Source organism: Vipera berus (assembly GCF_964194415.1).
Source record: "Vipera berus genome assembly, chromosome: 3".
In the NCBI taxonomy this organism is placed as follows: Eukaryota; Metazoa; Chordata; class Lepidosauria; order Squamata; family Viperidae; genus Vipera; species Vipera berus.
In genome coordinates, this window is record NC_138204.1 from 199,235,178 (window position 1) to 199,307,266 (window position 72,089).

Genomic DNA, 72,089 nt, shown 5'->3' on the forward strand with positions numbered 1-72,089 from the left:
TGAATTTGAAATGGGAATCATCCTTTTACAGTCCTATCAGGATCTGGTGTCATTGAATGGAGACTTTTATATAATAATAACAATTTGGGGTTTTCATGAGCTGTAAGCCATAATCATCACAATTATGACAAATCATGGCTTGAACTATCTTGCTTTGCATGTAATGAGTCTATCTCATATATTAGTTTCCCCTTTTAAGTTGCATTACTGAAATAAATGAATTTTTGCACGATATTCTAATTTTTCGAGTTTCACCTGTAGGTTGTGGTCTACTTTATTAAATGCCTTACTGAAGTCCAAGTAATCCTCTATCTACTCAAACAATTATTATTTTTCTTTTTATAAACCCATAATTCTTTTTTTCAGGTTGGAGCCAGGATGATTGAATGGAGCTGAGGGTTTCCTGGCTGGATGCCCTTCCTCATGCCTTTGTAGAGTTCACAGCAGGTATTTTCAATTTGTGACCTGATAGAGAAACATCTGCCTAGGATTGAACTCTCAACCTTCTGAGTGGGAGGCCAGAATATTCCTCTCTAGGCCATCATGTTGCTTATCTACTCAAACAATATAGGTAATCTGAATGGTGAAGGGAAGAGTAATTCGACATATGTTGAATATGTTAGAATGTCACACAGAAGAGGAAGAAACACTTTATTGGGGTTTGAGTTCTGACAGTCTGTCTCAGGTAGCTGTAATCTATAGCCAAAGTCTTGCTGCTGAATCAGCAAAATAAATACACCATGCTCTCCTATGTTTATCTTGTCACAGCAAATTGAGTATGTCTACAAATATGTTTGCAAAGTAATGGAATAATATTCTTCTCTCTCTCTCTCTCTCTCTCTCTCTCTCTCTCTCTCTCTCTCTCTCTCTCTCTCTCTCTCTCTCTCTCTCTCTCTCTCTCTCTCTCTCTCTCTCTCTCTCTCTCAAACAACATTTCCATATTACTGCATAATCCCTGCTTCTATATGTTTTAAACAGATTGCAACATCTGCTACTTTTATTTTTAAACTTCAGATAAGTGTAGATTTTTGATGGATGGGTTTCATCTCTTTGTTCATTGTCAAATGATGCTTAGATGACACAAAAGTTATATGAAAGGCAGAGCTGTAACTTACAGATGGATCAATGCCCTGTAGACCATAAGATTAAATACAAAAATGAGTGACAAATAAGTTACTGAACTCAAGGAAATGTAACAATATCAGGCATTCTGGACAAAATATATAAACCAGGAGTGATTTCACACTAAAATAAATCACAAAGAAGCAAGAATAAAGCATTTCTGATGTTTTTGTTACATTTGTTACATTTAAGGTACTGTATCACTTTTCAAATAATTTTCAAATAATATTTTTTATTGAAGTAGGGTAATTTTACTATTATTGCTTCCATTAATTAGGAATGTAAACAGCTCTGTGGAGTGCTTCATTTTAATGGAGGTTGATAATCTATTGGCCTCTCTTAAGTGCTTGGCCAAAGAAACATCACCCACCCTCCATTCTTACTTTTGAGCAGTAAATTGTTGTTTTTTTAAAATGCATGGAGAGAAAAAAATATTTCTAGAAGTAATGTGGTTAGCCAAGGCAGTTTTATTTAAGATATGCTCATTGCCTATATAGGAAAAAAAATGTATAATATCCTTCTGAGTCTGATATCCAGTTTTGTGTCTCCTTACAATGCTTGCAGTAAACTTACAGTCCCATGTAGCACTTCTTTGATCAAATCAATCATTATTAAACAAATATATGATTTGGAAAAACACAGCTTCTTAGGGATATCAGGATTTGATAGAAATACAGTGTAACAGACAATTATATATATATATATATATATATATATATATATATATATATATATATATATATATATATATATATATATATATATATATATATATATATATCATTCAGTTACCCACTTAGTGATCAGAGCAGCTGCTTGAAATTCTATACTGAAGAGTGAGCGAGCTTTTTTCTGTATGTGGATATGTTCTAGTTCTAGATTGTAGAAATCTAGAGTTAAGGAAAGGCTTACAAATGCTGAAGCCCATTTTCTTCTGTGAACCAGCCTTGTGAAACCTTTGATCTTCCATCAGCTTTGACTCTTATCAAGTCACCTGTATTAGATAGACAGGTCCTGTAGCATTTCTTTTTGCTTTTTTGACATATTTCTAGGTTGTGTCTTGTCTCTTGGCCTTAGGGCTTATCTCCATCAAGACAAAAAAATCAGCAGAGTAAAGACTAACCAGTCCAACTCAAAGTTGCCAACCCCAAGTATTATTTATTAAAACCATAGATTTATAATATATTTTGTGGTTTTAATAAACAAAATAATAGAATTGACTAGTCCATTTTAGCTTTACTTCCTAATGTTCCTCTGGCACTTTAATACTTTATCACTGCTATCAATTTAATAATCTTTCCTTTTCTTATGCAAATATTTAGATTTAGATTTTATTAGATTTATATACCGCCCTTTTCCTGTAGGACTCAGGGCGGTTTACAAGGTGTTTAAAACATCAATACAAAAATTAAAAAAACAATTAAAAATGATTAAATTCAGTCCCTGAAGTAGAAATATAAAATCCCCAATTAAAACTCTCAGCATGGGCTGGAAAGCTTAAAGAGCCAGGTCTTCAGGTCCCAGCGAAATGAGCAAAGGTGAGGGGCAGTCCTAAGCTCCACGGGCAGCTGGTTCCAAAGGGCAGGTGCACCCACAGAGAAGGCCCTCCCCCTGGGTGTTATCCGCCGGCAGTCTTTTACCGGCGGCACCCTGAGAAGGCCCTCCCTGTGGGAGCGCACAGGATGAAGGGAACTTGATGCCGGCAGCAGGTGTTCCCTCAAATATCCCGGACCCAAGCCATTTAGGGCTTTATAGGTCATCACCAGCACCTTGAATTTCACCCAGAGTGCAACCGGAAGCCAATGCAGCTCGCGGAGTATGATAAACTAAACAACACAACACTGCACCATCCTGCACTACATTACACATCTTATGCCAGCAACCTTGCACAGAATGTTAAATGTAATCAACTTGCATTCAGTCACATCTCATCCTAGACAATAATATTCTACTGTAAATTACACAGTAGTTTAGAATATTTTTTAAAAAAATATTACGATAGCGCTATCATAAAATGCATATAGTTTTTGTTTGTTATTAAAATTTCTACAGTTAGAGACTTCATTTTATGATTTTAAAGACAAAATAAGAAACAATCATACTTTATTTGGTTGATGGGGAAAAATATTCATAGCTCAGTAGTATCTTTATTAGGATTAACCCTAGTGGCATCACAAGATCTTGGGAGGTGGAAGAGGCTGTAGAACTGAAACTGTCTGAATATTAAGCAAATGTTTCAGCTATGAGGCTTGCACCTCAAAGCCATTAAACATTAATAATAATGATAATAATAATAATAATAATAATAATAATAATAATAATAATAATAATAATAATGATGATAATAATGATAATAATAGTTGTTGTTGTTGTTGTTGTTATTATTATTATTATTATTATTATTATTATTATTATTATTATTATTATTATTATTATTATTATTATTATTATTTGGAAGGGACCTTGGAGGTCATCTAGTCCAACCCCCTGCTAAGGCAGGAAACCCTATACCATTTCAGGCAAATGGCTGTCCAGTCTCTTCTTAAAAACTTCCAGTGTTGGAGCATTCACCACTTCTGGAGGCAGGTTGTTCCACTGGTTAATTGTTCTAACTGTCAGGAAGTTTCTCCTTAGTTCTAGGTTGCTTCTCTCCTTGACTACTTTCCATCCATTGCTTCTTGTCCTGCTTTCAGGTGCTTTAGAGAATAGCTTGACTCCCTCTTCTTTGTGGCAGCCCCTGAGATATTGGGACACTGCTATCATGTCACCCCTCACCCTTCTCTTCGTTAAACTACACATACCCAATTCCAGCAACCGTTCCCTGTATGTTTTAGCCTCCAGTCCCCCAATCATCTTTGTTGCTCTTCTCTGTACCCTTTCTAGAGTCTCAACATCTTTTTTACATCGTGGTGACCAAAACTGGATGCAGTATCCCAGGTGTGGCCTTACCAAAGCATTGTAAAGTGGTATTCAGTATATTATCTCCAGGTCTGCTGAAAACTACAATTCTTAAGGTTAATTTTTATGGTTTTATCTAACTGTAGGCAATTTGCACAAGCAATAACAATATAATATACACTGCTGCCACAGAATAATAAAAGGAAGAAACCAATTGAAAGCCAAATCTGAAGCAAAGGAAAAAGTTGGTACATCAACATTTTGTTCCTTACAGATTTTAGATGTCAGACGTTAAGTAGTCCTGGATAATTTTTATGAGTTTTTTTTAAAAAAAATCTCTTGATGAACACACAAATCTTTTCTGATCACCATTCCATCAGTATCTGTCCTTGCTTTCTCCTTTAACTCTGATCATTCCTTATGTTCCTCACAGCATTTGAGTTTTATATTAATCATGAAACTATGCATTCTGTTGTATATCATATTCCTTTAAATGGTGCTGATTGTCTTTGATTTGTTAATATTCTTAACATTGGTTTTTATGAATGGGGGGTTAAGCTGCAAAGTAATTTTGTTGAATAGGATTTTATAGCTATTGATTTTTTTAGATAATCAATGAAGGAGGGGGAGGGAGTTATTAATATGCATTAGAAATATTTTCATACATCCAATTTCTTTGCTCTACTATTGATCAACTGTCATTTAACTTATGCAGGTATAACAGTTCTATTTGGATAAACATCACTCAACCTAGGAAGCACATATTTTGTATGAAAGGCCATGCTTCTGCATTTGTGTCAGGTGAAGGCTTGCATTTTCAAAATTGCATAAAATGAAGAAATAGGTGAGTCTAGAACAAAAGTGGAATTTATGTAGTGGCTTAGATGCTGGACTTGTTGTCTGGAAAGCCAGCAGCTTAGGTTCAAGAGCATGTGACAGGGTGAATTCCCGTCCTTGCCCCAGCTACTGCCAACCTAGCAGTTCAAAAGCATGCAAATGCAAGTAGATAAATAGGTACCATTTTGGTGGGAAGGTATCAGCATTCTGTGATGTCATGCTGGCCACATGACTGAAGATAGAAATGTCTTCAAACAGTGATGGTTCAATGGCCCTTGAAACAAAGATGAGCACTGCACCCTATAGTGGGCAATGACTAGCAGAGTAAAATCTGCAGGGATACCTTAATTTATACTGACCCTTGTGTTTATGTGTGTGCTTTTCAATTACTCTTGACTACTGATGACTGCTGGGACAAGTCCCTGCAGTTTTATTGGTAAGGTTTTTCAGAAGTACTTTGTCTTCTTCCTAGGGCTGAGAGAGTGATTGGTTAAAGACACCTAATTGGTGTTATTCCTAAGACAGAACTAAAACACACAGGCTTCTGGTTTCTAGTGTCTCTTGAGTTTACCTTCAGTGTTGTCTTTCACATTCCCATTGAGTTCTTGAAGGAAGTTCTTAGTGTTCTGGGATTTTTGTATAATGCCAGGCATTGACATATCCATGTGTGTGGCATTACATAAGCTTTCCTGTAATCAAGCCAGACTACGCTTAGATTCATCTGTCTAGATTCTAGCTTTATCAGCCTTTGTTGTTGTTCCCAATGCCTTTTTGAGCTGTATTCATGTACATGTCCAGATGGTCTTATAACTTGGCAACTATAATACCTGAAGGACTTTGATACCTGATAAGAAAGAGCAACAAAGATGATTAGGGGACTGGAGGATAAAACATATGAAGAATGGTTGCAGGAATTAGGTAAGTCTTGTTTAATGAAAAGAAGGACTAGGGCAGGGGTCAGCAACCTGAAACAGTGAAAGAGCCACTCGGAACCGGTTCCCTCTCAAAAGGAAAAGCTGGGAGCCACAAAAAATGTGTGCACATGCGCATATATGCGCACATGTGCAGAACAGGGTTTGACTGAAGAGTGGAGCCAAGGCGAGATATGCACCTACCCTGCATATTTAAATTGATTGGTTGAACTTTTTTAGCCCCACTTTTTTTTTTGGACTGCACATGGCAGAGGACTGGGAGCCGCAGGAGACGGCTGAAAGAGCCGCATGCGGCTCCGGAGCCGCGGGTTGCAGACCTGTGGACTAGGGGATGACATGATAGCAGTGTTCCAATATCTAAGGGGCTACACAAAGAAGAGGTACCTGAAGCACCTGAAGGTAGGGCAAGAAACAATTGATGGAAACTAATCAAAGAGAGAAGCAACCTACAACTAAGGAGAAATTTCCTGACAATTAGAACAATTAATCAGTGGAACATCTTGCCTCCAGAAGTTGGGGCTGCTCCAACACTGAAGGTTTTTAAGAAGAAATTAGACAAATATTTGTTTGAAATAGTATGGGGTTTCCTGCCTGAGCAGGGGGTTGGATTAGAAGATTTCCAAGGTCCTTTCCAACTCTGTTATTCTGATTTAGTTTCCATGTTGTGGGAAGACAGGTTATTGGCTAGTAGTTGGACAGTGTTGTTCTCTTGTGGGGAACTTGCATAAGCAGCACAGTCTTTCCTTTTATTAGCCAATCTGGGTGAGAGCTACTAGCAGTTGGTTCATCTGTGGTGCTGGAGTGTTCATGTATAGCATCTGTGTGCACATATTCATATACACACTTACTCATGGAGAGAGAGGGGTGGGGGAGAAGGACCCATTTCTATATTTCTACATACAGGTATACCCATTCTTTCTTTTCTTTTTTTCTCTTTAGATTAAAATCTACTGGATGACTACTTTTGGAGACACTGCTAATCACCAATTTAAAGTGTTTGTAGGGTTGTTTGATTCCATGGGAATTCAGATTGTGGATCTGTGACTTAGCCTATAAAATTGTCTTGCATTCAGTGAAACAATATGAAGGTGAACTGTGGAAATATTTGTAAGATGGATAATGCACCAGTTTTCTACAAGAATGATAGTATTTGGTCATATATTACAATGAATCCTGGATTTCTTTCATGGGCTTTCTATTAGCAGGTAGGAAGTATTGGATACTTTCTCATCCTTTATAACAAGAGATACTTGACATCTTCAAAATTCCCTCTTAGCTTAAGCAAAATGACAAAGCTTTCCTTTTAATTCCACATCACCATTTATTGTTAGTGTTTATTCATTTCAGTCCAATATTCCTATGTCCTGTAAACATTAGCTGACTTTGGAGAAGCTTATTTCTGATGAAAGAGAAAATTCAAAAACTCGTTTAGTCCACTTTGCTGACAATCACACAGAAGAAAGGACAAGATCAAGAAGGATTCAAGGCGATGTGACCTATCCTGAGAAGATAACAGAAGCAGATGTGTGTACAATTTAAGTAAAAAAAAATCAATAACCCACATTTTTCTCCTTAAAGTTCCATTTCCAGCTAAAGTTTTACTTGTACAAGATGAGAAGGAAAGGTACAGATGTTATCACTGAACAGACAACTATCCAAAACACAGCAAAAATTAACTGTTCTGAAAAGAATTATCCATTTTACTTAACTGTCGAGACCAATCGAACAGGCATCTCACCTAAGCAGTGAAGGATAAATAGTAAACTGATATTGTGTCAAAAGAATAATTCTTCTTTTGCCTTGAATTAGTGCAGCATGTGACAAAACTAAATGAAAAACCAAAGGATTTTCTTTTCTGTCTCTTTTCTTCCATTCAACTGAAACATGATAGTTATGCTACAGTCTCATTTACTGTGCAAATTTTCACACACACTTAGCACAAGGAACCATTTTCTTTCTGTTTATTATCCCTAGGTTCAAAATAGTGGCATGCATTTTAAACCAATGTTTAAAAAGGAGTATTTACTGGGTTCTGAAATTGCTATTAGGCCTCCTAGACATAAGCTAGAGCACACAACACAACTGCACAAGACTTATTGCCATCTGTGCAGAACATTTGAGCATCAGTAACCTCTAAAATGAAGATTTGGCAAATGCTCATGATTTCATGGCACCAATCAGTTGAAAAGACATATGGCTAGTAATGAGGAATAGAGGTTAGAAAATTAAACAACTGTGTAGAATTGGCATAAAAAGCAACATTGCTCCGATCCCTCTGGATTCTGAAGGTCATATTCATGATGTGCACATTTTTGCCAGGTCTGTCACCTTTCTCCTTAACAGTTTGTTTATGTATTCATTTATTTAATTAATTTACATAGCTGCCAGTTTCACAAGCAAGTGACTCTGGGGGGGGGCAAACAACAAAACTAAAACAATAACTATCTAAAATCATTATTGTTAAAGGTAAAGGTAAAGGTTCCCCCACACATGCGTGCTAGTCATTTCCAACTCTAGGGGCCGGTGCTCATCTCCATTTCAAAGCCGAAGAGCCAGCGCTTGTCCGAGGACATCTCCGTGGTCATGTGGCCGGCATGACTAGACGCTAAAGGCGCACAGAACACTGTTACCTTCCCACCGTAGTGGTCCCTATTTTTCTACTTGCATTTTTACGTGCTTTTGAACTGCTAGGTTGGCAGAAGCTGGGACGAGTAACAGGTGCTCACTCTGCTATGTGGCACTTGGGATTTGACCCGCCAAACTGCCGATCTTCTGATCGACAAGCTCAGCATCCTAACCCACTTAGCCACCGCATCCCTTTATTGTTAACAAGTGTTAAAAACATTTTAAAAAATTACAAAAACAGTTTTGAACTGTGAAGACAGTTTCCCGATTTTCCATGGTATCTGTTGTATTTGTCTCTTCTTGTCCACTTAAAATGGTCCCGTTTCCATAACTTCTTTGAGCAACAATGGTCACAGATACTTCATTCAAATGAAGAAGAAAAAATACTGAAATGCTCTTGAGCTCTGGAGAAACAGTTACTTTAGAACAATTGATGAAATGAATAAAAAGCTTCACCAACCGATGTTCCCTCCCTAATTTATTTATTTATTTATAATGAGACTTGTATGCCGCCCTATCTCCCGAAGGACTCAGGGCAGCTAACAACAATAAAATGCAAATAAATACAAATATTAAAAAAGAATTAAATTGTGTCCAAGTCCCACTAAAACCAATAAAAACATTTAAAATCATAATTAAAAAACCCATTATCATCAGTTCAGGTCAGCCTGTTGGAAAAGATATGTCTTAAGGTCAGGGCGAAAGGACCGAAGGTCTGGGGCCATCCAGAGCTCCCAGGGGAGTTGATTCCACCAAGCAGGTGCCTCAACAGAGAAGGCCCTCCCCCTGGGGGTCGCCAGCCAACATTGTCTGGCCGACGGCACCCTGAGGAGGCCCTCTCTGTGTGAGTGCACAGGGCGATGGGAAAACGTTCCTGGCACCAGATGGTCCTGCAAATATCCCGGGCCTAAGCCATGTAGGGCTTTATAGGTAAGAACCAGCACCTTGAATCTCACCCGGAGGGCAACCGGTAGCCAAGGCAGTTCACGCAGGAGGGGTGTAATATGGGAGTATCGGGATGCTCCCACCACAACCCGCGCGGCCACATTCTGCACCAGCTGAAGCCTCCGGGTGGTCTTCAAGGGCAGCCCCATGTAGAGAGCATTGCAGTAATCTACCCGGGAAGTGACGAGTGCATGAGTGACCGTACGTAAAGCATCTCGGTCCAGATAGGGTCGCAACGGGCGCACAAGGTGAACCTGTGCAAATGCCCCCCTGGCCACGACTCCAACATGATCTTCTAAACTGAGTTGTGCATCCAGGAGGATGCCTAAGTCACGCACCCTATCAACGGGAGGCAATACCTCTCCCCCCATAACCAAAGATGGAAGATCTTGGACTACACGAGATGCCGATACGTAAAGTCACTCGGTCTTGGCCGGGTTGAGCTGGAGCCTGTTCTTCCCCATCCAGATTCATACCACTTCCAGGCACTGGGACATCACGTCGAGGGCATCACTGGGTTGGTTCGAGGTGGAGATGAAAAACTGGGTATCATCCGCATATTGATGATACCTCATCCCGAAACCACAGATGATCTCGCCCAGTGGCTTCATATAGATGTTGAACAGGAGGGGAGAGGACCAAGCCCTGAGGCACCCCACAATCAAGGGGCCTCAGGATTGACCTCTGTCCTCCTGCCAAAACCATCTGCGAACGGCCCGAGAGGTAGGAGGAGAACCACCGTAAAATGGTGCCTCCCACTCCCAACCCCCAGAGACGTCGCAGCAGGATACCATGGTTGATGGTATCAAAAGCCGCTGAGAGATCTAATAGGACTAGGACAGAGGAATAACCCCTATCCCGAGCCTGCCAGAGATCACCCACCAGCGGGACCAATGCCGTCTCTGTGCTGTACCTGGGCCTGAAACCCGATTGGTATGGGTCCAGATACTCAGTTTCCTCCAGGACCAATGGGAGTTGCCATGCCATCACACTCTCAACAACCTTCACAAGAAAGCGAAGGTTGGAGACAGGACGAAAGTTATTCAAAATGGCTGGGTCTAGGGCAGGTTTCTTGAGGAGGGGCCTCACCACCGCCTCCTTCAAGGCGGCAGGGAAGCACCCCTCACTCAGAGAAGCATTAATCACTGCCTGGAGCCAGCCTCGTGTGACCTCCCGAGCTGCATAAACCAGCCAGGAGGGACACGGGTCCAACAAACACGTGGTGGCACTCAATCTACCCATGATCCTGTCCACTTCATCCAGAGTCACAGGGTCAAACTCCTCCCAAATAATATCGGCCAGACCCATTGTTATGAAGACGAAGGAATTATTTATCAGTTTACTACTGCTCTTTTTCAATTTTCTCTACTTTTCTGAACTGTGCACTAGATAAGATTATGTATTATATAATTTCCACAACAAAATCTGCAGATAGCTTTTCCTTGTACAGATGAAAGTAATTCATTTTGGAGAACCTGATAGTTAGAGGTGTGTATGGACATGTGGCATTTGTCTTGTCAGACTTCTGAGGCTTCTCTTTACAGTGGTGCTGATAAATTCATCAGACTCAACTCTGTACTATAGAATATTTGATTTGTTCAGAAAGTTTCCAGTTATGTTTTCTACAAACAGGAAGATTAATTGACCTAGGAGAAAGGCAAGTAAAGTTTTAGCCCTTGAGATTAAAATTAGAAGGTTAAAAAAAACCAAGAATCCTGAATCCCAATTGAACTGGTGAGATTATTGCTTTTTGATATTTGTATATTATAGTTTCTTTCTCTCCTTGTCTAGGGTGGCCAGCTTGCACTTCTTGTTTTATGCATTTTTTTAAATACAAAGAACCATGGCTTTACTTCATTGTCCAATTTTATGCACACCATAATCTGTGTGACATGACCAAAGTCTAAATTAACTTAAGGGACTAACCTTTGTTTAATCTCCATGGACTTGGACACATCTGTTACAATAATTCAGAAATCTCTCATACAGTACACTGAATTAAAATGCTGCACAAATACAGGGTTAAGCCAAGTCTATCTCTATAACAGAATAACAGAATTGGAAGGGACCTTGGAGATCTTCTAGTCCAACCCCCATGGGTCCTTTTGTTTCTTTTTGGGCTGGGTGATAGTCTCTTTTGCAGAGTCTACAGATGCTGTTAATGTCTATGTGTTTATCAATGATTGATTTGTCAGAATGCCAGGCTTCTAGAAATTCTTTGGCATTTTTGGACTTGGATTTGGAATTACTACTGTTGAGCCAGATGTTACCTATTCCTGTGCATATGGTTTTTCTTGCCTAAATGTGAAACCTATAATGTTAAATACATTGTATTCCCACCTTCCCTGTAGGTGGCCGTATTCATATAACGAAAACAAGTAAAGTTTAGTTTGATAATTGTTAAAATGCGAGCACAACCCACAATGTAAAGTAATAAAATTTGGGGAGCGTAGGGGGAGAGATATTTAAAATTTCATAAGCACTCCTAGAAAATACTGACCAAACTTTAAAGCACTATAATTGAGAAGCCCTTTTCTGGGTTAATATGCATTTCAGCTCAAATGATTTGCGTATCTGTAGTTCAGCCAAAGGGCAGGAACCCAGGGGAACAAATTCAGATCCATGACAACTCATCTGGATCACTTATTCAACAGAAGCTGATTTTCAAACTTTTCCCCCAATTACATTTAAATTTAGAATTTAGGAGGATATTTCATATGTAAAACCCATAGCAATTTGTATTCATTACGTTCCTATTCTGAGAGCCGGTGAATCAGCTTATCTTTTTAAAAAAAGGAAAGGAAAAGCAAATGAGTTATAAACAACTTTCAGTGCTATTACTTTCATGCTTCAAACGAATGATTTAAAAAATTTGGTGACAAGAATTTGGAGTCTGACATTCCATTTTATTTTGAAGAAACATCTAGCTCACTCATTGGTGCCTTGTGTCCCAAATAAGCTTGTTTCTGATAACTTGGACCATGGGCTACATCTCTTCTCAGCTGTATATTCAGCACATCTGAGAAAACAGGTTGGAGAATATTATTTTTATTTTATTTAATTATTTTATCTTAATTTTGTTTAGCATATTTATATTGCTTCCCATCTCACAAACACATGACTCTGGATGGTATACAACAACAGTTAAAAAAACTCAAGATCAATTTTAAAATAAACATAAAAATTAAAATAAACCGATAAAATAAAAGCCAAGAATAAGTCCTGTCTCCCTGCAGCACAGAGAAGCATCAGAGAATCTCATGGTAACCAGGGTGTGATCTGACCATAACAGGGAAGACACCAATAACTTTCAAAGCTCAAGATTAAGTTGCCACTCCTCCAACAAGAAAAGCCGGTGTGGATATGACCATTGTCCCATGTAAGGTCCTAGATGACTTGGGATGGGCCCATGACTTTCATGGTGGTCATGAACTTCTGAGCCACTTCAGATTTCTCCCCCAGGGAAAGCAGATTAAAGTCATCCAGAACCATAAGTCTGGGGAACTCCACTGCCAACCCCAGTACTAAGTCAAGGAGTCCAGGCAAGGAGGCTGTTACAAAGCAAGGAGCCAGTATTGAAGCAACAACCTACTTTGCCAATCGTCAACCATCCATCCATCAGGTAGTATCTGTGTAGTAGATTTAATGCCTCCCAAATGGTTGCCACACTGTCCTTTCCAGACTCTTACCATGGGGAAGGTGGGAAGGTGGCTTCCAAAAGAAGAGAATCCACCTGCAATCTGCAGGAATTACTAAAGTTTTTAGTGCTGATGTAACCTTTACAAGTGTTACTGACCTACATTGCTGAACCATTAATGCTGGATAGTTTTTGAATTTTCCTCCTTCTTAAGGAACTTTATGAACAAGGTGAGAGATTACAACTCCAGAGGGCTACCAAGTAGGTTATCTGGGCCACCCTTAAGATTTAGATCTGGATATACTGTAGCAATGAAACAGTATTGATCATGCTTGTGGATGATCTCTAATAGCATCGGGGTAAGGGTAACTCATGAACCTGTTGATTTCTTAGCAGTATTGAATACCTTTGATCATGATATGCTTCTGAACTATCTCTGACAGCCAGGAGTCAGAGACACTGCATTGCAGTGATTCTACTCCTTCCTCCAGGAATGGAGAAAAAAGAATATGTAAGAGTGGGAATGAGAGAAAAATATATATTTAAGAGCATATATCTCAAGAGTATGAATTTTTTTTAAAAAAAAACTTTCTTAAACTTTTTCAGTGTTATTATTTAAATTTTAGTTTAGTTAGTTTAGTTTATTAGACTTATATACCGCCCTTCTCCCGTAGGACTCAGGGCGGTTCACAAGGTTTTTTAAAAGAAACAATACCACAATTACAAAATTTAAAACAATTAAAATGATTATATTAAACCTTGAATATAAAAATCTTAGTTAAAAACCAATTAAAACCCCAATTAATACCCTCAGTCCAGGCCAGAAAGCTCAAAGAGCCATCATTAAAGATGGAATAGGCTGGTTAGCCCGAGATGCCGGTATGCACTCAGTCTTGGCAGGATTGAGACGAAGCCTGTTTCTTCCCATCCAGACCCGGACTGCCTCCAGGCAACGGGACATCACGGCGAGGGCATCACTGGGTTGGTTCGGGGTGGAGAGAAAAAGTTGGGTATCATCAGCGTACTGATGATACCCCATCCCGAAACCACGAATGGTCTCGCCATGTTGAAAAGGAGGGGAGAGAGAACTGACCCCTGAGGAACTCCCGACCTCCGTTCATTCCACCGGGGCCTGAAGACCTGGCTCTTCGAGCTCTCTGGCCCAGGCTGAGGATTAATTTATTTTAATTGGGGTTTTATTTGTACAGGGATAAATTTAATCTTTTTTAAACTGGTTTTTAACTTTTGTATTTTTGGTTTTTAATTCCCTGTAAACCGCCCTGAGTCCTCCAGGAAAGGGCGGTATATAAATGTAATAAAATAAATAAATAAATAAATAAACTCCACAAATGAGAGGCCTTGGGGCGGATCTCTGCCCTCCCGTCAACACCGATTGAGAGAGGTCCAGGAGATAGGAGGAGAACCACTGCAAAACAGTGCCTCCCACTCCCAACCCCCTGAGACGCCGCAATAGGATACCATGATCGATGGTATCAAAAGCCGCTGAGAGATCTAATAGAACTAGGACAGAGTAGCAACCCCTGTCCCGGGCTCGCCAGAGATCATTCACCAGCACGACCAATGCCATCTCCGTGCTGTACCCGAGCCTGAAACCCGATTGGTATGGGTCCAGATAATCAGTTTCCTCCAGGAACAGAGGAAGCTGATGCGCCACCACACTCTCAATAACCTTCGACAAAAAGCGAAGGTTGGAGACAGGACAATAGTTATTTAAAATCGCTGGGTCCAGGACAGGCTTCTTGAGAAGGGGCCTCATCACCGCCTCCTTAAGAGCGGTGGGGAAGACACCCTCACTCAAAGAGGCAGATATTACTGCCTGGAACCAGCTTCGTGTCTCCTCCCGAGCTGCATAAATCAGCCAGGAGGGGCACGGGTCCAATAAACAGGTGGTGGAGCTCAGCCTCCCCATAATCCTGCCCACATCATCAGGGGAAACAGGATCGAACTCAGTCCAGATAACATGTTCAAGACCGTCCGATTCCTCCACGTCAGACTCTGCCCAGTCAGAGTCCAAACTGGCCTGGATCTGAGCGATTTTGTCTGTCAGATGATGGCTAAACTCCTCAGCCCATCCCTGTAAGGGATCCTCCCTCACCCCCTGATTAAGAAGGGAGCGAGTCACCCTAAACAGGGCGGCCGGGCAATTATCTGCGGATGCGATGAGGGCAGCGAAGTAGTTAGCCCTCGCTGTCCTCATCGCTACAAGATAAGACCTTACAAAGGTTCTTAACTGCAATCGGTCAGATTCGGAATGGCTGGACCTCCAACTGCTCTCTAGACCCGTCTCCGATGCTTCATCTCCCGGAGCTCTGCAGAAAACCATGGAGCCCAATGGGATCTGTGCCAGGTCAGGGGTTGCAAGGGTACAACACAGTCGAGTGCCTCGGTAGCCGCCCTTTCCCAGGCCTCCACCAAGGCATCGACTGGGCTGTGAGTGAGGGTGATGGGTATAGACCCAAGCGCCATCTGGAACCGCTCTGGGTCCATTAGGTGCCTGTGGTGGAACCACCTGGTCAGTTCCGCAACCCAGCGGCGGGGGGGTTGCACAACAGAAGACCAGCTGCAAGAGGTAATGATCGGACCATGACAGGGGAACAATAGTTGGTGAACCCCCTCCCAAATCATCCAACCATTGTCCTGACAGGAACACCAGGTCGAGAGTGTGACCCCCCACATGAGTCGGGCCCTGAATAACTTGGGTCAGGTCCATGGCCATCATGGAAGCCATGAACTCCCGAGCTAACTCAGCCTTCCCAGGGAAGGCAGGTTGAAGTCTCTCAAAACTATAAGCCTGGGGAACTCCACCGCCAATCCTGAGAGGGTGTTGAGCAGCTCAGGCAGGGCTGTTGCCACACAGCTGGGTGCCAGGTATGTGAGCAACAAGCCCATCTGAGCCTGGGGGCCACATCTCAGGAGGAGGGACTCACTCCTGGCCATCTGAACAATGGTGGTCTCCCACGGACATAAAGTCTCCCGGATAACCACCGCCACCCCTCCACCCCTACCCTGAGCCCATGGCTGGTGTAGCACACAGAAACCTGGGGGGCATAACTCGGTCAGAGGAACCCCTCCCTCCGAGCCCAACCAAGTTTCCATGATGCATGCCAGATCTGCACATTCCTCCTCGATCAAGTCCTGAATGAGGGGAGCCTTGTTAACGACGGATCTGATGTTAAAATAAACCAGCCTAAGCTCAGGGACGTGATCACCATCATCCCCGGGCAAAAGGGTGCTAACCGGAGGGTTGGAGCGCGCTACCGCTTGAAGACAGCGGGGGCGCGATCCCAGATGTTGATGTGGCCATCTGTGCAACCACCTGCTGTCATTCCCTATTGTCGTGGGGATTTGAAACCCCACCCCAGCATTCACAGAACCAGCAGCCTCCACCCCCAACCCCGTCCCGTCAGGACCCCTAACAGGCCCAGACTGAGTGCCGGTTAATAATTCCCTCCCCACCCTACTATTCCTCCCCCTCCCTAACCTTTTAAAATAACCGGCTAAAAAATGTATCAGGGGCCTCTTAACGCATCTCAACCCGAGGCCCCTATCTAAGCCCAGGGGATTGCCCTCTTTTGCTATAAAACTGATGAAAATGCTGAAAGTTTACAAATTACATTAAGTCAATATTTAGGGTTTAGCACATAACCTTTCTTCCATGAGCTTTGTAACCACCCAAACTAGATATATTCAAAATTATTCAGAGTTTGAAAAAGTCCAGATTGAGAGATATAACAAAATATTAGTAACTTTAATCCTTAATCACTTCCCTTACATGTAATATCAAATTTCATTTTATGCATACCTCCCTGCCATCTTTTTCTCTAATGGCTTAAAAAAAAATCAAGTAGAACATCTGTGGCTGATTTCAGACTGTGCAAAAAAATGGAGAAGAGGACTCTTAACTCTTTCATTGCCAATAACTTTTTCTGTTCATGTTTATACCACCCCACTCCAACTATTTTCTTCCTGCATGATCAAATTAAGTGAGCTTAGGTGCAGAATGACAGTAGGGATTTCAATACCATGCATGCTTACTCATATCAAGACTAGCATTAGGCCAAAATGAGATAACATTGAAGAGAATTGCAACAAGAGAAGGGTGGAATAGTTTTGCTTGTTGATCTTGTTTCTTTGTTGTTTATTTTTTATTTTAAATGTGTCTCCTTGGGATTTCCATTTCAAGAAGCAGCAGAAAAAAAATACCTCAATTTTGCAGAAATCTGGTCTTCCATTAGAACAGGTGTGTCAAACTGCCGGCCCACGGGCTGGTTGCATCATGTGGAGGCCACACCCACCCCAGCTCCAGCAATGCAAAAAAAGTTGTGATATGTCACAACACATGACGTGATGTGATGAATTTGACACCTGTGTATTAGAACATGGAGCTTTCAAAAAATAAATAAAGAGAGAAGTCACTTCTTTCTCACTTTTTTATCACTGCTGTACAGATACTCCTTATCTTACAACCATTTGTTTAGCAATCATCGAAGTTACAATGGTGCTGAAAACAGTGACCAATTCTCACACAAGAGCTGTGGTGGTGCAGTGATTAGTGTCATGGTTCCGACAGATGAAACTCTTCAAAGAACTTCGAGGCATTGTTTATCTTAAAGGATCTTTATCCGAGTAGCAAAATATCAGCACTTACATAATCGAAGCCAAAAACTGATTTTCCCTCCCCTGGGCACATAAGTATCAAAGCACAATTCCCTCCTCCAATTTACAGTCATAAATCACATTCCCCAGTTAGCTTGAAGCATGGTCTTTCTGTCCAGCTCTCCAGCCCGCCAATTCTTTATCAGCTCTGATTTCAACAACCTTGATTCTCACGCTAGGTTCAGTGTTGTTAGGTCTAGCTGGACTCTCATTCACATCCCCCCTCCCTGGCATCATCTAACTCTAAAAGTGAAAGGAATAAAATGGCTACATTTCCATCTGTTGTCAATGCAAAAACATCCGAAGTTAGCAGCATTGACAGTTAGAATGCAGTGATGCAGGCTATTTATGCTGCCTGCAGTTTGGCAGTTCAATTCTCACCGGTTCAAGGTTGAATCAGCCTTCTATCCTTCCAAGGTAGGAAAAATGCAGACCTAGATTGTTGGGGGCAATAGGTTGACTTTGTAAAATCACATAAGAGGGCTGTAGAGCATTGTGAAGAGGTATACACATCTAATTGCCGTTTCTATTGCTACAACCATCAGAGCATCCCTCGGTCATAAGATCAGACTTCAAGCACTTGGCAACTAGCATGTATTTATAGTGGTGCAGTATCCCGGGAACATGTGATTGCCATTTATGACCTTCACTTCTGTCTTTCAACAAGAAAAATCAGTGGGGGAAGCTATATTCCTTAATGACCATGTGACTCACTGTGGCTATTTCCTTAACAATTGCAGTAAAAAGGGTCATAAAATTGGGAAAAACTCACTTTCCTTGCTTAACAATGAAAATTTTGACCCCAATTGTCATAAATTGAGGACTACCTGTATTTGGCCCCTTCATGGATTACTGCCTTGTCGTGGCGAAGGGGCTTGCGTAATTCAATGAAGCTATGAGCTATGCCGTGCAGGGCCACCCAAGACGGACAGGTCATAGCAGAGAGTTCTGACAAAACGTGATCCACTGGAGAAGGAAATGGCAAACCACTCCAGTATCTTTGCCATGAAAACCCTATGGACAGTACCAAAAGGCAAAACGATATGACGCTGGAAGATGAGCCCCTCAGGTCGGAAGGTGTCCAATATGCTACTGGGGAAGAGCAGAGGGCTAGTACTAGTAGCGCCAGAAAGAATGAAGCGACTGGGCCAAAGCCGAAAGGACGCTCAGCTGTGGATATGTCTGGTGGTGAAAGGAAAGTCCGATGCTGTAAAGATTTTTTCTCCATAGGAACCTGGAATGTAAGATCCATGAATCAAGGAAAACTGGACGTGGTCAAACAAGAGATGACAAGACTGAACATTGACATCTTAGGTATCAGCGAACTAAAATGGACAGGAATGGGTGAATTTAATTCAGATGACCATCAGGTATACTACTGTGGGCAAGAATCCTTCAGAAGAAATGGAGTAGCCTTCATAGTCAATAAAAGAGTAGGAAAAGCAATACTGGGATACAATCCTCAAAATGACAGAATGATCTCAGTTCGAATCCAAGGCAAACCATTCAATATCACAGTAGTCCAGGTCTATGCCCCAACCACCAGTGCTGAAGAGGATGAAATTGACCAGTTCTATGAAGCACTACAGCACCTTATAGAACTAACACCAAAAAATGATGTTCTTATCATCATGGGGGATTGGAATGCTAAAGTAGGAAGCCAAAAGATAACTGGAATAACAGGCAAATTTGGCCTTGGAGTGCAAAATGAAGCAGGGCACAGGCTGATAGAATTCTGTCAAGAGAATACAATGGTCATAGCAAACACTCTTTTCCAACAACCCAAGAGACGGCTCTACACATGGACATCACCAGATGGTCAACACAGAAATCAGATTGACTATATGCTCTGCAGCCAAAGATGGAGAAGCTCTATACAGTCAGTAAAAACAAGACCAGGAGCTGACTGTGGCTCAGACCATGAGCTTCTCCTTGCAAAGTTTAGGCTTAAACTGAAGAAAGTTAGGGAAAAGCACTAGGCCACTCAGGTATGAATTAAATCATATCCCTGTTGAATATACAGTAGAGGTGACAAATAGATTTAAGGAATTAGATCTGATAGACAGAGTGCCTGAAGAACTATGGACAGAGGTTCGCAACATTGTACAACAGGTAGCAACCAAAACCATCCCAAAGAAAAAGAAATGCAAGAAAGCAAAATGGCTGTCTGAGGAAGCTTTGCAAATAGCTGAGGAAAGGAGGGAAGCGAAAGGCAAGGGAGAAAAAGAAAGATACACCCAATTGAATGCAGAATTCCAGAGAATAGCTAGAAGAGATAAGAATGCCTTCTTAAATGAACAGTGCAAAGAAATAGAAGAAAATAATAGAATAGGGAGGACCAGAGATCTTTTCAAGAAAATTGGAGAAATGAAGGGAACGTTTAATGCAAAAATGGGCATGATAAAGGACCAAAATGGCAGGGACCTAACAGAGGCAGAAGAGATTAAGAAGAGGTGGCAAAATTACACAGAAGAACTATACAAGAATGAGCTTAACGTCCCTGATAATCACAATGAGGTGGTCACTGACCTCGAGCCAGACATCCTAGAATGTGAAGTGAAGTGGGCCTTAGAAAAGCTGAGCAACAACAAAGCTAGTGGAAGTGACAGTATTCCAGCTGAGCTATTCAAAATCTTAAAAGACAATGCAGTAAAAGTGCTACACTCAATTTGCCAGCAAATTTGGAAAACTCAACAATGGCCACAGGATTGGAAAAGATCAGTTTACATTCCAATTCCAAAGAAAGGCAGTGCCAAAGAATGTTCAAACTATCGCACCATTGCATTCATTTCTCATGCTAGTAAAGTCATGCTTAAAATCCTACAAGCTAGACTTCAGCAGTATGTGGATCGAGAACTACCAGAAGTGCAGGCAGGATTTCGAAGAGGCAGAGGAACTAGAGATCAAATTGCCAACATACGCTGGATCATGGAGAAAGCTAGGGAGTTCCAGAAAAACATCTACTTCTGCTTCATTGACTATGCTAAAGCCTTTGATTGTGTGGATCATAACAAACTGTGGCAAGTTCTTAAAGAGATGGGAGTACCAGACCATCTTATTTGTCTCTTGTGAAACCTATATGCGGGTCAAGAAGCAACAGTGAGAACTGGACACGGAACCACTGATTGGTTCAAAATTGGGAAAGGAGTCCGGCAAGGCTGTATACTGTCGCCCTGCCTATTTAACTTATATGCAGAGCACATCATGAGAAAGGCAGGGCTAGATGAATCAAAAGTTGGAATTAAGATTGCCGGAAGAAATATCAACAACCTAAGATACGCAGATGATACCACTCTAATGGCAGAAAGTGAAGAAGAACTAAAGAGCCTCTTGTTGCAGGTGAAGAAGGAGAGTGCAAAACCTGGGTTGAAACTTAACATTAAGAAAACCAAGATCATGGCATCTGGCCCTCTCAATTCCTGGCAAATAGATGGGGAAGAAATGGAGGTAGTGACAGATTTTATTTTCCTGGGCTCCAAGATCACTGCAGATGGGGACTGTAGCCAAGAAATTAAAAGACGCTTGCTCCTGGGGAGGAAAGCCATGGCAAATCTAGACAGCACACTAAAAAGCAGAGGCATCACCCTGTCAACAAAAGTGCGTATAGTCAAGGCTATGGTCTTCCCAGTTGCAACGTATGGCAGTGAAAGTTGGACCATAAGAAAGGCTGAGCGCCAAAGAATTGAGGCCTTTGAACTGTGGTGCTGGAGAAGACTCCTGCGAGTCCCTTGGACCGCAAGGCGATCAAACCGGTCAGTCCTAGAGGAGATCAATCCTGACTGCTCTTTAGAAGGCCAGATCCTGAAGCTAAAACTCAAGTACTTTGGCCACCTAATGAGAAGGAAGGACTCACTGGAGAAGAGCCTAATGCTGGGAAAGATCGAGGGCAATAGAAGAAGGGGACGACAGAGAATGAGGTGGCTGGATGGAGTCACTGAAGCAGTAGGCGTGAGCTTAAATGGACTCCAGAAGATGGTAGAGGACAGGAAGGCCTGGAGGAATGTTGTCCATAGGGTCGCGATGGGTCGGACACGACTTCGCAGCTAACAACAACACCTGTATTTGGACTGTAAGAATCTGAATTCTACCACACAGCAGAAAAGAGTTATGGGTTTCTGCATCTCTTTTTATGGCTTTGAGTTAGCCATCTGGATTTTTGCAACTCAAATAAGATAGCCCTGCAATTTGTGCATATCCATCTGTCCTCACAACGGATTTGTGGTTTGTTTATATTTTGTTTTTGTTTTGCATGGTCTGTAGCTGAATTCTTTTTAATTCATAATTGCAAACTGAGTAGTATATATTGTATATTTAGGTAATATTTAAATATAGATTTCTATATTTTAATCATTTGGGGAAAAAGACTTGCTCAGGGCATTTTCATAAATATCTAATCCATAATAGCAGCCATATTTTGTTATAATTGGAGGTGCCTCCATGATATTTTTATTTGACCTGTGATAATTTAATAGCATTAACTCATGCCATAAGCCTTTCTCTTCTGTTGCTCCAACAAAATGCCACAAAACTGCCTGAAAGTTGTTGCTGTATATAATTTGAAATGTGATTAATTTTGTTCAACTAGTACAGCTTCTACGTTTTGGGATTCTTTGAAATATTATTTCACTAATGAAACAAATTTGGAAATATCAGCACTGTAATGATTTACAATTGCTAATTGTGTAAAAGAGCCATCTTTTCAGTCTTTGTGGTAATCAACAAGTAACTACCATGAAATTAGTCTTTGTTTGTCCATGTGTTTTTGTGTGTGTGTGTGTGTGTGTGTGTGTGTGTGTGTGTGTGAGAGAGAGAGAGAGAGAGAGAGATGTTATGAGTTTCCAAGGGGATCTATCTTAAATGACGTTTTTAAGCAAAGTTAAATATACGTCTGAATATAAATGAGGCTGGCAAGTCTATTTTTATACCTGATATTCATAGGAAGATAACTATTTAATACCTAATACCTAAATTCAAATGCACACAAACCCACATTATTTGTATTATTTTTTCTAGATATTTATTATTCAAATTTATATAGCTACCATTTCATACTTATAAACAACTACAGATATATTTATAAAAGAGCAACAAACAGTGCAACATTTTTTAAAAGGAAAACTATTTAAAAACTATTAAAAGTATCATAAAATATATAAAACTCACAGCTGAGGCAATCATATCCATGAAAGCACTCAGTACAGCCACTATATCAGTTCTACCAGATGCCCATTGACAAAACCTTGGTTTCAATGTCATGCAACAGGTCAGTCTGTTGGGGAATGTTATTCCATAAGGTGGGGTGCAGAAAAGGTTCTTTTCTTGAATCCTATCAGATCACTCTCTGGCTGATGGGATGTGCATTGTGCCCCTCTTGCTGAATCTGATGAGGTAAGGTAATGGTAAAGGTTCCCCCACACATGCATGCTAGTCGTTTCCCTCTAGGGGCCAGTGCTCATCTCCGTTTCAAAGCCGAAGAGCCAGCACTTGTCCAAGGACGTCTCCGTGGTCATGTGGATGGCATGACTAGACGCCAAAGGCACACGGAACGCTGTTACCTTCCCACCGGAGTGGTCCCTATTTTTCTACTTGCATTTTTACGTGCTTTCGAACTGCTAGGTTGGCAGAAGCTGGGACGAGTAACAGGCGCTCACTCTGTTATGCGGCACTCGGGATTCGAACCGCCAAACTGCCGACCTTCTGATCGACAAGCTCAGCGTCCTAACCCACTGAGCCACCGCGTCCCTCTTGATGAGGCAGGCAGATGTAATTGGGAAAGGTGATTCCTCTAATAATTCCCATAGGTGTTTCTCAAAAGGCAACTGGACTTTCTTGGACTTTTTTCCCCCTTGAAAATGTTTCACTTCTCATCCACTTCTTCAGTTCAGTGAAAAAAAACCCCAAGAAAATTCAGTTGCCTTTTAAAAAGCACCTTTGGGACAACTAAAGATGGATGATTGAGAATCTCCATAGACGTCAAGTCCAATGTCATATAGGTCTTTATAGATCAGTACCAGCACATTAAATTAAAGTTGGAAGCAAACTGGCTACCAGTTTTGGCTAGCATCTTCATTTTTCAGTGAGTATACCTCTTGAAGTCATGGTGTTGGACACACATAGACCTATATTGTGTAGGATCTTAGCATTTTCTAAGGTTTCAAAGGAAGAGTGACATAAAGAAAATTGATCACTATTTTAAAAAGGAAAGCAAAAGAGAAACAGAGACAGACAGGCTTGGGAAAGAGATATGAGGAGTCCTTAGTAGTCTCTGAGCTTGGATCTGAGATCCAAGAGATCTGAGAAACAGAAAAGGATGTGGAAAGGAGAGAAAAAGAGTATGTGCCATCTGTGATACTTTGGAGAGATGGCATATCCAGATAGCTGGATATATAAATTAAAGTGTGCTTGCATCCCTTCCCATGGGAAAACTGAAATCAGTAGCACTTACTTCTAGATTAATGTGTACAAGATTGTGTATGAAATTGCCCTTCAAAATTTCTTATACATATACACAGCTTCTGCTGTAGTAGCGTTCCATCAATTCCCCTTTCTCTTATCTTGTCCACGTATGGTTTGTTCTAGTATATCCACTCATCAACCAGTTACACTGATTCATCAACATCAGAGACAGACTTGTTAATCAGGGCATTGTCCATAAGAGAGTGACAATACTCTGATGTTTATGTTGTTAATGTATTATTCCTATAGTTCATCCTTCATTATGTTATATTTCTCCATGTTCATGCTTCTTAGTAAAATGCAGGAGTAGTTTACCATTGCTTTCTCCCACAAATTATGAATTGATGGCTTTGCCATTGTCACTAAATTGATCTTCTGCTTCCAGCATCTTCCTGTATCACAGTTGTCCAATATAGGTGACTCCTTATTTTAGCTAGGCAGTTGGGATGAAGACCATCACACTTTGGGTAACCCTGCTGGGAATATTTTCTCTTGAGGGGTCTTTGGTGCATTCTGAACTTGGTTGTTATCTTTCATTATCAATTGGGTATTGAAATGGCTGCAAGAACCAAGCTCAGAGAGCACCAAGGATATCTTGTTTTAACACTGAGGTACAAATATTCTCAAAGAGTATTGATATACAGTACATCTTTGACATACACTCATGACATTCTTCATTCATCCTGCCCCTCCCCACCAGCCACCAAGGCATTAGAGGACACATACTGTATATTATTCAAGGTGTATACTGTTTATTTGTTTATTATCAAAATGTCTGCATTTCATGTTGTCTCACTTCCTGCAAAGATAAGACCTTAAGGAATATTCATAACTTTACCCCAACTCACTTCCCCTTCTTTTTTGGGCAAAAAGAATTAAAATTCAATTCAACAGCTAGGAGCTGGACTTGCTAAGCACAACCAACAAACTCAGTCTTGATATGGCTTAAAATCTCAGTCTTAAAATCTTCGATTTTAAGAACTCAAGTTCTTGCCAACGACAAGGAAGGAATTCTATATGCATACACCTTGATTGTGGAATCCCCCATCTGGGACTTTCCAAATGCATTATCTGCCATATCAACCATATCAATACTGAGTTTGTTGGGCAATCTCAAGAAGTTGTAAAAATCAAAGCTGGCCAGGGTTGCATTGTTGCCTGAGAAAGAGTGTATTCTATCAAAGCCCGTTATGTCTTCACAAATCTTGTTTGGGGGGGGGGGAAATTCCATTTGAAGATGATTCACTCCATCAAAGCCAATCTACACTACAAATTAGTGAAGCACTTTTCCATATCAGACTGCATGGTTGCACTGATTTAGAGTAAATTAGCTGCTTTTCTGACTCTTCTGTGGTGTTCTTTGTAAGCACAGAGGACATGTGCAGAAACTACCGGTATTTCCCTCAAAGTGAAATGTTGAAGTGGACCAGTTCTATCTCAAGACTTGGCAAGATATCTGCTTACCAATAATTTTCAAAATGGTAACTGGTCTAGTAGTGGTGCAGTCCAACAGCATCTAGTTGAAAACAAGCTCTTTCCATCTGAGCAGAAATGAAACTGTCCAGAAAGAAAATAATCACTTGATCTGGCAATGTGTTTTCTGATTCTAACTTTGAATATAACCAAGTCTGATATCTTAAGTGGATCTACTTAAGTTATAAGACTGTTTTTCCTTTAATTTACACATGTCTACAGTGTGTTCTATGTAACCATCTGAATTATTTGATGGCTGGAATTTTTCCCTACATATCTTTTTTTTCTCAATAAATACTGTGCTTATTCCACCAGCTGCTTTAACATAAACGGGAAAGAATAAATTTCAAAGTGATTTTAAAGACTTTCAATTTTTTGTGTCATTACTTGCTCTGAGTGCATTTATATGCTTTTATCCATTTTTGTTTTATTCCCTTTCAAGGCTGCCAGTGAATGGTGCCTTTCAAAGTCTTGATGGCTTCCAAGAACACTTCAGCCTTGTTTTTCACAGCTTCCTTTTCATCCCTAAATTTTCTCTTCACTGAAAGAAAAATGAGAAGGTTGCATTACCACCAATACAGCATTATTGGCATTCCTACTTTGTGATAGAACAAGGAAGGAATGGAAGTCACAAGTGATAATATGGAGAACTTCATACATTCTCCTTGGATGCAATATGATTCTGTAAATGGCCAAAAAATAAACTATGAATTGATATAGCACTACTGGCTATAATACAATCATATTTTACCTATTTCTGGAAGGCCAACATGGTACATAGGAGTCACCTTGTTTTAGGCAAGCTATCGAGAGAGATTGCTACATAAAATATTTTCCATGTGGACTGTCCCACCATACTTTACTGCCTATATAGGTAATGAGCAATTTGAATTGCATTCATAAACCTTCTGGTAAACCAGTGCAGCCCTTTCAAAACAGATATAATGTGGTGGTTTCACTGGGCATGCATATCCCTATGCACCAGTTGAAGTTTCTGGGCAGAGTTCAAGAGCAGCCGTATGTAAAATGAGTTAGAAATAAGAAAGGCATGAATGACCATCTTCAGTGCATCATCTTCAAGGTAAGTCAGTAACTAGCATACCAGCTACAGCTGTTCAAAAGCCTACCTGGCCACAATCTCCATTTTGAACATCAGCCATGAATCTAGGATGACCCTCGGACTATGAGTCTGCTTTTGCTGGGGATCTCAACTCCAGAAAGTGTCAAGAATGGCACAGTGCTGGACAAGTAGAACTTCTGCAGGATTATTAGAGTACAAAGATAGGTGAAAAAAATCAGTAACCTAGATTGGATATCATCGTATTAAGAGAATAAAACAATGGACTTTGTTAAGTAGAATTTAAACAGAACATGACTTCCATAAAAACAATAAACAGATGCTGCAATGCCACTCCTTGTTTTCTTAAAGGCCTGGAAATGATTCTGTAGAAGCTGAGCAAATGTGCACCTAATCATAGTGTCCCAAATTTTATAAATCCATTGCTGCTTAGAAGGTCATTTGGAAGACTATTCGTTATGTACAACTTTCCTGCTGTACACAGCTGGTTAAGTTAGCCCTTTTTGCAGAAATTCAGGATCATTAAGTATAAAATGATGAAGCAGCATCACTTAGAAATTAGTTTTTTAATGGATACTTTCATTGAAAGTTTATATGTGATTAAATATCTGTTTCCCCAGTGGAGAAAAAAAATACTGAGAATCTTTAATCCAAAGATATAGCCATTGTAAATGGAATTAACATCTGTCAACTTTGTAATAACTTTTTCCCTTCTAACAGTGAAGCAAAATAACCTGATTCTATCGTCTCCTGTATATATTCATTAGGTTTTACTTCTTACATTTGTTTCTGCATAGGCAAAGACAATTTTCACAAAAGAAAACTGTTATCCAGCATGGGCTATGTTCCTTCTGGATATGGACATGTACAAAGTAAAAAAAAGGATAGCTCTGGATATTTGTGGATGTACAAGTGGTCATTGCTATCATCATGACATCATGCAAATGGCATGAGTAATTGCTCATGATAAGATAAGATAAGATAAGATAAGATAAGATAAGATAAGATAAGATAAGATAACAACATAACATAACAACATAACATAACATAACATAACATAACATAACATAACAAACATAACATAACATAACAGGATTATACAAGCCATCTACAATATATTATATTCTGCATGGTTTTTGACACTCTTCTGTTCCCTCACCCATGGAGGAAAGTTCCTTCCCGAATTTGAAATGAGGTTGCAGCTAGTACACTTGTGACCAAAGTTGCTAATTTGGTAAATTAGTTACTTTTCCATTTGTCATACTTTCATTCTAACAGTTCTGAATGCTAAATGACCATCTGATTAGCACCGGGGAAATCAGGAGATTCAGGAAGTCCAAATGAGTATAAAGATTTATTGCAAGCTTAAGCTCTCTATAAAAATCTGAGGTACTAATGGCCAAGGAAAATGAGTGGGGATAAAAAGGCATTCAAGGTGGGCTGGACTTAAATCTCTTGCGGGTGTGCAGGGACTCATGATTTATGATGCATTTGATTCCTCTCTCAGGTCATCCTGGTTATCTTCCACACAGATGTTTTGTGTGAACAGAATTGGAAGAAAAATTCTAGATTATCTAGATCTATGGGATATCAAAATATTTCTGGTTCCCTCTCTTTCATGGCATCTATAAGTATAAAACTGCAGATAATTTTCTTTTTTTTTTTTATTGAAAAGTTTTAAGGTACAATTTTCCTTTAACAATCCCCCCTTCCCCCTCCCTCCTCCCCCCCCTACCTCCCCCCCTCCCCCCCTCCCCCCCCCGACTTCCCAAAGCTAAATACAAGGTATATATATAAAAAGCAATCATAAACAATCATATACTAACAACTATAAACTCTAAAATCCAACACTCTCTAGCTTATATAGGATAAAACAAGCCTTAATAATATTGAATATATATAAAAAGAAACTAAAATAAGAAAAGAAAAAGAAAAAAACGAAAGAAGACTTATTCAAATGCTACATAAAATTTCTTAACCCTATACTTGTTCTGGATAAACTCAATCCATTTTCTCCATTCCATAATATAGCGTTCTTGCGAGTGATCTTTCAAATAGGCCGAAATCTTCGCCATCTCTGCCAGGTCGGAAACCTTTAAAGTCCACTCTTCTATAGTCGGCAGTTCCTCTTTCTTCCAATATTGGCCTATCAAAAGTCTTGCTGCCATAATTAAGTTCAACATCAACTTAATGTCCACAACTGTAGCGTCTGCAATTATTCCCAACAAAAAAAGTTGCGGACAAAACTTTATCCTCTGTTTAAAAATCTTCTGCATATTCCACCAGACTTTTATCCAAAAAGCCTTAACCTTTTTACAAGTCCACCATATGTGAAAATATGTTGCGTCTTCATCTCCGCACCTCCAACATTTAGGCTGATAATTCGGATACATACTTGCAAGCTTTTTAGGATCTAAATGCCATCTATAAAACATTTTGTAAAAGTTCTCCCTTAGATTTTGAGCTTGAGTAAATTTTACGTTCCTCACCCAAATCTTTTCCCAGGTGTCCATTGTGATAACTTCCTGGATGTTTTGGGCCCATTTTATCATACAATCCTTAACAAGCTCTGTTTCTGAGTCAATCTCTATCAATGCAAGATATATCCGTTTGATATGTGCTGGTCCCTGATTTTTAATTTGCTTTATCAAATTTTCATCAATCATTGTAAATCCATTTTTCTGGTCTTCTTTCCACCTGGCCCGTAACTGAGTATATTGAAACCAATTTTGAACCACCTTCTCTTCTCGCAAGAGGCTATATGATTTCAAACACCAAACATTCCTTTCCAAGCTAAGAATCTCCTTGTACGTGGTCACATCATGTTTGAAGCCAGCATGTATATTTTCTATTGCGTGTTTTGGAATTGCCCACAACGGTATCTTACAACTTAACTTATGTCTATACTTCTTCCAAACTCTCAGCAATGCCTGTCTTAAAATATGCACCCTAAACACGTTGTCTACCTTCTTATCATACAACAAATATGCATGCCAGCCAAACAACAAATCATGGCCCTCAAGATTTAATAACCTCCCTTGCGTCAAATTAATCCAATCACTTATTCCTGCTAATGCAGCAGCTTCATAATATAATTTAAAATTAGGCAATTTAAGGCCACCTCTCTCACGAATATCCTGCATAATCTTAAGTTTAACTCGTGGCTTTTTCCCTGCCCACACAAATTTATTGATACCTCGCTGCCATTCCTCCAAATTAGAATCTTTCTTAAGAATCGGTATCATTTGAAATAAAAATAAAAATTTAGGCAGGACATTCATTTTTACTGCTGCAATCCGTCCCAACAACGACAATTGCAATTTTTCCCAACTCTCCAATTCTTTTTGAATTTTCCCCCATAGTTTTTCATAATTATTCTTATATAGCTTTGTATTAGAGGGCGACAAAATCACCCCCAAATATTTAACCCTTTTAACAATCTCAAATCCAGTTAATCCTTCTAAGAGAGCCTTTTGCGAAACTGTCATATTTCTAACCAAAATTTTGGTTTTCTGTGTATTAACTTTAAATCCAGAAACCTTCCCATATTGTGTTATTATCTCCATCAGGTACACAACAGAGTTCTCTGGCTGGGTCACTGTAACAACCAGTGACTGCAGATAATTTTCAATGCCATTTCCCCACTCTAACATGGTGAATTCTGTATCTATCCATTTAATTCAAGATGGATGAAATATTTATGATCTTGTTAAAAGCAACTGATTTTTTCTTTGTAAGACTGTATGATTTTTATATAAAGGGCCAAGCTTCTGAATATTCTGAATTTAGTCTCATTAAGAATATTAAGGCTTGCAAGTGAGCAACCTATTGTGAAATGAATCCATACTCATTTGAACGTATCACCATTGTGAAATTTAAATTATATATATATATATATATATATATATATATATATATATATATATATATATATATATATATATATATATATATATATATATATATATATATATATATATATATATATATATATATATATATATATATATTTGACCATGTTTTGAATCTTTATACTGCAGTTATTCAATATTTAATTAAGGAAAGTCTAGATTGCTGCAAACAATATAAGCAGCAGAATCTCCTTTAAAAATGTCATCATGTCTTGTGCTAAGCATATTGTTCTACAAGCATACCCCACAGTTCTTGACCCATAACTACAGTCTCCACATCCTTTAGGCACTGGGAAATTAACAGTTCAATCATGAGTATGTGAAAAATCAATTATAAAACAATACAAAAAGAAATATGGTAACTATTTTCTGACAGCATCAGCTGACAATAACAAACACACTATTCAATTTGACAATCAGTCAACAGTGTTAAGTTAAAATCAACTGTATGATTAATGCTCAGATCCATTTTTCATACTCAGAACTTATTGTGCAGATGTTAGGAGTATCAGCTGAAAGTCTGTGTATTAATAAGCCAAGAAAGGATAAAGATCTTTGGTTAATGAGTAATTACTGTTAACTTTAACTGCAGTGATCATTTTTACTTTTGTCATATCTGTGCATTTTACAATTTGTGCCTGGAACCATAATCTTAGGAATGTGTGTAGCAAAACCACTTGAAGGGCATGCTACATTTCAGACCCTGCTGACTTGTGCTCTGCAGGAGTTGGTTTTAATGCAGAGTTAGAGGACTGACTGATGAGACTGCCCACAGAGTGGGACAGTGTGAACCTAAGATGCTATGGGCTAGCTAGGACCAGCAAGAGAAAGATAATACAGCAGGTGGATAAAAGGTTTTTGCTCTGCTAATGCTTTAGCATACTTAGTCAGAGTTGGAATAGATCCATTATAAACCAGTAGCCCAAGGATGCCCTAATAATAGGGGTTTCAGTGGGTGTAATCAGGCTTAAATTATTCTATTGTCTCCAAACTTTGGACACTGGGAACAAATCACATGAGCTGTAAAAGGACCCTAACATTTATTTATAATAGCAAAGTGATAGAGTTAGGTAAATATTCCTTTCATAAGACCTTGTGCTTTCCAGAGCACAGTTGCTTTGCAGTAATTAAAGCTCACAGAAATTCAGACACATGGATCTTACTAGGAAACAAGGAGATGGGTGGTGGGGGAGAGGCAAATGGCCTGTGTTGTGTAATGTCCACCACCGGTGCTGAAGAGGATGAAATTGACCGGTTCTATGAAGCCCTACAGCACCTTATAGAACTAACACCAAAAAATGATGTCCTTATCATCATGGGGGATTGGAATGCTACAGTAGGAAGCCAAAAGATAACCGGAATAACAGGCAAGTTTGGCCTTGGAGTACAAAATGAAGCAGGACACAGGCTGATACAATTTGGTCAAGAGAATACGATGGTCATAGCAAACACTCTTTTCCAACAACCCAAGAGATGGTTCTACACATGGACATCACCAGACGGTCAACACAGAAATCAGATTGACTATGTGCTCTCCAGCCAAAGATGGAGAAGCTCTATACAGTCAGTAAAAACAAGACCAGGAGCTGACTGTGGCAAAGACCATGAGCTTCTCATTGCAAAGTTTAGGCTTAAACTGAAGAAAGTAGGGAAAAGCACTAGGCCACTCAGGTATGAATTCAATCATATCCCCGTTGAATATACAGTAGCGGTGACAAATAGATTTAAGGAATTAGATCTGATAGACAGAGTGCCTGAAGAACTATGGACAGAGGTTCGCAACATTGTACAACAGGTAGCAACCAAAACCATCCCAAAGAAAAAGAAATGCAAGAAAGCAAAATGGTTGTCTGAGGAAATAGCTGAGGAAAGGAGGGAAGCAAGAGACAAGGGAGAAAAAGAAAGATACGCCCAATTGAATGCAGAAGTCCAGAGAATAGCTAGAAGAGATAAGAATGCCTTCTTAAATGAACAGTGCAAAGAAATAGAAGAAAACAATAGAATAGGGAGGACCAGAGATCTTTTCAAGAAAATTGGAGAGATGAAGGGAATGTTTAATGCAAAAATGGGCATGATGAAAGGACCAAAATGGCAGGGACCTAACAGAGGCAGAAGAGGTTAAGAAGAGGTGGAAAAATTACACAGAAGAACTATACAAGAATGAGCTTAACGTTTCTGATAATCACAATGAGGTGGTCACTGACCTTGAACCAGACATCCTAGAATGTGAAGTTGGCCTTAGAAAAGCTGAGCAACAACAAAGCTAGTGGAGGTGACAGTATTCCAGCTGAGCTATTCAAAATCTTAAAAGACGATGCAGTAAAAGTGCTACACTCAATTTGCCAGCAAATTTGGAAAACTCAACAGTGGCCACAGGACTGGTAAAGATCAGTTTACATTCCAATCCCAAAGAAAGGCAGTGCCAAAGAATGTTCAAACTATCACACCATTGCACTCATTTCTCATGCTAGTAAAGTTATTCTTAAAATCCTATAAGCTAGACTCCAGCAGTATGTGGATCAGGAACTACCAGACGTACAGGCAGGATTTCAAAGAGGCAGAGGAACTAGAGATCAAATTGCCAACATACGCTGGATCAGGGCTTTTTTTCTCATAGAACGCTCAGAACGGAGTTCCGGCACCTTTTTTGGATGGAACCTTGTAGGGTAGGCAAGGCGGGTTGTATGACATGTGTGAGTTCCGGCACCTTTTTCTTTTACAAAAAAAGCACTGCGCTGGATCATGGAGAAAGCTAGAGAGTTCCAGAAAAACATCTACTTCTGCTTCATTGACTATGCTAAAGCCTTTGATTGTGTGGATCATATCAAACTGTGGCAAGTTCTTTTTTTTCTTTTTTTTTATTGAAAAGTTTTACAATACATTTTTTTTAAAAGATAAACTCCCTCTCTCACCCTCCCCTCCCCCTTACCCTCCCTTACCCTCCTCCCCGACTTCCCAGAGCTTAATACAGGGTATAAACTTTACAAACTTAAACTAAAATATGCTAACAAGCTAAAAAAAACCCACATTAAATTCTATTGCACTTTAACTCCCCTTAAACATAACTAAATTACTAACAAATAAAGAATAACTAATAATGCATCATATAAAACTAATACTTATTCAAATGCTAAATGAAACTTCTTAGTCCCATATTTGTTCTGAATATATTCAATCCATCTTCTCCATTCCAGAATGTATCTCTGTTGCGATTGTTCTTTCAAATATGCTGAAATCTTTGCCATTTCCGCCAGGTTGGAAACTTTCAAAGTCCACTCTTCTATAGTAGGCAGTTCCTCCTTCTTCCAATATTGCGCTACTAAAAGTCTTGCTGCCGTTATTAAGTTCAACATCAATTTGGTTTCTATAAAAGTACAATCTGTAATAATACCCAACAGAAATAACTGTGGAGAAAACCTTATCTTTTTCTTAAATATTTTCTGCATATTCCACCAAATTTTAATCCAAAAAGCTTTAACTTTTTTACAAGTCCACCATATATGATAATACGTTGCATCCTCACAACCACACCTCCAACATTTAGGCTGGCAGTTCGGATACATACTTGCTAATTTTTTAGGGTCTAAATGGAATCTATAAAACATTTTATAAAATTTCTCTCTTAAATTTTGAGCAAGTTCTTAAAGAGATGGGTATACCAGACCATCTTATTTGTCTCTTGAGAAACCTATATGTGGGCCAAGAAGCAACAGTGAGAACTGGACACAGAACCACTGATTGGTTCAAAATTGGGAAAGGAGTCCGGCAAGGCTGTATACTGTCACCCTGCCTATTTAACTTATATGCAGAGCACATCATGAGAAAGGCAGGGCTAGATGAATCAAAAGTTGGAATTAAGATTGCCGGAAGAAATATCAACAACCTAAGATATGCAGATGATACCACTCTAATGGCAGAAAGTGAAGAAGAACTAAAGAGCCTCTTGTTGCGGGTGAAGAAGGAGAGTGCAAAACTTGGGTTGAAACTTAACATTAAAAAAACCAAGATCATGGCATCCGGCCCTCTCAATTCCTGGCAAATAGATGGGGAAGAAATGGAGGTAGTGACAGATTTTATTTTCCTGGGCTCCAAGATCACTGCAGATGGGGACTGTAGCCAAGAAATTAAAAGACGCTTGCTCCTGGGGAGGAAAGCCATGGCAAATCTAGACAGCACACTAAAAAGCAGAGACATCACCCTCTCAACAAAAGTGCGCATAGTCAAGGCCATGCTGACTCAAAAATTCTGGTAGTTGAAGTCCACAGGTCATAAAATGCCATAGTTCCCCAACCCTGGCATAAATGATGCAAAATATGTCATTTGTGGCATGGTTGCCTGATGCGATTGAAGCAAATGGCATACTTATTTGCCTAGTTATATCAGGAGATGTGTGGTGTCATTATAACTTCTGCTGGACACATATGCACACACCCATGGGATATTCTTCCTTAAGAAGTGACTCAATTCTTGATCAGAAAACAACACTGAGGAAGAGACAGGAAAGATATATTGCAGCATACACTCCTATGGTTATTGTTTTGAATTCAAGGTTACGTATTATGATTGCTATGATAGCAAGGCACATAGTGCTTTACAAAGTACAAAGAACTTGCAATTTAATTTGACATGGCCGCAAAGGAAGCAGGAAGATGACAGGAGTGTTAAATGGAAAAATGCAGTTATGGTAGATATGCTGAACCAAAAGGTGAGCCAGAGAAAATTTCGACATCCCTTAATTGTAATCCCTTTGTTTATCAAACAACCCACCTTCTCCTTTGTGATTAGTGCTAGACAAAGAAATTATTCTAAGACAGTTTCATGGGCAATTGATCTTCCTGCTATATCTCCCTGGGAAATGCATGCACTACCCCTTTGGCAACTGTAAATTCTGGCTGGTCTTCCAAAATTTTGCAAGGACTGTGAAGGTTTGAAATCAACTACTTAATCCCTGAAAGGTGGCTCAGTGGGTTAGGATGCTGAGCTTGTCAATCAGAAGGTCAGCAGTTTGGCGGGTCAAATCCTGAGTGCTGCATAACAGAGTGAGCACCTGTTACTCGTCCCAGCTTCTGCCAATCTAGCAGTTCGAAAGCACATAAAAATGCAAGTAGAAAAATAGGGACCACTATGGTGGGAAGGCAACAGCGTTCCATGTACCTTTGGCATCTAGTCATGCCGGCCACATGACCACAGAGACATCCTCGGACAAGCGCTGGCTCTTCGGCTTTGAAACGGAGATGAGCACCGGCCCCTAGAGTCGGAAATGACTAGCACACATGTGCGGGGGAACCTTTACCTTTACCTTTTTTACTTAACCCCTAGGGTTAATTTAAAAATAAACAAAGTGGCATCTAAAAAGGGTACTGAGGAAGTTACCCCACTGGGACAATTGTGTACTTAGTCTAAATTTTTGAAACCACAGTTCACTTTATTAATTTACTCTGTGGTAGAAAAAATTGCTCATCCATTACATGCCAGAGATTGGTATTTTTTTTCCCAAATGACAGACAGGGCCAGAGGAGAGGGACAACGGCTTTGCTTTCTAAACAGGCAATTTCTGCAAGGTCACGGTAGACATATTTGTGGGATGATGAAAGGGGAAATAACTCTACATAATGGCTTCCTTCAAGCTGGCATCTCCTAGATATATTTGACTGGTACTTTCAGAGAGTTGCAGTCCCTGCATAAATGGAAGGCATCAGATTGGAAACGTTATCACAAGCACTAGACATATCAGGAATTGAGCATAAACATAGATCTACGTTCTCATTCAAAGCTAGCTATTATTTGGGGGAAAGCTTCATAGCTGTGTTTCAACTTATCTCATTAATACAGGAAGAGATTCTTGTGCAAATATGATTTAATCAATAAAATAAAAGCCCAAGCACTGATTACTAACTCCTGTATCCTTGGAGGCACAAATAGCCTGTATCAAACACAACTGAGAAAGGCATATTCATAGTCCATCAAAATCTACTACAGTTATCCAAACAGTGGAAGATAATTCTAAGAGTCTGTCCGAAACCAGTCATTAGTTTTTTTTGCTCACAGTTTCATAGTGGATAGGTAGGGCTACCAAAATATCCAGCTCTTTATTTTGCTTGCTTAATTATATAAAACAGTTTCTCCTCCTTCTCCTCTTCCTCCTCCTTTTTTTTTTGAGCGGGGAGGTTTATCTTGAGTTGTGCAGTGAGTTGTGTAGTGTCCTCATGTAGTAGTGCACAATGAAAGGTAGAAGTAGATAAAGAGTCGAGAAAAGCATCCTGTTTTTATATAGATAGAGATCTATATGAAAACAGGATGCTTTTCTCGACTCTTTATCTACTTCTACCTGACAGAATACAGCCCAGAAAGACTTGCCAGTCCAAAAGCTCAATTTATGATGAGTTTATTTCTGACAGTCATCAGATACATCAATCTGATTCTGGACTTCTATCTCCATATAAGGGCCCTGCATATTCTGAGTGTAAGAATAAACCTTTATGAATTATGTAGTACAGGGATCTTCCCTCTAACCTTCAACAGCAAAAGTGAATTTGTAATTTATAAATTTATAATTTATGATACCGATTTGGAGTTTTTGAAGTCATATATTTTCAGATTTATCCATACTAGAGTTTATAACTCAGTTTGGTGTTTTTTTTTTGTAACATTGGCTGGAGTCAAATAAAGAATAGGACTATATAATAAAGGTTTGGTGTTTTTCTAAGGAAAAAAAATGATGGTAACAGAACCTGTTTGAATAGTGGCTAATGGGAAGGGGTCAAAGATCTATGCAATACACCATATTATTTTTTCTTTTTTGGTGGGATGGGATAGCATTCTGCTCTGAAGACCGAATTAAAGAGGAAAAGGGTGATACAAACAGGAGAATGACTTGGAGTATTTATATTTTGACTATATGTAAGGCCTCTATCACCCTCTGGGATGTTTATGTCTCAGCTTTCTTGTATCTTAGATTTTATTCAGGCTTTTTTTATATATTTCTCTTCTTTTTAAGTAAGAGATGACTGCATAGAATGCCCATCTCTACATGGGGCTGCCCTTGAGGACCACTCGGAGGCTTCAGCTGGTGCAGAATGCGGCCGCGCAAGTTGTGATGGGGGTCTCCCGATACTCCCGTGTAACACCTCTTCTCTGTGAGCTGCATTGGCTTCCAGTTGCCCTCCGGGTGAGATTCAAGGTGCTGGTGATGACCTATAAAGCCCTAAATGGCATGGGTCCGGATTACTTACGGTAGCACCTGCTGCCGGCATCAACTTCCCTTTGTCCTGTGCGCTCCCACAGAGAAGGCCTCCTCAGGGTGCCATCGGTCAGGGAGTGCTGGCTGGCGGCCCCCAGGGGGAGAGCATTCTCTGTGGGTGTGCCTGCCCTCTGGAATCAATTGCCTGTTAGCTCTGGATGTCTCCCGACCTTCGCTCTTTCCGCTGTGACCTGAAAACCTGGTTATTTGAACAGGCCGGCCTGGACTAAGGGTTTGGGGTTTATTTTTAACTATTTATTTGTTGGGGCTAATTAATTTAATTTTACTTTTAACTTTTGTATGTTGTATTTTAATTGCCCTGTACACCGCCCTGAGTCCTTCGGGAGAAGGGCGGTATAGAAATTCAATAAATAATAATAATAATAATAATAATAATAATAATAATAATAATAATAATAATAATAATAATAATAATAATAATAATAATAATAATAATAATTGTATCGATCTTCCCAATAAAGGAAAGTTGATGGCACAATGTTTCAGGTCCTACCCTCAATTTCCAATTCAGTTTTCCTTTCACCTCTTCAAAAGCCTTTTATAAATACCTACTGAAAACATTCTGCTAACCTAGCTGATGTTGGTGATAAACAGCAAACTCTAATACACTGGGCTAATTCTCTGGAGGACAGTTCAACATGTCTATAGCAAATAATGCAGCACCAAAAGAATAATCAAAATAGTAGGTTCTCCTTAGTAAATCCTATCAAACCCTATCTGCCCTTGATTTAAAACAGCAACTCAATAATCACATTCTCTTGTCCTGTTACTGCCTGCTTTGATGCCAGAAATTTATAAGGCTTTCAAGGAGGGATTAAATAGTTACTAGCACACAGGGGCAGAGACAGATAGATTGTTTTACATCTGATCATTTGCTGTGAGGCACTGCAAGCTTCCCAGTAAATAAATTTGTCTCCTGTGTTTTACAGCCAATGCGTGAGTCTCCAAAGAAATATTTTCTTTCAATTAGTGCAACTGGGCATCACTACATCATCCAAAGGGTTACAAAGAAGTGTGGGTTTGACAACGAATCAAATAAAATGCTTTTTTGTCTGCAAGAGGCAGAAATGATTGTCTGAATAAAGTAGATATCAACCTGAGGTCATAACTTTGATTTTGACATCTTGCACAGCTTATCTTGCACCCCCTTCATATATTTGAACATCAAAATAATGATATAAAATGAGTTGCTTTGATGCTCTTGTAATGATAATCTGGGCAAAAATCTGATACATGTATGGACCAGAGTTTTAGTAGAATATCCCAATCTAAATCAATACCTAATGCAGAGTAATAAAGCGATTTTTTTTTTCACAGATGAAGGCAGATATCCCAGGATAACGTTGCAGGATTCAATCTAGGTCAGTCACCGGGACCTGAAATTTTGTTTTCCAAGCTTTCTGACTCATGCTGGAGACCATCTTCAGTTAACCTCTGTCTAGCAGAGTGTGTGCTGTTCTGTGTATGGTATTGTGCCTGTTGTATGTGGTTTTTTTAGATGTTGATTGGGGTGTGTTGATGGCTGGTTTTTAAGTCACCTTTTGCTTGTGCTGCCCAGCCCTCCCCTTCTAAGTACTTGATCAGCTGGTGGTAAATAGAGCACTCCTGTTGACATTTGTTTTTTGTATGAGGAGAAACAAACTTTTTATTGTTAGTTTTTAAAAACAGATTCAGAAAAAATAACTGTACCCTTGGAAGAAGAAAGTGGGTTATTGGAATCTTGCTAACAAAGATAGATTTAAAAAGCAGCTGCAAATTTGTGTCTATATCAACTGAGAATGCTTTTGCGTTTAATTTCAGTACTGAAACTTATGGGCTCACAAATCTTTTCACAAATGCAGTCCTTAATTCATGTAAATTATCTCTCTCTCTCTCTCTTTCTCTCTCTCTTTCTCTCTCTCTTTCTCTCTCTCTCTCTCTCTCTCTCTGTGTGTGTGTGTGTGTGTGTATGTGTGTGTGTGTGTGTGAGAGAGAGAGAGTGAGAGAGAGAGAGTGAGAGAGAGAGAGAGAATATTTCCTGGATAGAGATAATAATAAATCTTGTATTCATCCTTTAATGCAGGTGTGTCTAACCCACAGCCCCTGGGCCTCATAAGGCCTTGGATAGCTAGTAATGTGATACCACAACATGGTAAACTTTTGACATTATTAAATGCAATTCATATACATTATTATATATTTTATATGCAGTCCAAGACTTTTACTCAATGTGGCCTAGGCAAGCCAAAAGGTTGAACACCTGTGCTTTAATGGGATACTACAGAGATAACCCTTGAATCAGGAAATGCTAACTTTTATGTAGCTATGACAAATTCTCATTTCAGTTCTGTTTTATTAGTTTTTCTTGCAATCTGGCACCTGTGACATGAGGCTGTTGTTTCAGCAGATTCAACCATCCAATCTTCATATGTGTACTCTCAGGATACTTCAAAATGGATGACTGCTTCTGGTAGCATTCAAAAGACATTGCTTAGATGCATGTATTGTAATAAACAAACAAACAAACAAACAAACAAACAAACAAATAAATAAATAAATAAATAAATAAATGGAATGTATTTATTTGTCTGAGTGCAAGTATGAGTCCACAACTGAGATTTGCAATTTATTTATTTATTTAATTTATAAGCCATCCATCTTGTGGTTTGAGTTTGTTCATTTTTACAAATCTATGTTGTTATGGCTTAAGATACAAATGTGAAACGTGTGATCTTGTATTGGAGTATATTACTATCAGTCAATTTTCAGTCTTGTGATTACTTTCTGTTATCAGCTCTCCCCACAGGGAATTAGCATTTGTTAGGTCAGCCCACTAGAGGTGACTTATGGATCTTATTGTGTTCCAGAAGCACTTGGGTTGGTTTTTTGTTTTTGTTTTTTTGAGAATTTTATGAACAGTTTGGCCAAGGCCTTGACCACCACCTGGGGTAAGCATGTGGCAAAAGCCTTAGACTTCATTGTTTCTATGTGGCTTCTGTGTGACAATCCCAGAGTTCATCTTGCTTTTCCAAGAAGCTCAGAGGATGAAGCACAATAAAAGATTCCAGAATCACCATTGGAGGAAGAGCAAATCTGATCAAGGATGATGAAGAACCCATATTCCGCATTATTTCATGGTGAAAAGGATGGCAAAATATTGTGATTTATCCACTTTTATTATGCCCACCAACAGCTGTCTCATGCTCTTTTAGGATATCCCATTTCTTGCAGAATAAAAGAAAATGTATCTTGAAATATCCTACAGTCAATTTGGGGGGGGGAATTTAATTAAATTTGGTTCTTCATGTCTTCCTTTGAAGAGGTGCCTAGTTTTATACAGAGCAGTTCTTTTCCCTTGCTAAAATGCTTGCTAAAGCATCTGTTCTTCATTCATCTACATACACATATAAATAAAGATGCAAACTTTGACTGCAGTCACACAAGTGAACATGTGGCTGGCTGATTTCATGGCTTAACTCAGTGCTTGCAAAAATGTAAACAGTCTGGGGCATTAGTTACACAGATATTCAAAGTTTTAACTGCTTGGCTAATCATAAATCCAAACTTTCCATCTAAGTTGTAGAAAGCCAATGATGCTATAATAATGTTCTGTATAAAACCCAGAGTTGGAATTCTAGTAAACAAGAAGACACAGTCATAGTAGAAGAGCTTATAATGCATTTACATCTTTAGAACTGGACCCTCAGAATGGACAATATCAGGATCAGGATATGAAGCAGTAAGAACATTATAAGCCATCTGTCAGACTTAGCAGGTAGACAAGACCAGACATGACTAGATGAGCTAATTCTACTTCATTTTAAGATGATATTAACAGAATTTTGCAAGTCTGAAAGTACTTCTCACTCCCCCTTTACAGTAAATGACCTTTACAGTCCAAAGAACAAAAGCGAAATCTCTTTTGAGCCTTTTACCCCACCCACATTTCTGTTGTGGGCTAAGCTGCCTTTTATCTGACCCTTCCCTTGGCTGTGTCTCCTTGTCTTATTTCCCATGGTCATCCCCACATACCATTACCGCTTCAATGTATGGACTAATACAGAAGGTCTTTTTATCCTAAATCCTAGTCCAATAGAACCATTAATACCCAAGATGTACCACTGGAAATGGAAAAAAAAATCTATTTATTGAAGTCAGACTCTACAGAATCTTGGTTTCAGTCAGGAGCAAGCAACCACTTGTCTTGTAATATTTTGGGGTTTTCCACTTGCTGACAATGAGGTTCCCAAGGGCTGGATAGCCTTGAATATAGTTTGAAGTCTGAATCTGGCAGGTGCAGCAGGACTTGAGATGGCAAGACCTAAATCTGTTTCCCCATTGGTACTTGAGCCCAGCTTCTCTGCTTCTGAGATGACAGGTTGTTCAGTTTGCAGATCTTTAGATGAAGATGATATGTCCCAGTGGGCCCCGACAGCTGTCTATTTTTCACTCAAGGTCACTTAGCCACAAAACCTTATATGACTTAGAAATGGATATGAGTAAATGGTTCAGAATGTATATGGCCCTAGATGAATTGGGGTGACAAAAACAGACAAATCCATGCATATTACTGAGGCTAAAAGAATTAGAACAGCCAAGAGTGAAGAATGAGCACCAGCTTACTTAATATTTAATTTAAATGTAGAAATATATTTATTACACACCTTGATCAAATAGGAATATAAATATAAAGCTGGAAGCAGGATATACGTTAACAGGAAAACAAATAACCAACAAATTTAGTGTATACAAAGTGCTGTTTTTCACTGTATTCAATAATACAGAATGAGAAACCAAGCATTATTTACAAACTTTGCTGATATCTTAACTGAAGCTAAACATATATTACTATGAGAATATGTTTTTTCTTAAATATTTTAAATATAAAAAGAAGAAAATGGAACTAAAACTAACATACATGACGAACAGAAAGTGCCTTCAATAATGTACGGTCCATCTCAGCAAATTCCATCATCTTCACCAACCATTCCTCCTATGTGGGTGATGCTAAATCTTTTCATCTTTATGCATACAATAATTTTGCTGCAGTTATCATTTACAAAACCAAATTTACATTACTTTTTTCCAACTATTTCTCTATCAATCCCAAAAGAAAACCTCGGATCTCAGTTGTACATTAATCTTTAACATCCTCTGAATCAAAGTGTGCATTTGAATCCAAAATTTTCTAGCATTTTTATGTGATAAAAAGTTCCTTCTTTTGTTGTTCACATGTTGAACATGTATTTGAGTGCCTTTGTACATTTGAGACAATTTCTCTGCTGACACATACCAAAGTTACATTTTAGTGTAAATTTCAAATATTATAGTCACATATTTTCCCAATGTTCCACCTGTATTATATAAGCACTTTTAGCCTACCTTAACCTACCTTCTTTCAGTTCAATTTCTGCTTCAAATTTCAGTAGACATTTATATATTTAATCACATGCTCATAATTTGTACATAGTTCCATTTTAAACTTAGTCTTACAATTTTCAAAACCACAAACTCTTTTGTCTACTTCAAATCTTCCTAATAATAGCAGTAGAACTAGTCAATTCCAATCCCCAGTTCTTGTTAAGCTTTTTGCCAAAAGTTTTAAAATCTTTTAAACTCTTTCTTTTTTTTTCTTTTTAGTCCAGAACGAATGTTGACTGACCAAGTGGATTTTCTTATCCTGTTGCTCAGAAAACCTTTCTCTAGCTGTAAATTACTTACATCCAAAAAGGTTTAAGGAAGTGAGCCTTGTGTGAACCTTATCTCCATGTAGTCTGCATCGTGGCTAATGAACATGATTAAAAGTCCAGCACAAAAACCTCAGTTCCTGGTGTCTCCTCAGGAGAAGTAGCTATTCAGAGTACAAGTGGGCAATCTCACAATCTCTGCTTTATTGGGAAAGAGAATGCCACTCAGAATTTCCTACCAGGCTGCCAATCTCTGGTGTAATGCCATCCCTGCTCTTTATGAAAATCTTTTCTGCCATAGATTCTCACCCAGAAGCCACGTCTAATGCTCTTTAGAATGCAATATTAATTGTAGTAATTATTTCATTAGTAAAATAGGATATTCCACTTGTTAGTTCCAAAATTCTTGCAGTAATCAATGTGATGCTCTTAATTTAATTTATTATGTAACTGAGCTGTCAAATTATGTTACACTGAGACATTTTCTATTACCCCAAATATGTTATCAGTTTCAAAGGTTATCAACATGTCAGGTCCAAACTAAGAGAAAAGCAAATGTTTTAATTAGGCAAGTTCCCATTAAGCATTTTAGGCCAGTGAACTTCTTGTTATAATGAGTCAAAATATTTAAAGAATCTTTAATGATCATTCTGCTTAATAAACTTTTATCAACAATATATTTTTCATTGGGAGAGGACAAATATTTCCAAAAGTGTCCTGCTGCCTTTAAAGCAGGAAAAGTAATTTTATGCTCACTTAAAAGTAAGTTTGTCAAGTTTGCAAAGGAGCATATACTAAATAATGATGATAATTATACACATATAAAACCCCAAATATAATCTTTCTGCAAGAAAGCCTATGTTCATCAGACAAAATCTGGGGAATTATTCATTCAATAGAAAGATACACAATAGTTTATCAATAGTAAAGCAATTACCATAGAAATGCCAAAATTGATAAATAAATAATACTTTTGTCTGCATCAATTCTTTCTTATAAATCCATTGGAACTTTCAACCATCTATTTATATCATTTTCCAATTTTTAATTTGGCCAACAAATATATCTTCCTGCAAATTCTTATATAAAGATGTTCAGAATGTTCCAATTTGAACAATAAAACAAATTGAATAAGGTAATTGAATAAGGTAATAGTTTACCATATTGTGCTATCACATTCATAAATTTAAGGAGAGAATTAATAATATGCAGAATATTATCTGCACACAATAAAAATTTGTGTTTCAATCCAGCCATCTTGATACCCAACATTTCTTTTGATAATCTAATTGCACAGCCCAATAGTTTCAATACCAAATTAAATATAGGAAGGGATAAAGGACAACCTTGATAAGTTCCACACAGCATCTTAATAGGTGAAGAAATGACACCACTTCTAATAACACTAGCCAACAATATAGTTCAGTGTTAATCCCTCTGATCCTAATCAAAAGAAATGGCACCCCAGAGGGCCATTGCTAATTTCCCCTTGCTTAGTTTTCTTTCTTTCTTTCTAACCTTGTGTAGCTCTAAACCTGAATAGAGGATAGCCTGGTATTTTCTCTGATGATAATGAAATCTTTGCACTGAGGCTTGAAATAGAAATCAAAAGCTCTTTTCTCTTCCCCTCCCTGTTCAATATAACCCTTCCTTATGATAGAATTCCTCCAAGCTGTTATGAAAGAGCAAAGTGTTTGGTAAATTGTCACATGATTCCTGCATTAGAGGAAAAGCTGTTTCCATAATTTCCTTTGAAAAGGCCAGAGGCTATACATGAGAGGAAAAACTGGTCTAGTTCTGTGAAAGTACCATACTTAAGTTATCAATATGTGACATAAGCAGGAATCATAACTATAAGTCAGGGGTGTCAAACTTGCAATGTCACGTGATGTGTTGCAACTTTTTTTCCATTGGTGGCAATGGGGTGGACGCGGTTTCGGCATGATGCATCTGGCCTGTGATCCGGCAGTTTGACACCCCTGCTATCAGTGAAACACACTGAGATCCTAAACAAACAAAATTTGGCCTTCACATTTACTCTGAATGGATTCAGGTTGGTGCTGAATAAGTAGGAGAAGATAGAACAGTGTTTATCAATCTTATCAACTGTAAGACATGTGGACTTCAGCTCCCAGAATTCCTCAACCATTATGGCTGACTGGGGAATTCTGGACGTTGAAGCGCACACATCTTAAAATTGCTATGGTTGAAAACGTTGATATAGAACATAGAAGATCAGAGTTGGAAGAGACCTTGGAGGTCCTCTAGTGCAACCACTTGCTCAATCAGGAGACCCTATACCATTTCAGACAAGTGGCTGTTCAGTCTCTTCTTAAGGAGAGTTGAAACTGATCTTGGAAATGTGGGGAATATCAAAGGACAACTGCCAATCCAGTTTGTAGATGCAGTGAAAAGTAATTTATGAAAGAGATTATAAGATTCAAATTGCCCCTATCACAATGCCTTCTGGCATGTTTGCAGCATACTCATGCTCTGCTCTGTATTATGTATTATGTTTCTGTTGTTACACTTTAGAAGTTATAAAAAAGAAAAGCAGTTGTAATTATCAAGACACTTATAAAGTTTAGACATTTTACTGTTAAAAAATTGAGTGGAAAAGTGTGTGACTAAGTAACCACTGTCTTCCCCATTATGCATAATTTGATGGATCTGTATTGTATCCTCATTGATGCTTTCTTTTTTAAGCAAAACAAAAAAACAAAACAAAAACCATCTCACACACACACACACACACACACACACAAAAGGAAACTGAGAAACTGAAGCAATTTAAAGTTTAAAAAATGTTGGAAATAAAGTCCTATGAGAAACAATTAAAGGAATACGTTTAACCTGTAGAAGGGATGACTGAGGGGATATATGATAGCAATCTTCAAACACCTAAAAAGCCTGTCATTTAAGTGAAAAGGTAGACTTGTTCTCTGTCACCCTGGAAAGAGGGACCATAATTAATTGGTTGAAAAATTGTCAACCAGTGGAAGTGGTTGTCTCATGAAATTTTTTCATTGGTAGTCTGCTGACAGTAGTTAAATAAAAATCTGTAGGAGGTTCTCCACCATGTAGAAGTTGGATTAAAGGAACTCTGAGATCCCTTGCAAGTTTATGATATTATGGTATAAAAAATACTTCAGGCCCTGTGTTATTTTTACTCCCCTTTTCTCTATTTTTTCCAGTTCTATACTATCTATTTTGAGATGTAATGGACAGAATATATAATTTTCTTCTATAGGTTTGAAATATACTACTTCAGTTCTTTTCCTAATGATCCCCTACAACAACCAAAAGTTTTCATTTTGCAATTCATCAGCATCCCCAAAACAGCAGTGAACAAACAAGCATCATCTTCCTGCCTCTTAAAGTAGTCTGTGAAAATTTATTCATTGTAAAACAGACTCCAAGTCAGGTTTTCCCTCTAGAGTAATATAAATCCTCAAGAATTAAGCTTGCAGAATTACTGATGGACTTTTGTAACCATTGTACAAGCTGTACTAAACATACAAACCTGGGTAAAACACGCACATTGCTGCAAAAAAATCCAAGATAATTTGCAACACTCCAGGGTTTCTATGGATATCTGACCTGATGGGATTGAACAACTGAGAGTTTTATAGGAGTGAAGGGTCACGTTGCGTACATGCCTAGGAAATAAATACATCCCTAAGTAATTCATGCTCATGTACAAAATAGAAACAGGCAAAAAATAAAAATAAAAAGCCACACCATAATTTGGTAGGGAGGAAAATCCTTTCCTTTCCTTGTGGGATTCACTGTAATTTTAAAGGAAAGTTCAATTTTTCTTCCAGTTTTTCCTCTAATGTACCATTAAACGCATTACTAAAAATCTGAACATGGATGACATGATTTACTTTCTCATGTTTTTTATCTTTCTCATCTTCTTATTTCCATTCTTTCTTCTCTTATAAAAGGATTTTGTCCCTGTTCCAAAATTTTAAGAAATTCTTTGTTTCCTACAAACATGAAAATTTTTGCTGGAGCACACAACTGATCTTTGGGGTAAAAAGGTCATCCTTTAATTAGCTGTAAAATATAGAGTTTTTTTTTTAAATGCATGCATAAACCAATTCAATTAATATTTCATCCATACATATCCACTCTTTTCACCTGAATTTACTCCTATAATCAACACACGTACAGTATATTTTTATGTTCATTCAACACTACAAAGTTTGGCCAATAGGAATTCATCATAATTGGGATGGCAGGAACTGAAGCTTAACAACACATTTGAGAAATATTTTACTTTGCAAAGGAGTCCTTTCATCTTTCTGAACAGAATTAGTAAAACTCCCAAATGTCCTTTGCTGGGATCTCAACTGCTTTGAAGACAGGAATATGCCTTCAATATTGTATAGCCAACAGCATAGTTAGTTGCTGATGCTAATTACTTGTTCTAGTAGAATGGTCTACTGATTTGTCTAGTTCAGGTTTATCTGGAATAAACCTAAACCCAGAATGTGGAACATAGTTGTTTATTTTGGAATGAAAGCAAAGTGAAGAAAGTGAGGTCACTATGCTGGTACTATAAAAGCTGAGAATGAAATGGTTAATGGTATGTACAATATGTGCAAGTGAAACAATCACTTCTGTGCAAAGTATTATGTTATTGCTAAAGAGGAACAGCTGATTTATGTGAAATATGTAAGTGGAAACCTCATCTTACATCCTGTGAGAGGGATCTTGGAGTCCTAGTGGACAATCACTTAAATATGAGCCAGCAGTGTGCTGCAGCTGCCAAAAAAGCCAACTCAGTTCTAGGCTGCATTAACTGAGGGATAGAATCAAGATCACGTGAAGTATTAATGCCACTTTACAATGCCTTGGTAATGCCACACTTGGAATATTGCATCCAGTTTTGGTCACCATGATATAAAAAAGATGTTGAGACTCTAGAAAGAGTACAGAGAAGAGCAACAAAGATGATTAGAGGCTTGGAGGCTAAAACATATAAGGAACGGCTGCTGGAATTGGGTATATCTAGTGTAATGAAAAAAAGGACCAGGGTGATGGGATAGCAGTGTTCCAATATCTCAGGGGCTGCCACAAAGAAGAGGGAGTCAAGCTATTCTCCAATGCACCTGAAGCCAGGACAAGAAGCAACGGATGGAAACTAATCAAGGAGAGAAGCAACCTAGAAGTAAGGAGAAATTTCCTGACAGTTAGAACAATTAACCAGTGGAACAACCTGCCTCCAGTAGCTGTGAATGCTCCAACACTGGAAGTTTTTAAGAAGAGGCTGGGCAGCCATTTGTCTGAAATGGTATAGAGTTTCCTGCCTGAGCAGAGGGTTGGACTAGATGACCTCCAAGGTCCCTTCCAACTTTACTATTATGATTATGATTATGATTATTATGATCCTGTTGATGATCACAGTTACTGAAGCAACTGGGCATTTTTTTTTAATCCCATTTATATCCCGCCCTTCTCCGAAGACTCAGGGCGGCTTACAATCTAAGCACAAATCAATGTGCTTAGCAATAGCCTTCATTCTATGTATATGCCTGCTTATTAGGGCTTTCGCCCCCCCCCTCAAGTGGCATTATTACAAAGTCAGCTTATTGCCCCCAACAATCTGGGTCCTCATTTTACCTACCTCGGAAGGATGGAAGGCTGAGTCAACCTTGAGTCAACTGGCACTGATATTTTTGCTCATGGGCTTTATTTTGTGGTCCAAGGCAATGAACATTTCTTGCTGCCAAAGATTTAAATCTTAGAATAACATTTTTGAAAGGTTTTAAAACTGCACTATAGACATTGACTATCTCATGTAACAGAATAGAGTTGTCAGATTTTAGAAACCATAAATAAAATTGAGCCTGGATGATCTGTATTCATCCTGGTTGTTGCAATTGAGTCCATATATTTTACTATTAGTTGTTTACTTATTCTCTTTCCTTCCATCTTTTCCAGCAGTTTATTGCTCTGTAGTAAGAAGCAGGCAGGACAGCAGGCTATTGGAAAAACCTTTTATTCAGGAACCAGGCAAGGAACAAGTTAACAGCGCTTCTATTTATACTACAGCTGTCTGACCATCAGCCAATCGGGGCTGTGCCGGTTTCCCGCTTGTTAGTTAGAGCCAATTGGTGTCTTGCTGGTTTGACAGCTCGAAGCTGTCAAACTGGTTGCGCTTGCGCGGTAGCCGGCAGACTCTGACAGCTGAGAGCTGTCAGACGGCTTGCGCTTGCGTAGTCGTTCTCCGACAGCTTTTGACAGCTGTCAAAAGCTGCCGCGGCTTTTACCTCAGCCCCATTGAACTTGTATATAACTTAACATTAACAACAATTAACGTGTGAATACACAACACTTATTTTATTTATTTATTTATTTATTTGATTTATATACCGCCCTTCTCGTGAAGGACTCAGGGCGGTGTACAGGGCAATAAAAATAAGAATACAGGATACAAGATTTAAAGTTAAATGATTTTGCCCAATGTGGTAAGTTAGTTAAAATAATGTTAAAACCCCAAACCCATCAGGCCAGGCCGGCTTGTTCGAATAGATAAGTTTTTAGATCATGCTGGAAGGAGCGAAGGTCGGGGGCCATCCGTAGTTCAGCCGGTAAGCAGTTCCAAAGGATTGGTGCGCCCACCGAGAATGCTCTCCCCCTGGGGGTCACCAGCCGACATTCTCTGACCGGTGGTACCCTGAGGAGGCCCTCTCTGTGGGAGCGTACAGGACGGAGGGAAGTTGACGCCGGCAGTAGGTACTCCCGTAGGTAATCCGGACCCATGCCATGTAGGGCTTTGTATGTCATCACCAGCACCTTGAATTTCACTCGGAAGGCAACTGGAAGCCAGTGCAGCTCACGGAGCAGAGGTGTAACATGGGAGTATCGGGAGACCCCCAAAAGAACTCGCGCAGCTGCATTCTGTACCAGCTGAAGCTTCTGAGTGGTCCTCAAGGGCAGCCCCATGTAGAGAGCATTGCAGTAGTCTAAATGAGAGGTCACAAGTGCATGAGTGACTGTACGCAAGGCATCCAGGTCCAGATAGGGTCGCAACTGGCGCACCAGACGAACCTGGGCGAAGGCCCCTCTAGTCACAGCTCCTATATGATCTTCTAAGGAGAGCTGTGAATCTAAGAGGACACCCAAATTGCGAGCCTTATCTACGGGGGGTAGTAATTCACCCCCAATAGTAAGAGATGGAATAATCTGAATTTCCTGAGATGCCGGTATGTACAGCCATTCAGTCTTGTCCGGGTTGAGTTGAAGCCTGTTCCTCCCCATCCAGACTCGGACTGCTTCCAGGCAACGGGACATCACGTCGAGGGCATCACTGGGGTGGTTTGGGGTTGAGATGAAAAGTTGGGTATCATCAGCATACTGATGATATCCCACTCCAAAATCACGGATGATCTCGCCTAGCGGCTTCATATAGATGTTAAATAGGAGAGGTGAGAGGACCGACCCCTGAGGAACTCCATAAACGAGAGTTCTCGGGGTCGATCTCTGCCCACCCGCCAAGACCGACTGTGAACGTTCCAGAAGGTAGGAGGAGAACCACTGAAAAACAGTGCCTCCCACTCCCAACCTCCTGAGACGCCGCAGTAAGATACCATGGTCGATGGTATCAAAAGCCGCTGAGAGGTCTAATAGGACTAGGACAGAGGAACAACCCCTGTCCCGAGCTCGCCAGAGATCATTCATCAGAGCGACCAATGCCATCTCCGTGCTGTTTCCGGGCCTGAAACCCGATTGGTATGGGTCTAGATAATCAGTATCTTCTAGGAACAGAGGAAGTTGATGCGCCACTACGCTCTCAACAACCTTCGCAAGAAAGCGAAGGTTGGAGACAGGGCGAAAGTTGTTTAAAACAGCTGGGTCCAGGACAGGCTTTTTGAGGAGGGGTCTCACCACCGCTTCTTTCAAGGCGGCGGGAAAACTGCCCTCTTTCAATGAAGCAGTTATCACTGCATGGATCCAGCTTCGTGTCCCATCCCGAAACGCATAAACCAGCCAGGAGTGGCACTGGTCTAATAAGGACGTAGTGGAGCTCAGTTTCCTCATGATCTTGTCTACCTCATCCAGAGTCACAGGATCGAACTCTTCCCAGATAACATCAACAAGACTGTCCATGTTCTCATCGTCAGATTCTGCCCAGTCGGAATCCAAACCGGTCCGGATCCGAGCGATTTTGTCCAGTTTATGTTTCCTCAGAAAGCTAGGTCTTTTCATAAATGTCCAAAATATGATAATTTGCCTCAACTAAGCACTCTGGATTTATTTGTTTTCTTGCTATCCAGGGTATATTCAAGTGTCTTCTCTGACACCAAAGTTCAAAAGCATCAAAAGTCTTTTTATACTGCTTCATTAAAGTCTAACTTTCCCAACCATAGAATGATGTAGGGAACACCACTGTCTTGCATGATTATAATCTTTGTAGGCATTTGTGACATGGTCTCCTACCAAGTTCTAATCTACAGATTAATTCTCACTATTAGCTCCTTTACTGTTCATACTCAATCCTAAAACTTCCTTGGAGATTAGGAAATGAGCAAATAGGTTGCTAAAGTTATTTATTCCTTTTGTTTTGTATTGGGTTTTAACAATCAGTATCATCCAGCTGGTTCTCTCCTTCATATTTATTTAGTAACTTAAGGCAGTATAAATGAATCTTCCTTTCCAATCTCGTTACATTTATCAATTCTTTCTGTTAGAGTTTTCAATTACGAAAAGTGTTCTATAAATGTTCATCTTCAATGGACCTATCATTTCACTTCTATTTATGTCAGAAAATAACATTAATCTCTACCATGTCCTGAACAATTACTTAGATAAAAAGCTTGAATTATATATATTAAGATAAAGTCACCTTCACCTCAAACAGAACTCTTGGTAAATTCGTAGATAGATCCCATGTAATTTTCTTAGCAACAATATGGAAATAGTATGGCCTTCTCTTCTTCCAAATTGCTATTTTAACTACAAAAGTGCTAATTAGTTCCAAAGATTCTGGAAAATCTCACATTTAATACTACCTGGGTCAAATTAACAAAAAGTGGGTAAACATTATTAGTCTTCCTTCCTCTTGGCACTTTGTGCCCCCTTGATACTTTCTTCATTATTTTTATGGGATAAATGTGCAATCTGAATTTTCTTACAAACAAGTAATAATTCACTTCTTAACAACTACTTGAATCTATTGGCTTGGGGAAAAAAGCACAAGCAGATTGTCAAAGGAAAGTCTTAGTCTTGAAAGAATAAGTGCATATAATGACTAGTGGAACAAAGTTAGTTTACAAATGGATCATATTTTCTTCACTGCAAAATATTTTTTTAAAAAAATAGATCCTGCAGATAATCTATGCAACAATGAAGAAATAAGCAAAGTGAGAGGAGCCTTCTCTGCTAAGAAGCACTTCAGTCTGTTTATGGGATATTAGAGATGTAGAAATAGACTCTGATTTGATCCACATTTATTATTTTTACATATTAATCACATAGAGCCATTATCTCACCAGATCATTACTCTTATCTGGATCATTGATTCAGTTTAATTGTATGATTCAGATTGATTTGAAAAAGTGATTCGATTATTTAAATCAAATTGCCTTCAAACTAATCTTCATATGAAATGCACTAAATACTTTATGTCTGATAATAGTCTAAGGACATCTTACTTATTTTTTTTTAAGAAAGAGAAGCTTTTAATGATTTCTGCAGAGGTTATCTGCATGGAATCATAAGGTGTTGGTTTTTAATTGTTACATACCCACCTCAAAAGTTTAATGTAAATTTCCTCTTTTAATTTGTTAACTTCCACTTCTCCCCTTTCATGATGGATCCTTTCACTGATGAGAGAGAGAGAGAGAGAGAGAGAGAGAGAGAGAGAGAGAGAGAGAAGACAATTTGCAACTATCAGTGGCAAGGATATTGTAGCAAGCAAAGGAGATAAGATGAATTATCTACATAGATATCAAACTACTGTGAAATAAACAAAATGCCTTTCTGTTTGCCCAATTAGAGAACCTGAACTGCCTATCTTTCACTGCTGGAGCATTGTGTGAATCATATATACTTTGTGAAGCTTTCCAGTTAACATATCCTGGGGTTGTTGTTTCCTCTGAACAGGACATTAAGTCATTTTGTCAATGGGTTTTCTTCAAAGACTAAGTGGAGCAAGGCATATTTTACTCAGAACATTGATTTACTGGATGGAAAGTGCCTTTCATTTCCAGATTCTTAAAGGAATGACTGAAACATGAAAGTCTAACATTGTCAGTATAAATAAATAGCATAAATAGAAATATGACAAGGTAAACATTATGTTAAGTACACATGGAAGCAACAAAGGGAGTTTGTTTGAGTTTAAAGGAACTGTTCATTGTGCAGCTAAAATGTATACAGACATAATGACCTGTAACCATCTATAACATCAGCTAATGCATGTTTACATAGAAGTAATTGTAATGCCTTCTCCTAATCAGTGTGTTTAGGATTTAGGATTTAGGATTCACACTGTTATTAAGAGTTTATTGAAGTCTGACATTAAGATAATACTATCTTTCAATATTATGACATGACATGAAGATACATTATAGGTGCTGAGGTCTGCTCTTCTTTGGTGCTGATGGAAACTGCCCTTCCTCTAGGATAGCACTGAGCTGAACGCTGACCAATTGCTAGTCAAATGGCTAATTTCTGTTGAAACCCTTGGATCAACATCACATTCAATGTCATGGCAGGACACTGAAATGGCATTTGTTGATCTGAAAAACAACCCCTGTATGTGTGGGAAGAAGAAGAAGAAGAAGAAGAAGAAGAAGAAGAAGAAGAAGAAGAAGAAGAAGAAGAAGAAGAAGAAGAAGAAGAAGAAGAAGAAGAAGAAGAAGAAGAAGAAGAAGACTAATGATATAGAATAGTGTTGTGCTGCTTGTGGCTATAGGGTTGCAAATGTCCTTCTTCCATGGATTGTTCAGCAACATGGGAAAGGGAGAAAATGGTAGAAGAAAACATAGGAGAGAAAGAGGGAATAAATCAAAAAGAGAAGAAAAAAATATATATCAGAGGAAGAGAATGTAGGTGACCCTATATCCAGGGTTGGCTTTTTGACATTCTAGTACTTCCTATGGTCTCATTTATCTTCCAATTTTATTCGGTATTTCAAAACGGCACCCAAATTGCTTCACATTTTTGATCTTTACTTTAAGCTTTTTATACCCAGATATCTTTTTGTCGATCAGATGGTCGGCAGTTTGGCGGGTCGAATCCCGAGTGCCACGTAACAGAGTGAGCGCCTGTTACTCGTCCCAGCTTCTGCCAACCTAGCAGTTCGAAAGCATGTAAAAAATGCAAGTAGAAAAATAGGGACCACTCCGGTGGGAAGGTAACAGCGTTCTGTGCCCCTTTGGCATCTAGTCATGCTGGCCACATGACCACGGAGACATCCTCGGACAAGTGCTGGCTCTTCGGCTTTGAAACAGAGATGAGCACTGGCCCCTAGAGTTGGAAACAACTAGCATGCATGTGCGGGGGAACCTTTACCTTTACCTTTACCTATCTTTTTTTTTTTTTTTGGACATTTTCACCCAATTTGTACTGTGAACGTATATTCAGCTCTCAAATGGGTATGCTGGCTCACTGTGTGGTTATCATTATTTGCTTTTTTTCAAGTCTTTTCAGTGCTGGTGGCTTATAAAATATGTCACTCCTAGAACAGGGTCTATTGGGACTTAGTCTAGATCTGGTCCCAACCACTTCCCTTGGTTTCCCTGATTACTTGCTTTGTTCTGTTCCTATTTGCATATGTCTCCCAATAGTTCCTGACAGTGCAAAGAATATTTTAAAGGGAGTCTACCTTTAACATATAAAAATGTTGAAAAATTATGGAAAGCTGGAGGTAAAAAATATTATAAGAAACTGTTTGGAGACATCCAGCGTTTAATTTTAAAGCTTACTCATACAGGAAATATCTCTGCGAAGCATATATATTTAGCATATTCCAGTATTAATGTATTCATTCTTTCCACTCTTTCAGCAGAATAAAAGGCTGAATTGTCACCTCTCAGAAGAAGAAACTAAGATTCAAAAATCAGTTCAAGTGAATCTGGAGATTCACTCAGGATTGAGAAGCACATTGTTCACTGCCTGAAATATCAATATGATGGATACAAAGGCTTGGAGCAACTATAATCAGTGGTGGGATTCAGCCAGTTTTCACCAATTTGGCAGAACCTGTAGCTCATTTTTTTTTGCTCAAGCCCAGAATGGATTTCCGGAAGTGGCATCCACACAGAAAACCAGTTGTTTGCATATTTGAATCCCATCACTAACTATAATCCTTTACAAGACTGATTCTAGGAAATACATTAATGGGCCTTATGAACTTATTTACATTATGCTATGCCTTCAAAAACTGGTTTTTTCTGTTTTTTCTTACATATTTGATAACTTCATACAATTCATATTCCTGTATGAATGTAGTCTGTATCTATGGTTAAAATTTTAGATGAATAATAGGCAGGAACTAAGATTATGTAGGGTGGAAAATGCAATTTGCCAATTTATATATTAAGTCAAATTCAGTTGCAAATAAAAGTCGAGAAGCTTACCAATTCATCGACTAAGTAATTTTTAATGACAAGAATTTCTAACTTTTATTGGAAACAGATTTTGAAGTTGAATAAGACATTAGATCAACTCCAAACTATTGTGAAGTATCATCCATATATGTAATTTTTATAATCCTATAATCCCTTAATTCAGAGTGAATGGAGTTGAGCCTTTACTGGCTGGATACCCTTCTTGATGCCACATGGAGTTCACAGCAGATTTTTTTTTTCTTTGCACTCTAGGAGAGGAACATCTGACACTACCTAGGATTGAACTCTCAATCTTCCAAGTGACAGGTGAGTGTCTTAACCACTAGACCACCACACCACTCTCATTACACACACACACACACAAACTCACACACATACTAATTCAAATTCATCTATAATATTTTCTGTATTTACCTGTTATAATTCAATTTCTAGCTTTAAATTTCTTACTCCCTGCCTATGGAAGGCATGGAAGCTCAGTCTTCTCCATATTCTTTTGCACAGATGCAAAGTACAAAGCACTTGATCTCTGCTGCAACCTGAAAAAAATCATTTCCAGTGCCCTGTGAAAGAATTTCCTTCATACCAAGAATAAACTCACAAGTTACAACATGCAAAGAAAATAAGGGAAGATTGAGATCTTCAAAATCTTACAGCCTCTTCAACTCAATAACAACTTTATTTCATTTATGGCTAATCATAAATTTCAATGAAAGCCAGTTTGGTAAGTAATTAAAGGCCTATGAGTTAGTCAGGGAGTCAATGTCTCCATCTCAGACCTAGAAAGAAGGCAATTACAAAACATTTCCAAAAAATATTTCCAAGAAAATTGCATGAGAATACTTAGGTTGTTTGCCATGAGTCAAGACTATCTCAAAGGTTCACCACCACCACCACCACCAACATCATCATAGCAAATAAAAAGAGACTATTTGAAACTGTGCTGCAACTAATAGTCAGAAGCACAATAAAAGGGAAAAATGAAGATAAATAAAAACCAAAAAGGTGGGGGAGAAGAGTTAACACAGATTTTCAAGATCCAAGGATAGAAGAATATAAAAGGTTGTAGCTGAACAACGGTCAGACAGAAATAGAAATGAAAGCCATGCTATTTGATCAACAGTGTCTTCAAGGTAGGATAAATAAAGTTGTTCAGGATTTCCTGTATAAATAATGAAATAACATTTGTCTCAAGGACTCCATTGAGTTTCTTACAAGGCTATGTACTTTGAAGAAGAAGAGTATTTCTAAAATGTCCCAACAAAAAGGCAGATTATGGACTGCTTGGGAAAACCAGCAAGGTACAAGTACAGATTAGGGGAAACCTGGCTCATAAACAGTAACTGTGAGAGGGACCTTGAAGTCCTAGTGGATGATCACTTTTATTTTTATTTATTTTATTTATTTTAATTCCATTTATATCCCGCCCTTCTCCGAAGACTCAGGGCGGCTTACAAGCTTAAATATGAGCCAGCAGTGTGCAGCAGCTATCTAAAAAAAGCTAATAAAATCCTTGGTTGTATAAAGCAATGCATAGAATCAAAATCATGTGAGGTATTAGTACCACTTTATAAAGCCTTAGTAAGACCATACCTGGAATACCTGAAGAACGGTTGCAGGATTTGGGAATGGCCAGTCTAAAGAAATGAAGGACTAGGAGTGACATCACAGCGGTATTCCAGTATTTGAGGGGCTGCCACAAAGAGGAGGGGGGTCAACTTATTTTTCAAAGCATCAGAGGGTAGAACAAGAAACAATGGATGGAAACTAATCAAGGAGAGAAGCAACCTGGAATTAAGGTAAACTTCCTAACTGTGAGGACAATTAACCAGCTTGCCTTCAAAAATCATAGGTGCTCCATCACTGGAGGTTTTTAAAAAGAGACTGGACAATCAGTTGTGTGGAAGTCTAGAAGACCTCCAAGGTCTCTTCCAGCTGTATTCTGATTGATTGATCGATCCATGTATCCAGTAGATGGTAGAAAAGTGATGTTCAACAGGTTATCTCTTGACTACAATCTAGTGGTCAGCAGCAGCTTGTAATATCGCTATTGCTGTAACTTCCTGTCAACCTGACTTTCCGTAGAGATTTCCTCTGCTAACTTGTTAAATTTGTCAGTATGTTAGTGTTTGTGTTCTTTGTTCTTGTTGTGAAAGAGGTCACTGATGATAGAAGTCAAGATTTAAATTATGGTCTGAAAAAATATTGATTTATAAGTAGATATTTTCCTTATGGATCAGTCACACAGAAGAAAAGATGAAATATCCCATAATGTTTTTAAAACCACAATATGGAAATGTGCAGGAAGTACCAACACTGATTTATACCCCAATCCTATAAAACTCTGTTAACTCCAACAGTATAAAGAATGCCTTTCATCTCTTCAAGGTAATGCTATACATGATTCTGTCAGTTTATGTACCTATGCATTTTCCTTTCTGTAAATAAAATCTAAAAGTCCTTCCAAGGAATGCATAAGTAAGATAGACTGTTTAATCTTTATGTCATATATTTTTGTTCATCATGTTAATTCTTGGGATAAATTTGAGCATTTAGGAAATCATATTGTATCTATCTTTATTACTGAAGGACACTTATTTTTCCCATTAATCTTATGTTCATCTGATAATATTTTAGATAAATAATAGTTCAAAATATGTAAAGCTTTCTCTGAACTCAGGTACAGAAATAATAACAAATAAAATATTTATTTTATTTATCTATGATATTTCTATGCTGCCCATCTCTCCCACAAGGCTTACAAATTATAGAAACAAGTAGAAAATAGTTAGAAAATTAAAACAAACCAATATTAAAACATTATTAAAAACTGTGTTTAAAACCACATCCACAAGAGATCAGTGGGACGGGAATGAGATCTTCTTACTCCCTCAGTCACTCACCTCCAGCAGTGAGCACCCCCTTCAGGGCCCCAGCATTTTGTATTGCAGAGTATTTTGTAATACTTTACAAAATATAACATATAATGATGGGCCTTAAAAAAGATCAAGGAGCCAATTCTCCCCACTGCCTACTTGAAACCCTAAGGGATGGTTTCTCTATTAGAAGATGCTTCTCTGTATTTTTCTTCATTCTCTCTATTTTGCCTCACAGTTGTTGTTGAATTTTCTGAAAACCAATTTGAAAATATCTGCAAGAACTTTAGATTTATGATTCTGAATTCAGAATTACTTGATACATTAGAATAACTGTATCCAAAGGAATAGTTATATAGATTGCTATGAGTGACTACTGTAAGTGGTGAAGACACTTGTCTCCAATTCAGAAGGTTGAGTACAATCCTAGATAGCAGCAGATGTTTCTCTCCTAGGACACAAAGAAAAAATATCTGCTGCGAACTCCGCATAGTGTCAGGAAGGGCATTCTGCTAGTAAATGCTCAGTTTCATCAGTCAACCTGATTCTTCCCCTAAAAAAAGGTTTACCAGGAGTTATATTGATTGCTACACAAAACAGACTCCTGAACTACATTGATTTATGTTATAGCACAGCAAATTGAGAGCAAAAATGGATAACTCATTTGGCAGCATGATCCAATCTCCAGGAAATTTTGGAGGTGCCTTTCAGAATTAGAACTAATGTATTTAAACATGTAAACTGTGTTAATATTATTTATTATTATGGTTCATCAGCCAGATATTCAGATTGGATTCAGCATTTTTGTTCACCTTTTGAGTCCTTCCCAAGGACTTGGGATAAGTAGATGTTGTTTTCCGATGGTGTTCAAGGTAACACTGCATAATGTAAGCTGTTGTGAGTAAAGCTGCCTTTTGCAAATTGACTGATGGTGAGTTTATTAATGCTGATGATGTTCAAGTCCTGCTCCAATTGTTTTGAGATTACATACAAGGGAAGGAAAGAAAAAGGAAAGAAAGAAGAAAGAAAGAATAGAAATATATAATTGACTTCCAACATTCTTTTAAAGAGGCCATTGCAATATCATTGTTATACCTAAAGCCCTTCAGTCCCTCATTTATACTACATCTTTATAAAGCTTCAAATCTATAAATGATCATTTCATTTCTTATTTCAGTAAAAACTCCATATACAGTTTTCACCCTTTCAAAAAAAAATTGTTGTTTTTTCCTTTGACCAACAGGTCAATTTTTGCCATTTCTGCAACAGCTAACATTTCCACAATCCATTCCTCCAGCTGTGTTAGTCTTTTCTATTTAAAAATGAAGTCAAGTAGAGCCTTCTTGAAGTCAAGCAGATAGTGCAGGTGTTAGAACATTAAAATGAGCAGAGGCAAAAGTTTCAAAAGATAGGTCAACCACATATGGTGATTACATATCCATTTGCTTCAATTCAAATTTTAATAATGAACTCTTCTTTGTGTAAGCAGAGACGGAGATATACAAGTTTCTTTTACAAAATAATTTGATAGTCTAGTTATATATCACATTTAGATCTGCCACAAAGAAATTCTCATTGGTTATAGCAACTTCTAAAAAGGCAAAAAAAATAACTAGATCTCACACAGCTAGGATGTCTAAATGTCTATTATATATATTTTTCAAGTAATAATTAAAATAATTGATATAAATGTCATTGCCATGAAAGCAAAAAAAATGATGCATTGCTCAAGGAAGGAAGGATGGAATTTGGAACAAGCCATCCACTCTACATGTTTTATTAGAATATTATTTGAAAAAGTGGACTAAGAAATGGGACTACTGCTATTAAGAATATTGTAGAACAAAAAGCATGCCTAATCTTCTATACATTATTTTCATTTCACTGTTGAACTGTTAAATAGCAATCCTTCTGCATTACTTTGAACTTTGAAATGACATAGACCCTCATCTGTATGGTTCAATCAAATCAGATTGCCATGGAATTTGAAAAGCTTGTTGGAATAATCTGACAATTTAACAGGTTGCCAGATGCAGGACATCTGAACCATTTTGAAAATAATGAGACCATTTTCACTAAATACAGGGCCCTACTGTTGGCTCTGTCATAATTATTTACATGTCAAATAGCAATGTTATTCTGAAATATTTGTTCATCTTTAGGTTCTGAAGGGGGGAGAAATTATTGGCTTCCAAAAGATGAAACAACTGCAAAACAAATATGAAATTATTCTAGCTACAGTACATATTATTATTTAGAAAGCAAGTGTATAGCAGATATTCAGATTTTCAATGAAAGAACAAAGATAAAAATATAGCTGTTGTATCTATGTGCTTTAACACGTATAGTGGAATTAATGTACATACAATCATATTTCATATTCAGTTCATAAACTATTAAATTAGCTATTGCTAAGCACATTGATTTGTGCTTTAAATTGTAAGCCACCTTGAGTCTTCAGAGAAGGGTGGGATATAAATGGGATTAAAATAAAAATAAAAATAAAATAAATAAAAAATAAACTATTAAATGGAGACTAATAAATTAATGATGCCAATTTTCCATGGGAATTTACATTAACATTAGCTAGAAATAAGTTTTTATTTGTTTAGGTATAAAATTTCACAGATCTTTGGTAATTCGGGTTTTTCCCCACGTAGAATTGGAGGTATCAGGGCAACATTTCAACAAACATTTAATACATATCTCCCTTGCTTCTCAGCTAACAAAGAGAGAGCCTATGGCCTAGGGGTTAAAACAACTGCTTAAGACACAGTCGGCCCAGGTTCGAATCTCAGAAGGGTATGGCTGACTGATGAGAACAAATAAGTTTGAAATGATCATATTGGTCTCCCTTTATTCTTTGTTAGCAAGCAATATATTCTTTATTCTTTGTTAGCAAGCACCCACAGCACTAAGCCCAGCTCCACTTCCCCAAGTGGGCGCCCAGCTGTACTTACCTCCTCCTCAAGGCTGCTGCTACTGTGCTTGCTCTCCTTAGCCAGGTTGCTCATGGTGGGTATGAGGGCAAAGTCAAGTATATATATATTGCTTGCTAACAAAGAATAAAGGGAGACCAATATGATCATTTCAAACTTACTTGTTCTCATCAGTCAGCCATACCCTTCTGAGATTCGAACCTGGGCCGACTGCGTCTTAAGCAGTTGTTTTAACCCCTAGGCCAGTCTTTTTCAACCACTGTTCCGCAGCACACTAGTGTGCCGCGAGATGTTGCCTGGTGTGCCGTGGGAAAAATTGAAAAGTAATTATAAAATACTTTCTTTGTGTTTATTTGATTCCTATTCAAGAGAATTACTTTATATATAGTCAATATAGGCACAGAGTTAATTTTTTTAACATTTTCTAATGGTGGAGTGCCTCGTGATTTTTTTTCATGAAACAAGTGTGCCTTTGCCCAAAAAAGGTTGAAAAACACTGCCCTAGGCCATAGGCTCTCTCTCTCTCTTTGTTAGCTGAGAAGCAAGGGAGATATGTATTAAATGTTTGTTAAGTATTTAGAATGTACTTGCTTAGGTCCCAAGCACGGGACAAATCTTATTTCCTGTTTCAGCCTCAGAAGGGTATGGCTGACTGATGAGAACAAATAAGTTTGAAATGATCATATCTGTCTCCCTTTATTCTTTGTTAGCAAGCCAAAAAATTACACAAATATGAGCTGCCACTGCTGAATATATATATTCCAGTATTTGCAATTTAAAATGCAGCTTTTACATTTTTTTTCCTGAGCCACTTCTAAATAATAATTAAATTCTCAATTGATCAATAGTAGACTAAGGTTCAGAGAAGCAGTGTACCCTATGTGTATAATAAATATGTTCTTTTTTAAAAAGAAAAAAATATGATTTTCTGAAACTGACTTTTCTGAAAATAAATACATACCTGGATGTACCCTGAAGGCAGTGGTATGTGATATGATCACATTTTTCTGCATGCACACTTTCAGTGATCACATAAATCTGCCTTCTAGAGTATGGTTTCAGTAACTGAGTTTAAGAGCTTTCCAAATAAACTTCATAAAAGAACAAGCAGAAAACATAGTCTTTAATTGCTTTTTTCCTTGTTAATAATCCATTTCCTTGTTAATATCCTGTTCACGCCTAAGATGAGAAACAACAAATAAACCTGTTCATTCATATTGGAAACAGTCTAGCAAATGAACATCCACCCAAGTCCATTATGTGAGATGCAAGGTGTCTGTTTGCTTATAGAATGTTCAGTTTGTGTGACTAATGGACTGTCCTCCGGAGAGAAGCAATTTAAACTGGAGAGTTGACTATGCCAACTGAAAAGGAACTGAGCATTTTGGAAGAGAAATAAACATTATTGATTTTAAATGGACTAAGCACCTCAGCAAGGTGATGTGTGTCAAAAGGAATGCTATTTCCCGGTTATTCATTTATTTGTTTAAACAGTTATCTTTAGATGTGCAAATGCAAAACCACAAATATTTTATATTGAATGTGTTGTCATATGGATGGAAGGGTGGATGGATGGATGGAAATAGAAATGATGGTGATAGATAGATAGATAGATAGATAGATAGATAGATAGATAGATAGATAGATAGATAGATAGATGGATGGATGGATGGATGGATGGATGGATGGATGGATGGATGGATGGATGGATGGATGGATTCATCCACTATCTGTCTGTCTGTCTGTCTGTCTGTCTGACTGACTGACTGACTACATGCATTTTTGTAGGTTAAGGTACCAAGCTAGAAGTAAGGAGTCTGTGATTTCTCATCTTACACTGTTGTTGTTCTGGGGCGGGGGGAAGAAGGAGGAAAGAGTTTTGTCTGTTCGCTACTTTGAGTTATTTATAAAAATAATAAAGGAAGGCTTTAAATAAAAAAGTAAAATTATTTAATACAAAGTCTGTGGATATTTTTGCATGGACCTTCTGCAAATATACAATGATGTGCATAGTTTTCAACTAAGAAATATTTGGAGACAAATGCAGGCATTTGGTGACTGCAGTTGTTTTTGTTTCATAGAATTTTTTTTCTGATACTTCTGTTTACTTGTAACTTTCAGCTGTTCCAATCTCTTACTTCCCTTAATGTACTGAACCAAATCTTCTCAGTATATAAAAGGGTTGGATTAACATTTTTCATAGGATGATTAAAAGATAATTGAAATGTTATGGGGATAGATCTGGTCCATGGGTCACTTGAGGGCAGTTTCTATGCCAAATTATACTTCAATTTATGGTTTTACTTGATCATTTGTTTTAAACCAAACTCTGCTTTCCACATCTGCTATTCACTAGTTGTGCTATCATTTCAATTTTTTATTTGTTGTCTTTATCTAGGTTTTTTTTTATCTTATAAACCAAAAACAGCATTAGATTATTTATTGGATAGGAATGAAAGATAAGGACGACAAACAGAAGTTGGGTGATTACTAAACATTCTTCAGAGCTCAATTTTTCACCCGAATTGCTGTTCCTTCAGAGCTACCATTAAATACATTTTGTTCAACTGAGTATTAGTGGAGATTTTCATCAGCTCATTCCTCTGCTACAGTAGATATTTGGAAAAGAACAAGCACCATTTCAGGCTTATTCCTCTACAGAATTTTGTGACAACAGCAGAATTTGGATCTTTATTCTTCGCTCTTCATATGTGAAGGCATCACAAGTTTCAGTCATAGCTCCTGATAAACTAAATCCCTCATGCTAAGATTTTAAAATCTTGTATTTTCCATTGATGCATAGCTAGTGCATTGAACCACTTGATGAATTAGTTACTTTCAAATGAATATGACAGGATTGTCAAATTATGAAAGGGATTATTTCATTCAAACTTACTTTGTTTCGTAGCTGCTAGGGATATACAGATCAACGGACAGCTAAAGAAAGCCATGCATGTTGAGTGTGTGTGTGTGTGTGTGTGTGTGTGTGTGTGTGTGTGTGTGTGTGAAGAAAAATCCTCGGTCGTATAGAAGATGTCATGCCAGAATTGCAATTGCAATTACATTGGGGAGACAGCAAAACAACTGAGGACTAGGGTGCATGAACACAAGCTTGCTATTAGAATACACGAACAACATTCACAGGTGTGGGCACACATGGCTACACACAACCATGTCTTTAATTTAGCAGGGACCGAGGCAATTGCCAGCGACAACACTAAAGGCAGCCACTTGTTTAAGGAAGCTTGGTTTTCAAATCACTCCTCTATCAACCAGCATATAGACCTCCCCCCATATACCAGGCACTAAGTAATTGGGAAGAGGAACAACATGCGTGATATGAAGATAAACAGTGCAAGCATTCACAAAGTACCTCATTGTATCAAATCCAAGATTGCACCAACACCAACACACAACCACCCTGCAATGTTGAACACAGGGAAGAAGAGCAACAACCATTTAAGACCCCTGGCATGAGAACATGGGCAATGACCAGAGCTATGGCTACAACACATGGAACTATCAGCAATTCACTTTTAACAACAGATACCCAGAGACAACTACATCCCCCAAAAACAGATGCACGACAACTCAAAGAAATACGGCAGACCTCAACAAACAGATCGGTGACGCACTCCATGAGCAGAGTGCAGACACCAACAGTATAAACATGATCTCCCCACCCCAGCATCTCCATCCTGATGACATTGGTAGTTAGCCAAAGAGGTAGCTTCTAGCTAAAGCTTTCATTCTGACAATGCCTGGATGGCCTTCATGTAATGATTGTAAAACCCTGTCTCTTAGGGAAGTGGGAATTATGACTCTGTTTCCCCATAAAATTCACCCCTTGTGGGCAGATAACTCATGCCTCCTGACAAAATAGCTCTGAAATTCTGAGCCTGGACTTCTATCCAACCAGCCCATGTATACCCATGACAACACTCTACTAAGTATTTTATCTGTGGCAGTTTCAGCAGCAATGTCCCCTGCATGGAGGGGAAATTCAGGTATGTCCTGTATGGACAATATTCTAGCAGCTGGAGCTGGATCTGGATCCATTAGTGGCAGTGGTAGTCTGCTGAGGCCATCAGCATGGCCCATTTCCTTGCCCGGTTTGTGAATTAATTTTAAATTGTATGCAGATAGGAAAATAGACCATCTCAGCATTTTTGGAGATAGTATGTGGGGGGTTTGTTTGTCTGTTGTGAAAAGTCCCAACAGAGGTTTGTGGTCAGTGTATACCGTGAAATCCCTGCCATATAGATAGTCATGGAATTTTTTTATTCCAGCAACGATGGCCACGGCCTCTTTGTCAATCTGAGCATAATTGCGCTCAGCAGAGGACAATGTCCTAGAGTAAAATGCTATAGGAACCTGTTTCCCATTTTTTTCTATGTGACTTAAAACTGCCCCCACCCCATAGGGAGATGCATCACATGCAAGACATATAGGTTTAGACTCTTTATAGTGAGTTACAGTGGACTTTTCTGACAATAGTGCTTTTAAGTCCTGGAAACTTTTTTCATGTAAGTTAGTCCATTTTCATGGAGCTTTCTTATCTAGAAGCCTGTGGATGGGCTCTGCTATTGCTGCCTTATGAGGTAGAAATGTGTGATAGAAGTTTAGGAGGCCCAAGAATGCTTGTAGCTCTCCTTTTGATTTGGGCCGAGCAGCCATTTTAATGGCCTTCACTTTAGAATCAGCAGGGTGAATGCCGTTAGCATCAATTCAGAAACCCAGGAATTCTGTTGAAGAAACCCCAATACTAAACTTGTTCTTTTTTAATTTGAGGTCTGCTTCGTGAAGCCTCTGCATGACAGCCATGAGCCTTCTGGCCAACACTTCTGGGGATTCCCCTGCAATAAGAACACCATCAAAATAAGGGCAGACACCCTGAATACCCAAGAGTGTACGCTTCATGATTCTCTGAAAAATATCCGGTGCAACACTGACTCCAAACTGTAAGCGTTTAACTTTGAAAGCCACCCTGTGAATCACGATCATTTGAGCTGCAGCTGTGGCCTCATCAACTGGCAATTGCTGATAGGCCTGTGTAAATCAAGTTTAGCAAACATAGTACCCCCTTGCAAGGAGGCTAAAATATGATTGACCACTGGGACCGGGTAAGTGTGTTGCTTGAGGGCTTTATTTAGAGTGCATTTATAGTCAGCACTAATGTGAACTTCCCCATTGGATTTAAGTGGGGTGACTGTAGGAGTTTCCCACTCCCTACCATCAACAAGCTGTAACATGCCCTGTTCTACGAGCTTATCGATTTCGGAATCAATTTTATGTTTTAAGGCAAAGGGGACCCTAAGAGGCTTAACCCTGATTGGAACTATGTTGGGATCTAACTTAAATGAGATAGGCGGGCCTGTGTATGTGCCTAGGGTTGAATCAAAAACATCCACATATTCCTCGCATACTGATGCGAGATCTTCAGTTTGTGTCTGGTTTATGCCAGTAATCTGAATACCTAAGGCATCAAACCAATCGAGTCCAATGAGACTCGTTCTCTGGCCCCCTACTACTATTACATCCAGGTGCCCCAAAAACCCTTTAAACTTTACCAACAAGGTGGCTTCTCCCATAATTTTAACGTGAGCATTTTGAACATCCGTCAGGATTATATCTGAGGGTCTTAGTTTGGCTCAATTGTTACTGCGCCTATACACAAAGTTAAAAGTGTCTTGAGAGATAATTGAAACTGCAGAGCCAGAGTCCAATTCCATCTTACATGGAACTCCTTGCTGCTCTACCATGAGCTTAAGTTTGGGTTTGAGGGGACGTCGAGCCCCGGTGTGGCATATGCTTCTACGGCTTCTGAAAAAACCCACACTAACTGGACCCTAGTACCTCTCCTAGTCGGTTCTTCCAACTGGTGTTTGGGTGGCCGGTCTCTCTGGTGGGCTCTGCAAACCACTGCAATGTGGCCTGTCCTTCTGCAAGCTCTGCACGTGGCTGATCAAAATCTGCAGTTGGCATGAAAATGGTTGTTGCCGCACCCCTTACATCTCTGTAAGAGAACTGTCTTGTAATTGTCCTCTCGCTGCTGGCTCTTGCGGTGTTGTGCGTTGGGCTGGTTTTGGAGTTGGTTGATTTCAGTTTCTTCCTCCTTGGAGAATTCTTCGGTGCGTTTGGCATCCTCACGGTGGACCGTTTCTTCAAACTTTGTTGATTTGGTGGGCTGCACTGTTTGAACGGCACCCCCAGCAGCTTCGTCGGCCATCACCTCGTCTTGTGCTTCAGAAAACATTAAATTTGGCCTAGAGTCTCTGCTGAAGCGTTCTGTCCTGTAGGCTGCAGACAAGCTGGTCGTGTAGTCGTTCTTCTAAATTTGAAAATTTGCAAAGGCGTGCGGCCTGCCTCAGGCCCGCTATGAACTCTGAAGCTGATTCACCCGGTTGCTGCACTCTTTGGTCAAACTTGAACCGCCAAGCCATTTCAGATATCTTCGGCTGGAAGTGCCCGGTTAGCTTCTTTTTGAGGTCTGCGTAGGAGACTGCTTTGAGAGCAAGCAGCTGCCTTGCATCTCTACAGTGCATACAGAGGTAAATAACCAGGAGAGAAAGTTGATTTTCCCTTTTTCCATCAACAAAGTTACATATTCTTCAAGCCAATGACAATCACTCCTATCTGAGTTCTCATGATCCTTGACAAAAAGGTAGCAAAGAACAATATTTCCATGATTTTTTTAAAAAAGAAATTACCCCACATACTCTTCCACTCCTGCCAGGTACTTGTACTAATTTTGAGAAAGAAGACAATTTATACTACACAAAACTGTTCCCAAATTTGTGCATTTTCCTGAAATGCTTATTAATTTTTGTGGAATTGGCTTTGAAAATAATGCATGACAACCAGATTCTGTTAATGGTTTCAATGTGGAGTCCAATCTGAAAACTATGGGATTTTAAGGGGGGCAAATTCCAAAACATATTACCATAAGATAAATTTGAAACAGTAATTTCTTTCACTTTCCTATGTGTTATATTTTATTTCTGGCAATGTCTTCAAATGAACAAATTGTGGTGCATTGGGTTCTGGCAAGGAAATTTGTGATTCATATTCATGTCATCTGAAGCCCAAAAGGAAACTCCTGAAATTAAAGATTTATAATTTTAAGTGATCTGACTTGATTCATATTTTCCCGACTACCAAATATATGCAAAGAGATGCATGTGTTGCATAAATTTGGACATTTTGTTTTGCTTTGCAAAATGCTAAAGATAATTGATAGCATAGATGAAAAAGATCATGTGCTTATTTGACTCTACTGTAAGAGAAGAACAGGCAGACCTAGCGAGTGGAGTTAAACAAGTAATCATTATGTTCCCACACTCTAAGACTAACCAGTATTGAATTCCTTGGACTCTTATCAAGCACCATTATAATGTCAGGCCCAAAGAATTAGGACCATATATTAAGTTGCAGTTCAGAAGATGTATTGCAACCTATAGACAAGAATCTACTCAACTAAAGTTCAGCACTAAATTGGCACCAGATAAGTGTCAATGGAATTCAAGAGGGGTTGGACCTAGACTGTTTCTGAGAATGTAATGACTCTCATCTGATGACTTGTTTAACTCCACTTTCAGTGCTTTGTAACAAGCAAAGTCAATGGAGAAACCAGGTTCACTTAACAACCATGTTACTTTTTTAAATAACTGCAGTAATTCACTTAACAAATGTGGCAAGAAAAGTCATGAAATGGGACAAAACTCACTTAACAAATTTCTCACTTAGCAACATAAATTCTGGCCTCAGTTGTGGCCATAAGTCTAGGACTACCTGTATATTTATTAATGGTGTATACCACTAACACAAAAATATTTACATTTGGGGTAGAAACCTGGTTTCCTTCTAATGTAGAGTGCCACAATGGGATAGGACTGCATAAAAAGAAAGAGTATGTGTGAAACAGATTTTAATCAATTATTGCTTGTATATGTTTGACATTCTTCATCTGATTCCAAGTTTAAAATACCAAAAGAGATATTATACTATAACTTTTTAATATCCTTTTTATGGTACTGGTGGCAGTCTTACATTTTTTTTTAAAATCAGATTCAAAAGCCTTCTTAAAGCCATTTATTTAGATCTTTTTAAGGGCTGCTGCTACAAGTTATAAAGTAGTTGGCAGGAGGAGAGTGAAAGTCTTTTTAGAGTGATTATTCCAGTGTCCTTTCACTTACAGGAAGTGATTTAATTTGTAAAACATCTTAGCCTCTAATGTAGAAAATTGATTTCCTTTTTACAATTTCACTTCTGACCTATTCTTTTTAATTTAGTCTGAGCTTTATATCTTTGAATACTTAGCCCTACATTACAAATAGACTAATAATTCAAAATGCCATTGGTTCTCTTGGAGAAACAGAAGCCTTAATTTCTAAAACTATCACAAAATAGAAAGAAAAAAGTTTATATTACTTAGGTAATTGCATTGATATTACTTAGCTATTGACAAATGAATTGACATCCTCTAGGGTAACCACATTTCTATGACAGCCAATAAATCATTTTTACCTTGCATACTTCATGTTCAAGATTAAACAATATGTGTAGGGGAATGGGGTTGAATGAAATAGAAAAAAAGTGATGATCTAACACCTCACACTCTGGCAAAGTGTAAAATTTCAAAGGTGAAATATCAGTAAATTGTTAGCAGCTGAGAGTGATATTTTGAGAAGCAATGTTACATTTAGGATACTGCAAGCGGCTTGTCTTTTAATTTGGCATTTTTGTTCCGATGAACCAGTCCAAAATTGAAATGAGGGCTTGGCAGAGATTATCTGCTTCTGTTCCTGAACCTAGACTATGATTTGGGAATGGTCCAGGTCAGTCAAGAAGCAACATGATCTGATGAGAAATTCAGTTCTGGCACAAGTTTTTTTGTGGTGGAAGGGTGCTCTGTTCTGTATAATAGGAAACCATTAAAGGTTGTCAGATTTTGATTTTTGTGACAACATGAGACAATTTACAGGTAAGTGAAAAGTTTTATGAAGTGAGGAAGATTATCAAGTTTGTCATTTTTAACCTTTTTGTTTCCTAAAATATGATCTAAAATGATTCTTAATCTTGTAACTGAAATTAATGAAATGTACTAATGTGGGGAACATTGGTGTAAACATTTCAGACTGATATTCTGAACAGGGAAAGAAAGAAACTCTTATTTTAACTGTGCTTAAACTGTGAACAGTTGTGAACAATTTTAGGTAAGCAGCTGGAGAGAGCGAGTTCAATTAGTTCAGAAATATATTTCAGTCTAGTATGCCATAGCTCTTCATTTTTCAATATGACAGTAGTCATGCTAAAAAATATTTTTTGAATATGTGATAAAAGACACATGCACTTTAGCTTTCAGAATTTTTCTGTGTGTGCATTAAAATTGAGGCATAAAATATACATTGCCTCATACTCCAGTCAGGTGAGTTTATTTCTGCAGCAGACCAATATTCTACAAGTATAAAATAGTCTAAACATCTTAGATCTTTTTACACTAGATATTTGGAAAGGCAGATAGGCAGCTGGAAGGATAGATGGAAGCATTTGTTTCACTTTTAAATCTGGTTTGAAACCTTTGATAGGATGGAAAAAAGCAGCCTTACGTCTTTACATTTGGTGCAGTTCCTTGAAATCTGCAGGAAAAATATGGTATTATTTAGAATGAGGAAAAAAAGGACACCAATTAAAATTGCACCATAAAGTCCTCTCAGTATTATATACCACACACACACACACACACATTCAGAGAGAGAAGGAAAAAGTTTAATAAGTAAATAGAATAGTTTATACAGCTTGCAGCCTCCAGCTTAGTTTCAGACTTAGGGACAGAAAGAGGAACCGCTGAGTGCTAGCAGCTCTCTATAAAAGAAAACAAAGAAATAAAGTGATAAAGCACCACTATAAAACCAACAGAAACCACTTCAAACAGAGTAAGGAATAAAATCCTCCAGGACAGAAATTTAATCCTTATACATGAACCTCAAAATAATTGTGCTTTGCTCAGAATTCTTAAATGGCCTGATGGGATAGAAAAGGAACAACAAAAATGAGAAGAAGAAAAATAAAACCTCTATCCCCACTGATTTTTCACAGATATTTCAAAGAACTGGTCACAGTTCACATGGAAATAAATGCTTTCCTCCAATACATCCAAGTGAGAGAAACAT